The sequence below is a fragment of the Amaranthus tricolor genome, chromosome 4, assembly GCF_026212465.1.
Source record: "Amaranthus tricolor cultivar Red isolate AtriRed21 chromosome 4, ASM2621246v1, whole genome shotgun sequence".
Lineage (NCBI taxonomy): Eukaryota > Viridiplantae > Streptophyta > Magnoliopsida > Caryophyllales > Amaranthaceae > Amaranthus > Amaranthus tricolor.
In genome coordinates this window covers 63,643-126,766 of record NC_080050.1, presented here as the reverse complement: position 1 = coordinate 126,766, position 63,124 = coordinate 63,643, and the positions used below count along the sequence as shown (strand labels likewise).

Below are 63,124 nucleotides of genomic sequence, written 5' to 3'. Positions count from 1 at the left end.
TGTAGTGCACCAGTTTTTATACTAGTTCATACTTCCTTTGGTTTTTAAAGCTCCTACACTTCTGTTTTTCACACTATCTAATGCATGATTTTAATCTTTAATATCTTTAATTTATATGATAAAAAATTCTAAAAAGTTAATATCATGAAAATATGCATCAAGACAAATCAAACAAGATTCCACTTGACTATGATTTACATAATACATGAAAAATATATACAAAACAAGATCTGTTGATAAGTAGTAATTACAAGAAATGTAACAACTAATAAAATCCTTATTGTTTGTTGGCTATTACAGATTTTATATTCAGTTTATATTCAATATATAGTTACATCTAATACATACAGATCTTGTCATGAAAATCGATTCTGCAATATAGTGTTAGAAATGTTCGATAACTAAGTGAATATTTTGTAAGTCGTTAAACGTGATTAAGTGAATATACAACAAGACGTTAACTTAGTGGACATTGAGTGACGTTTATGTTTTACCGGAAACCAATAGACGTCATTGAACCGTTATTAGATAATGGTACGAGCTTAATGTCGCTAAACCTATTGGGTCACACTGTATCAACGTGTGAGATCATTTTGTGTGTTCGAACCTATATTAGTATAGGTTCATGTGATTAATCTAGTTGGACTAAATATTATTCATAATCTCACTATTTAATTTAATGGTTAAATTAGTTAATTAAGTAAATAAATAAATAAGTAACTTCCTAGCATTATATGTCTTTTAACATAAGGACTTTAATGTTTTATAAGATTGTTCAAATACCCACTGAAGCTAAATATTAATTAGCTATTCTCCTAATTGTCGTTATTTAGAGCGTATAATGGTCATCGAAAATGATAATTAATTATATCAAATAATAAATAAATTTATTAATTAAGTTAATTATCCTAATATTGGCAAAATTGTTGTTTTGTGCAAAAGTACTTTTTCAAATCGCGAAAAGACTCGTGGATCGCGAGATTTCAAGACAAAGTTTCTGTTTTGGAATTGCTCAGGTCGCGGGTCGCGACTTTGGTTGCGGCCCGCGACTTTCGCGCTGGTTTTTGTAATGATCTTTTTATTTAGTTTTGTTAGTTATGCAATAACTACCTATGGTTAATATGGTTATATTAACTGAATTATTGGGATGAATTGATTTATTATTGACATTGATTCGTGAATCGATGTTGCGATTCATAAAGTGATATATTACTTCATGAATGGTTGTATGCTTTTCTATAAACATAGAAGGCATGTGTAAGTTATTTCTTACATGAGATGTATATGGAATATACATGCAATTTCTGATTTTTCTTTTCTTCTCTAGTACTTTTCATAGAGAACTTGCAATCCTCGATTGTAAATTTTCGTTTCTTCTTCCACTTAAGTTTTCTCATGTCGTTCTAAGTTCCTTGTGCTCGGAATTTAGTGTAATTCTTTGTATATCAGAACATATTTCCGGTTTATATTCTCAAGCACCGTAGTCGGGAGGAAATGATGTTTTAGGAAAGAGCATCTTGCCTAGAATTAATATCAAGTTCACATACAAAATCTTCTTGTTGCTATGTTCGATATATGGTGTTCCCGATTATGAAGTTCACATTTGGTGTATGTAAAGCAAAGATTTGAACTTGTCATATGTTTTGTAACCTACTAAGTTTATGTAACTTTATTTTGTATGTTTGATTAATAAAATTAAAGTCACATTTACAGCAATCTAAAACATTACAAAGATGAGTAATCTTAAACTATACCGTTTACATATTTGTCTAAATCATCATTATCATCATCCAACCCAGTATATCCCGCTCTTAGAAAGCTAAGGCCAGGGTCAGGGGAGGGAAGGACGGCGGCAACTCATATCCATAAAGGAGAGCATGGCCAAAGGAGTCCCCCGACTCGAGAAATATAAAGAGACGCGAAAAACACGGGCAAGACAACTTGAAGGCCTATAGACAGAAGGACCGCTACAAAAGATAACAAAGAACTAAAAAGAAAGGAAAAGGTTAGGGCAAGGGGTTGAGGGCACTAAGAGGTCAAAGGACGGACATCAGAAGTCTAAGACGTGGATATGGCGTCTCCAATTGCTCCTATCCCTAGTCAGGTCCCCAGAGAGGTTTAACTCATGCAAGTCTAAATCATGACAAATAACATTAATATCATAGTGGAATAAGTTAAAACTTAGTTTATTCTTGGGTGATCAAAACTTGGTATACCTCCCCCCCAAACATATATATACTTTGATCAACATAGAGAATGAGCAATTCACTAAAGATCAAACTCATTCTTGAGTACCTCTTCAAACTTGAAGAACTTCCACTATAAGATTAACTAAATACATGGTACAATATAAGTATTTTGGACTATTTAAATAATTTACCTATAAAGGAACTTTAAATTGTAAGTAAAACTTTACTTGACAACAATAAAACAATTTGAATAATGTATAAGTCAAAATTACATCGAATTTATATAATCATTCCAAATATTTAGGAAATAGTTTCAACTGAAAGACATGAGGGTAAATTTTGGACGTTACCTTAGGTATATATAAAATACTTATTTCTTAGTCCTTAAAATTTCATGTTAAATTCCATTTAACATTTACCTCCCCCATTCACTTCATAGAAGGAATATGACATATTACTTTGTCAACTTATACAATTCCAAAATAAATATATCATAATTTACAAAAATATATGATACAACATACCATATGAAAAATATAAACAATTATTTAATCATTGTATTTTCTGTAAACATATTGAAATAAATTCAATAATCAATTATCATATTAAGTATAATACCACTTAGTATATCTTGAACCTTATTACATGTTCATCAATCTTCATATATAATATGAAAATCTATAAATAACATATTGCTATACTTACTTGGAGATTAAGTCACTAAAATTCAAACATTATTCCCTTGATGAACATATCAATACTTACTTTCTTTTTAGAAAGCTTAAACTTATATGATACTAAGTATCAAAATAAATAATCATGGGTAAACCTTCGTATTAGTAATATGAATACAATATTAAGAACTTTTAATTTGAAACCTTTAACAAATCCAAACTTCGTTAAAAACTTTTTCCTTAATAAAACAAACTTATACTTTTCTCTTTTAGAAATACATGCTTGATCAAAAGATGAGCAAATCAATCTTAAAAAGATCAAAATGTCATAACCATTTGTATAAACTTGTAGGTATTTAAACCTATTTATTATCATTGAAAATAAATTTCCAAATAAATATTGCATCACTTAGTATTATAATCAAATATGATTGATATATAATATCCCTTGTTCTAATAAATAGAACTCATAGTAGATGTTATAAATAACATAATCTATATAGATGCATCTTTATTTTGAACCTTGAGATAATTCAAAATAAATTTCCTTTGTACCAAAATAAGTAGGACTATTCTATAGAAACAAACAATTTAAACCAAGGAAAACATTTGATATCAACTTTAACTTAAATAGTTGAATTCTTTCTTATGGTCACACCAAATTAATAACAAAATCATTATTGAAATTGGGCAAAAGATAACCAATCATAACTAACACATAATGCTTAACTTGCATAACAAATTTATCTTGTCATACCAAACATGCAAAAACCCAAAAATTTAATATATTACCATTAATGAACTACTAAAGCAATTATAATCAACTTGATAATAAAACTTATTATCTTTCTATAATAAAACAAAACATGATACAAAATAATACTACATGATAAACATATTAAAACAACAATGAACTTTTATCATTGTATCATGCATTAAATAATACTTGTTAAAACAAAATAAATCATAATTTATCCATCTTTGATGATAGAATTAATTAGAGAATTTATCAATGGTACCCCTGTGTTATTGCACTTTATCTTTGGTACCCTTGTGTTTTTTCGAATTTCAATGGTACCCCCCAGTATATCTTGCTAATTACGAATGTGACACTTTTTTAGTTTTTTCCGTTATGTTGCCGTTAAATCTTTTAAAAAACAACCATGGTTAGTTTCTTATTTATTTGCTTTGGCTCTTCCTTTTCCCTCCTCACTCATACTTGCTTACTCTGTCTTCATCATCATCATCTTCAGTTGATACTGAATCCCTTATTGCATTAGGACCGATTCTCTGACAAATAGCCACTTGCTCGTCACTCCGTGCTGATGTTCCCTCTGGAGAACCAATGAAGAAAACTTGAGGACAAATGTAATCAAAAAGAAAAACCTTAGTGAGAATAACCAAACACCCAATTAAGCATGTCCAAAAAGTTCCTTCACAAAAAGAAATGTCACATTGTAGAGGAAATTATGTTTTAGAGTAACCATTAAGGCAATACAGTGTGGAGGATCAAGATATTAATACAATGCTAGTAAAAACTCATTGGCAAGAGGGGTTAGACAAGCAAGTTATTTTTAAGATAAAAGAATCCTCAGACTTAAAAACGTTGGGAGAAATAGTTGAGCGGTATAATTTGTGCTCGTATCTTGCTAAAACCCACTATTAAATTCCTGTTGAAGGTTGTCTTGGTCACTCTTAGAAGCTAACACCGGAGAACACAATCAGATTTCAAAAAAGTAAAACATCAATCATCCATTACACAACACAATCAAATTTCAAAAAAGCTGTAATTTTTAGGGTTTAGGACTTAGATAACAACTCAGAACACTTTAAAAACACATAATTCAAGAACAAAACCCTAATGATCGCAAAATTTAGGGCGAAAAATCAGAACAATTGCACCATTAATCACGACATTTAGGGCAAGAACCCAAACAACACAACAACTTGCATGTACAAACAGAAAGGAGGAAAGATTAGGGAACTTACTAAAGGGAGGTAAAACAGCAATGAGGAAGAAAATGCTTTGTAGAAGTTTCAGCAATGGCATATGATAAGTGCAATTATTTGCACTTATTCATATCATTTTATACTCCTCAATGATGATTATTGTTAGTAATTTCGTGCTTATTTTGAAGATTTATGTTACTTTACTCATTTTGGTTATTCATGTTGATTTTGAGCGGTTTAGATCATTTTAAGAATAATTCTTATGATTTTAATGATGACGGAGCTTATCTGGAAAAATCATTGCTTTGTTTCATCAAAAGTCGACTCGGCTTTCTGCTGAGTGCCCTCAACCGCCGACTCGGCTTTTTCTTCTGTAATGCCAACAGTTACATTTTTTTAACAGATACTATAAATAGAGTTAGTTTTTTTTAGGAAGTTACGTTTTATTCTCTAGTAGTTTTCTTTGAATTTCTGCACTTTAGTTTTCATGTTCGTTGTTTAGTTTTTGTGGAACACCATTGTTACCCTTTAGTTCCTTGCAATTTACAATTACGTTCTTCTCAAGATTTGTAAGTTTTCTTGTTTATTATTTCGTTATTCAATGTTGTCTATCATTTACTACATGTTCTTCATCATTAGGCGTAGTGAGTAGTTTTCTTATCTAGGGTTAGGGCATAATCCCTAATTCAAAGCATGGGATAGTATTTTATCGATTAATTGTGTGCGATTTGAGTCTATAATTGAACCTGCGCTTAATGAATCTCGATTTAAACATCTTTATTAACCTTTCAATAAAACAGAAATTTGAGATTATGATTAATTTAGGATTGAAATATATTTAAGTTAAATTCCTTCAGGTTTAACCAATATAAAGGAAGTTTGAGGATTATCACTAGTTTGGTCTTAAATTGATATTAATCAATAGAGCGGAAGTTTGAAATTAATTAGATCATGTTTAATTATGTCGATGAATCAATTTCATACAATCATGAGAGTGATTAACTCCCATGTTAGAATTAGGTGACGCCCAACGCCCTAGAGCTTGTCATATCATTGTTATCTCTATATCGTTTCTGTCTTTGCACTAGTTTATTTGCATTATAGCATTAGTTCTCAACCCACATCTTTTGTTTAAATCCGTGTCTCGTAGTCATTAAATAACCAATTAGATTAACTCGCCTCCTTGTGTTCGACCCGCAACTACATGTCAACAGTGCGCTTGCGGTTATTAAAATCAGCGTACTCAACCCGGGAAGATGATGATGAAGACAGAGTAAGCAAGTATGAGTGAGGAGGGAAAAGGAAGAGCCAAAGAAAATAAACAAGAAACTAGCCATGGTTGGTTTTTTAAAAGATTTAACAGCAACATAACGGAAAAAACTTAGAAAGTGTCACGTTTGTAATTAGCAAGATATACTGGGGGTACCATTGGAATTCGAAAAAACACAGGGTACCAAAGATAAAGTGCAATAACACAGGGGTACCATTGATAATTTACCAATTAATTATCATAAAATCATTGTAAGTTACTTATACTTCCAACCATCAAAATTCTTTGATAAATAAAATCGAGTATCATCATTTACAGCAAATGATAAACATGACCAAATAACCATGATCACTTACTTTACCAATTTCCATGGATATAAAAACTTACTTAAACATGTAACATATTATACTTCTCTATTATCATAAAATTAATAAACATATGAAATTAACATAAAAAACTTAATAAATTTTACTTAATGTAAAGAGTAGTAAAGATCTTACTTGACTTGTAGATTTTATCAACACTTACATACATGAGAAATATCATTTCTACCATGTAACTTTGTCTATCTTTCTTACATAACTTGATCAAAACAAGAAACAACGCAACCCTCCATGAACCAACGCATCCTTTCATGAACCAACATGTCCTTTTATTGAACCAATGCATTCTTTTATCGAACCAATGCACCCTTTCAATTCTCTACGATTATCTCATCATCCGATCATGGTGTATATAAACAAACTTTAAAACTTTCCCAACAAAATTGTCGATTTTGATAAAATTTCTGGTTAAAACTTTGAGACTAGCCATACTTATTTTAGAAATATGATGTTTTAAGTTGGAAGGTTATTTGTTATTCGCATAGCATTTAAGTTGGAAGATGCAGATGTTATTGCTTTCTTTTAAGAAGGCATTTCAGAGACTTATTTTAACTAATTTTTCCCTGAACGGAATTTGCATCGTATTAAGTAATATATTGAGAGCAAATCACTGTGAGGGTTGTATATATGGACACAAAATTAGTTTAAGAATTGTTCTTAAACATTGTACTAGTATACGAGGTCTTACAAGACGTTGTGGGTGGACAACACTAGCTAGAAGAACGTTGTTTGCGGTTCTTGTCTCGTGGTTATATTTTGCTAGTGGATTCACGCTACAAAGGTATAATTTCTCATCTCGATATTTATTTGTTTCATCTCATGTCAATAATTAGGTCTTCAGAAGGTTTTAGTTTTTCCGCATACTAAAAGTTAAACATTACTAGAACCCAACATATAATTGGTTATTGGGAGTCATAATTTACGTCACACTCACATAAACAAACCAATGATGTTATAAAAAATGATGAAACTCTTGTCCATTATAATGTACAACAACAAACAAATAAGACATAAAATCCTTGAAAAAGAATTTGCAATAAAATTTACACAATGAATGTATGTATGTATATTGATTTGCATGTGTACATATATAATGTGTAAGTAATTAAAAGAATGGTATTGAAATGGGCGTAGAAGAGAAATCAAGCGAAAACCCAAGCTTTAGCATCCATTTTGGTCATAGTGATAAAGGGTATGGCCTGTTGATTAGAGAGCTTAAGTGACCAATCAACTCGACTTGTTGTGTTAGCTCCTGGACCATAGCACTCGTATTCACCATAGTAAGCCGTTCTACATCAACAACATTATAATTAGTTAATAATGATGAGATCAAAATTAGAGTTTAATTAATAGTCCTACTAGCTAAGCTAGCTTACTTGTGGGTATCAGGTTTGCCCCAATCATCCCATCCTTGAGGTAGTACCGTAGAAGACATATAAGTTTGTGAGAAAACCACTCTTGAATAAGGACCCCATGGTCTGCCTAATGTACAAGTTTTGAGTCCTGTTATTTTACATCCCACAAAATAAAATCCTGAATCATCTTCTTCTGTCATTCTATGTTGTGCTGTTATTGCTCCATTGTCTTCGGAACTTGAATGCAAATGACATTTCTGCACAATTAGATTACATATTATTTCATCATATATGATAACACGTAAGTATATTATGCATGCATTGATTCTGATTTAATAATAATAATAATAATAATAATAATAATAATAATAATAATAATAATAATAATAATAATAATAATAATAATAATAATAATAATAAACCTGGAAAAGAGAGGATGCATTTCCACAAATGAAGTCCGTGGCTCCTTCAATATAACAGTTGCTGTAAAAATGTCTACCACTCTCATCTAGAAGAGTATCTTGGTAGGATATAATTCTACAAGCATAGAAAGCAGCTCTATCACTTGTAACTCTTAATGCTACTGCTTTGTCTTTGGTATCAATACCGTATGTATTCTGCATCATCATCAAACAATACAATCATGGATGGATGCATGGATGGATCAACCAAAATTAAAATTAAAGGAGCATTTAATTAATTAATTAATTAATTAATATACCTGAATAGTGAGGTAACGTCCCACAAAATCAGTAGCAAAAACAGTAACCGTAGGTGATTTAAAGATATCAGAACCATCATTCCAAGTAATAACCGTAGAAGAAGCATTTCTCCCACTAAGTGTTATAAAGGGTTTATCTTGAGGAACAGTAACCTTCTCTTTGTAAATTCCTGGTTCTACTCTTATAAATGTTGGATCCACATTGTTTGATGGAACTGCATCAATTGCATCTTGTATCTTCTTAAAGTCGCCCGTCTTTCCTGATTCATCCACTATCATAATTCTCTTCCAGTACATCATCATCAGGTGCTCATCATTATCTTCTTCACGCCCATTTGCCATTCGTGCCAATTCAGAACATGACACCATAACTACAAACACCAACATCAACCTATGATTTTCCATGGTCGTCTAAATGACATGCATACACTAAAGTTTGCAATGCAAAATTGCAAATCAATAAAACTGTTCAAGACTATATTAGTATATAAATTAGGAAGTTATGGACAATTTATATAGTATAGTATATGTAGAAGGGGTAGGAGGTCGGAGGTTGATCCAATATAAGAAAGTTAGCAAAAATAGCATTTATTTATAAACTTAAAAAAAAAAAAAAAAAAAAAAAAAAAAAAAAAAAAAAAAAAAAAAACTGTATTTGGGAATAGGGCGGGTAATCAAAGACTAAAGATGGAAGTTAAGAGTGGAGAGGCGAGAGGAGTGGTCAGGAGCACGTAACCCACGTTTAGGTGTAAAAACGAGATTAGTCTGCTTAATTGCCAACATTCTTCCACTCTTTTCACTTTTTGGCTTTACAATATTGCATATATACTTATATACTACATAACCGCTATTTTTCATTTTTTAATTAAATTTTCATTATTTGAAACAAGGTGGTTACTATATAGAAGTATATATTGTTTTTTTTTATATTTATTTTTATTACTAGACTTAGGCTTAGAGAAAATATTAAGTGAAAATCAAATTTTAAGCGTTTTGAAAAAATTCTAATTGCTCTTAACCGAGACAATAATATAATATATTTTATTATCTATCATATGTGTTTAGTAAGTAATTTGTACGCTTTTATAGTTGAAAAATGTATACTATCATATTTGGTTCACTTGTTTTATAACTTGTGGAACAGAATTGGCATTGGCATTAGTGCAACTGCGCAACAATTAGTTAATTACCCAATAAGGATAATCTAGTTTACATCTATAAGCACTCATCAACAAGGTCATGTGAAATACTGATATTATTATTATTTTTAATTTTGCAAACTTTTTATCGATGCATTTTGAAATAAGCTTACAATAACAAATATAATAAGCTATTTGTAAATGACTCTTTATTGTTAACTCATTTAGCCGATTAGAAACATTGCACATTTTTATTACTTTTAAAAGCCAGTTAAATAAATTAGCTTCTTATATAGATAGTGGATAAAAATTAAGTATATATTGGTTTTTCGTCATCTTTTTGAAAAAAAACTAGCCTACAAACCGAAAAATCGTCATAGAAAAAAGTTGCCCAAATCCAACTACTTAAAAACTATTTCCTAATTAAGTTTTTTTTTTTTTTTTTTTTTTTTTTTTTTTTTTTTTTTTGCCATTCCAACCATCAAGTTAGAATATCCAATTAAAAAATTGACATAACATAACCATTTGCCAACTCCTATTTTTCCGTTTAACCAATTATAAGTCAAAAACCAAAAGTATCTAAAAAATCATTCACTAAATAAAATCCAATATAATGTCTTGTATAAATTATTGTATGAAGCAGTTATACCGTAAAACGCATCTCATTCATGAATTAAATAATCTAAATATTACAAATTATGAGAATATAAGCTTGTGACATTACATATTCTCTCAAAACTTTTTAATCACTTAGTTGCATACTATATGTAATTTGCCAAATAGTAACAAAATACAATTTGTTACTATTTTTTTATTTTGACCAGCCAGATTGATTGCAAATTGATGATCAAATGATCAAATGTGATGGTAGACTAGACTTTTTATGGTAGCATATTTTTAGTGAATATAACCTTTTTTACTGATTTTTTTTTTTCTAATTAACATATAAAAATTGAAAATTGTAATAAACAAAGAGTTAGTTTCAAAGATTTGAATTATAATATAAAAATTGAAATGTAATAAACAAAGAGTTAGTTTCAAAGATTTGAATTATAATAAAATTTTATTACTCCATTAGGAGACTAGGAGTATTTTTCATTTAGGAAATGAAAGGTTTTAAATTCCTCTTGTGAAATAGAGGAGAAAATTGAATTTGACTTTTGTTTTTTTTTTTTAAAAGAGTTGAGTTGAATTGTAGTTGTTGATTTTTTTAAGCTACATAACTTAGGTTGAAATGCATATTGATTTTTGTCAAATCGGTAGAACATAATATACGAACTCTTTAAGAGCCAAAAAGAGAAACAAAAAAAAAATAATAATAATAATTCAACCCAAATGAAATGTTCAAAATTAGGTTGAAAGCAATAAAAAATAATTGGAAAATAAGATAATGATCCACTCTTCAATTTAGGTGGCAGGGCAGTAGAGGCAGACTTTGGTGGAACTTTCATGACCTTTGTATTTACTATAGTCTATAACTAAACAAAATTTTGATCACTTATAAGTAAATACTAACCACGCTTATAAGTTTAACTGTATAATAGTTAGGCTTGTAAGCGTGACTAAAACCCAATAAAAAAATATTAAAAACCTAAATAATATAGTTAGATACTAATAAGCGTTTGAGGTGAAAATTCGTGACTAAATCAAATCAAATCAAATTAAATTTAATTATTTTTGTGATTTTTCAATTCAAATTCAAATCAAATTTAGTCAGAATCCAAATAAAACCAAACCAATTTAATTCGATTTAAACTTTATATAAAACATATCTAAACTGCAAATCGAATATAAAAAGAAAATTAATAAATTGAAAAATTAAGTCATAATAGCAAAAGTAGTAATAAAAAGTGAAATGTGAATTGTTGAATAAAAGTTTATCTTTGCTTGTAAGAACGCTTAAGTTTTTTTTAGTTTCGACTATTAAAGTGAATGTGAGCTCCTATTTTAATTTGGTTCGAAATTTTTGGTTTCGATCTTTAGTAGGCTCAAACTTAATTCAAACCAAAACATTTCATCTTAGAAATTCCTAATCCAAATCCAAACTAGTTTATGAAAATTCCAATCCATATTTCATATTCGGTTTGAATTGATTGATATACGATTTTTATCTGAATAACCATCCTTCCTAATAAGCGTGACTAAACCCAGTTAATAAAACATTGCCTTTCAATATGATTTTCAACCCTAAAATGTATTTCATCTTCTCTGCTTCCTCGATTGACTCTATCTCCTCTGCTTTCGGTCTCACCGTACACAACCAATTTGAGTTTTCTTCACCGTCCTCTTTGCTGGGGACGCATTTATATCCTGGCGGCTGGAAGAATGGCATTTGGTAGTCCGATGTATCTTTTGGTAGCATGTTTGCTCCTTAAAACTTATTATTATTTCTTGGCCCCCGGTAAGAATGACCTTTACGGATCCATCCTCGCCAGTTGTGACCACTTTCCTTCATGAGGCACTGGCTATCTCATAATTTGTAGTTTCTAGTCTCCCCTAGGCATTCCCAGACTGCCCAACATGCTATGGACTCCACTCCTTCCTGGAAGCCTCATAGAGTCAATTGGCTCTCGTTCAAAGGTTGTTGGATAGTAATTAGTTTCTTAGATGGGTCCCACTTTGCGAGGACAACCCCTGATAACTAAGAATTGAATTCTATAGTGACAAAATTCCCTGTATTGGTTGGCGACTTAATTTTTCTCACTCCTCCTTTTGGCGCTGAAGAATTTCTCTCCCGGTAGTGCCCAAAAGAGTTTCGTTCTTGTCGTCTTTGGGACAAAGACTCATCTACTCCATCCTCACCAAATCTTTGGATGCATGGGAATTGAACTAAGTCTCCTTTCACTGCGTGCTGCTACTGGTTGAACGCCACTTTCTCTTCTTGATGCAATAACGTTAGCTAATATAATTCACCTATTGTTGCCAAGTTCGTTAACGGTTTAGGTAACTTGCTGGTGTTGTTGGGAATCCTTTTGCTAGGATTCAACAACTCTCTCTTTGCGAGTGTTTTCTGTCACCAGATGATGAGTGACTAGGTCGGCCAAAGCGTGCTTCTCTTTGGCTCCTTGCTCTGGAAAAAACCATGCCTTTGGCCATTTTTGAGATTGATTATACTTAATGGTTTTGGCTAAGATAGAAGAACACACCTGACACCTGACACTCCTTCTAGATTTAAATTGTTCCTACCTGATACTGGACATAATTAGAATCAATAATGACCGGATCTTGGGTTGGATGCCATGCTGGTGAGACATTTTATTCAGGAGGGTCTCTACATATATACAAGTATGATATATTTAAAAGTTGAAGAGAAATACAATATAAAAATAAGTATAAGTGTATCAAAGGATAAAGATATGTATATCAAATCGATAATTTCAAGCAGACATTCATCGGATGTTTTTATGTTTTAGTTCTACTCTACGTTCTCTGTTAAACCAGCAGTCTAAGCATTGCCTTATCAGCCTCTTACACCTCAAATTAGCCCAAACGGCTCTCATAATCAGGAATTTTTTAAATGTAAGCTTATTTTATACAAATCGAGTTTATTTATTGAAGTTGAGGATGAGGTTAATTATGAAGTAAGATAGTATAGATATATGTACATTGTTAACTGGTATTGAAACTATGTACAAAAAGTGAGTTTAACAAAAGATAGGTTTTGCTGAAACGTGAGTGTATAATCTTACAGTTGATTATTGATGGATCTACTGTGATACACACAACTGCCTCATCGGTGTAAGGAGTCTTGCTAGGCGAAGTGGTACATAGGCCTTCACCAACGTCCCATTCTCAGTATAATCCTGCATTTTGATCTTAATATTAATAAGAAACCGCTTCTTAAAACAAAGGTAAATATGTTTATGTTCATGGCTTCATGCATGTATGTGCATTGAGCAATCACCACGATGAATATGATGCACTTAATTGTAGGTTATGTTTAAGAATCTCCTTCCGAATTACGCATTAGTTAAACATCATTATATAAAAGAACTTCAAACAGATTCACTCACAGTTCTTTCTACCATTCCAACTTGATGGATACTACTGAGAAGTTCTCCTTTGTCAAATGGAACCAGTGCCTCAATCCACACCATTGAATCCTACCACACAAATCAAAACCAAAGCGTATAATTTCACGGTTGGATGATGATATTGCTTCCTAACTCTGACAACAACGAATAGGAAATAGCCCAACCTTCAATTTTTCCTGAATGGCATTGCAGAAGTTATCCAATCCATCGCCATTCAAAGCAGATAAACATACAACATTTCCTCGGGCTCTTGCTTCTGACATAATATTCTCTGGCTCACTCACCTTATCAACCTGACGTGAAGCAAATTATGTAAGCATAGTACATCACTATGGCTCGCCTCACCAGGAACAAAAATCTTGCTAGAATGAACTTATGGTTTAGATTAAACGAAAACGAAAAACAAATTTAGGAACCATATTTTGCAAATTTTGACAAAGGTTTGGGTTATTACAGAGATGCCTACAAAATTGAATGGCCAGCATCTCTCTCCAAACGAATGTATGAAACAGGAAAAGTTAGACAATAACACAATTCAATAGATTTTAAAGACCTTATTTCTCCAAATACCTTGTTCCAAACCATTAATATAGGTACTGATACTACATCCAATTCTGAAAGAACTTTATCGACTGCGTCTATTTGCTGCTTGGCCAAAGGATGACTGAAATCAAAAGCATCCAATGAGATAATGTGGGGAAAGGAGGGTTATCCAAACATAAAGATCAAATGATACCTAATGTCCACCACATGTACTACGAGCGATGATTCAGATATTTCCTCCAGAGTGGCTCTGAAGGCAGCTACCTGTAACAAGTAACTCAAGTAATGACATAACTTAGTTAATCAGTGTTTGTGAACAAACATCAAATAGATGGAACAGGACTCACCAGCATCGTTGGCAACTTTTGAATGAATCCCACCGTATCAGTTAATAGAAACTCCTTTCCATTCTTCATCTGGAAAACCAAGATAAAAGGCATATAATTACATCAGTCAAATGCTCAACAAAAGATAAGATTTCACTTCTTTCCTAAGCAACAAATTTTATGAAACAAGAAACCCGGAGAAAACTATTTCAATTTGACCTTTTGATCTTCAAATTCTCCCAAAATAACACACGGAATGAGCTGTTCACTACAACTTCAGTAGCAAATAGCAATATAAAAGAAAAGTAAGACACTAATTAAACCAAACAATATGTTTTTTAGACTTTCAACTAACCTGCACCCTTCTGGTTGTTGGATCAAGTGTAGCAAACAATCGATCCTCAGCAAGCACATTAGCTCCAGTCAGTTGGTTTAACAATGTACTCTTTCCAGCATTTGTATATCCCACCTTAATATATAAATAAATGCAAGATTCATCATTATTACTGAACAAGCTCATTTTGCCTCAAAATTTTGTGCAACGAAACAACAAGGTAGACAACAACTTACTAAAGATACAACTGGAATTGGCACTGAGACACGGCGACTTCGATACAGCTTTCGGTGACGACGAACTGATTCCAACTCTTTTTTTAGAGCAGCGATCTACCAGAAAATGGTCAACAAATGGAAGAGGTCCATGATCAACATTCAGCAAATAGATGAAAGTGACATTTAGTATTCGACAAGAAATAACGAACTTCAACACCAACTATGTCCAAGCATTTTAATCACAATGCACTAGAACTATGACAGATGGGTATCTTATGGAAAAGATTCCAATAAACACTAAACATGACATTCTAGGTGGGATTCAGGCGACAAGATGTACACAACATTGCCCTTGTAATAACAAATAGTTGATCATACTCCAAAACCAAACTTTTTTGACACCATCGAGACTTAGAAAATCCACAATTCTTCAAGCTTTTTTCTATTCATTAATGTCATGAAATTCCACTAACACAAAGAATGATTAAAGAAAAGATTAATAGTTATTGTAAACCAACAAATATGGAAGTATTGAACAAAATAAAGAATGATGAAGTCAATATATAATTGAGTGCTGAAGAGGAAAACTAAAACTATTGAAGAAAAACACACAATCCCTCCTATTCACATCAAATGTCCTCTTTTGTTTTGCATGCTAACCAATGCACTAAGTCAATCCTTAACATCTACACTTGTGCATAACTAATAATTATAAGAAGTTGATATTAATATCTATACTTGACTATGTTTTAATTTATAAATAAAATATAAATTAAGAGTGATTGGTGGACAGTGTGAGAAAAGAAAGGGTGAATATGAGGGAGTATCTGTTAGGTAAAAGGAATGCATTAACCTTAGGCCTATGCTACTTGGAATCGGGTACTGATGTCGGATATTGGTACGGTCCAAGTGTCGAATACTTCTAAATATTCAATTTTACGCCTAAAATGAAGTGTCTAAGTGCCATACCAATGTCCAAGCATCAAGAATCGGACATGGTACATGAAGCAAAGAGTCCGAATAACATAGCCTTAGGCTAAAGCTGGAAATTGGTTGTTGGCCTTACATCTTGATGGAGGAAAGAGAAAGTGATGAGAGATGAATTTGACAATTTGTTGGTCTTTCATCTTGTTTTTCCTCTACTGATGCTCATTTTGCTGCAAATAGTGTTTCAGGTTAATTGTCAGATGATCTCTCAAAGAAGTATCCATTAATGCTCATATAGTTTTTTTTCAATTAAATTTTTTTTCCTTTTTTTTTGCATTTTCTGTTATGATTATTGTAGGAAAATTGCAGAAAGGTGAAATAATTTTGGGTAATTTTTCTCCTATGAAAAGAATTATTAGCAAAAGATAAAGACATCAAAATTTACAGCTCAAACTCCAAGGAATAAATGACACGTTGGTATCTCAACCTCATAGCTCCAAAAGTCCAATCACAGTTCATACAATTATTAAAATCAGTATACACATTGAGGCGGTCCTCAAAATCAGACTCACTTGATCTCGTAGAATACGCTTGTCCACTTCAATTTGTTTCTCACCCATACCTTTCACCTGTCCTCCTGCTTGCCGCTCCAAATGACTCCACATTCTTGTCAATCGTGGTAACTGATATTCCATTTGTGCGAGTGCAACCTTAAAGTGAAGCATAGACATTATCCTCATACAAAAACAATTAATAGTTTTCAATATCATAATTGAAGTCGAAGAGATATTTACCTGTAAAGCAGCTTCATGTGTTGCTGCTCTCTGGTTGAAAATATCCAGAATGAGAGCTGTCCTGTCACAAACTCTAACATCTTTACCAAATACTTTCTCTAAATTACGCAATTGCCTGCATCATACGGGAAAAAGTTACATACAACTCCAATTACAGCATTTAAATATCGACGCGATGTTTTTCGTAATAGAAAGCAATCTAGCCATTAATTATAGAAATCCTGGATGACTAACAAAAGGAAGAAGCAAGCAACCAAGCCAGATAACATTCATTATGGATTACTAAGCCAACCTCAACCGACGAAAAGCACAAACCTATAGGAGAGATTCATAAGCGATGACTGACTTGATAGAATACTTCTTCTAGTTGCTACTACTTAGAGATAGAACCCATTTTGGAGTTATAAGCCTCCTCAAAAGTTTAAAAACCAATTTACAAGTCCTTATAAGTGTGATGTTTCTCATCATCAGGATTAGGAAAACAAAAGTAAAGATTCATACTTAGACAATGAAATATTAACGAAATGCCAATTACTGAATAAAAACTTTTCATCCTTACCCTGGTGAAAGCTCATCATCAAATATCACTGTTTCGACACCCAGTGCATGAATTGCACTTTTGATCTCAGAAACCTTGCCAGAGCCTATGTATGTCCTTGGATTTGGGGCAGCAAGCCTAAATCATACAGCAGAAATGTTTATTCATCATTTCTCACAAACCATAAGTTAAAAGATAGATCTGTCAGATAGAAGGTATATGCACACAAAATAATAAATAAACAGTTATTTTAGAAACATTTATTAATTTCCAGCACATTTGACATACAAAACAGAACCGTATTATCAAGGCTTTTTATTGAACTGAAGTTTCTCCTGAGGCCATGTTTTGTAGAGGGTACAGCACATGAACATCAGAAGCATTCTCATTGCAGCAACTACAGAATAGCTAATATTTTGATTTATGATGCTTTGAGCACTCATACAAATGAACCTTCTGTTGTATGATACTTCACTCCTAATATAACCCCAAACCAAAAGGCTCAGTTACACACAAACTGACAGGTACAGAACTTATCATTTGAAAAGCATTGTGACAAGTAGAGCCCTAGAGCCAATGGTATTTTCCGGTGAATGGTAAAAAAAACCCTTTTTTTAATCTCAATTTCATTATATACCAAAAAGAGAAAAAAGAAAAGAAGATTCATTATTTACCATTAAGCTTACCCGCAATGGTGGAACAGAACAAACCATAACCACACACCAACAAATTGTAACCATGACACAAATGGAACAAATGTTCCACTTGTTCCAACAAATGCAAAAAGCCAATCCATCAGCGGACTCATCGGCGCCTGAACTTAGGGTGGCCAAAAAACTTACCTACCAAAATTACACCACATGGTGCAGAATGATGCATATCGCCATTAGTGGTTGAGAAAGTCTTAATCACTTCGCAACCCCTCCTCCACCAACTACTGACCCAACCTACCAGCAATGGGCACAATGAGATTCAATGGTAATCTCATGGACTGTGGCCGATATTGACAGAGATCTCGTTAATCAATTCCCTGACTACCCTACCGCTTGAGACTTATGGAAGGGGATTGGAAATCTCTAAAGTAGCGGTTGAGACAAACTTCAAAATTTTGATCTGAGTTCAAAGGCAGCCTCTTAAAATTCAGAACCAAGACCCCATTGAAGTGTTTTTGGCAAACTCAACATTATTTGGAAGGAAAATTGATCGTCGGATGCCTAATCCTATAAACACGCTGATGACACCACAATATTCAATGCCTTCATCCAAAGAACAAGGCTTTATCAATTTCTCACCGGAGTGAATGACTCTCTTGACAAAAAAAGTTGAGATCTCTTAAATCAAAAGCCCTTACCGACACTAGACAAGGCCTATGCAACCATTCGCCGTGAAATAGCTTGGTGTGGTATCATGAAAGACCGTCGAGATCTCATCGGCAACCCTAATTGGTGGGAGGAATTAAAGCAACGAAAGAATGCCGCCAAGGCACCGACGACCAGGCTTGATTTGCCACCATCCTCCCACCACTAGAAGCACCACCACCAGAGGAAGCCATTGAAGAAAAAGAAAAAGGTATGTTTTCTTGGGCATGTCTGGGTGTTATCCAGCAAACTTTGTCACCACCTCTAGTGGGTCATAGGAGTATCGTCACTCTAGCCACCGTACCCACTGGACAAAATCTCATAAACAAGAAAACCTAAAACAAAAACCCCAAAACCGATACTCAGATTACAAACAAACCCAAAAAACAAGAGATTATCCCAGCTTAGTCTTCAGGGGGAGCTAGTACAAACTCTGCATGTTTTTTCTTTCCTAATTAATAATCTTGGTATTCTATAATTCAAGGCAAGATGAAGATGAAATTTTGTGCAAGTTAGGTTTTAGTGATCCCGAGACCTAACTTGAGGGGGAGTGTAGGAAAATAGGATTACTATTTTGCTTATATTTAGGAAATGATTATTCTGTTATTGTTAATTTTATCTTTAGGCTAGTGACTTATTAATGAGAGGTGTTCCTTATATTTAGGAAACTAAGATTATTTTGTTATTGTTAGTTCTATTTTTAGGCTAGTGACTTATGTATAAACCCGAAACCTAAATTCCGCATAATTAATTTTTTTATTTAAATTATTAATTTCTTCATGAGTTGTGAGCAACCTAACAAATTTAACACATAAAATACAAATATAGTTGATCACAAAAAACATATTGCTTTTGATTCTCTTATACGAATTAATGATGTCAAGTGCATAACCACAATATGCATAGAACAAGAACATGACATACTCACTTTTGATAAGTAGAACCAACAACCTGAAGCCCTGCAGTATCAACCAGTTGAGCCAACTCTTTCAGAGATTCTTGTATTCCAAAACCATCCACTTTAACACCTTTTTTCTCCACGCCGACGAGATAAGCTCTCTCTGCAAGAACCTGAAGTATACAAAATTAATTCACTCACCTTTTTATCAACCTATAGCATGAATTAGACAACAGTAAATTGCTAATAATATTTTTAGTCTTGAGCAGCACGCTTCAAATCCTTTTCTGCTTGGTTAAACACAATTAGCTTAGTTATATAAGATGCAAGGCACACTAAGACACGGAAGAACCCTGAAACTTGGGCGTTAGGCATAAGCACGAGCTTTTTCGTAGGTGAAGCACAATTTTTTTCTCAACAGCTTATAGAACAATTTTAAAGCATATTTGATACTTATAGCAATATGAAATTCATATTATAATTGCATAAATGATCTAAAATATTTTCATTGCTTTAAGCCATTAATATGGTGCAAAATTAGCACAAGAAGGTACCTAAAACCACAATTTAAAGCATTGCATCTAATTGTTCTTCATCTAATTGTTATCATACAAGAGAGAAGGCAAAACAATAAAGAATTCAGAAGAAGAGAAGAAAAATGAAGAATCCTAAAGAAAGAAGGTGTATATTACACCTAGAGAGACACTTTGTGTAGTGAGGATGTTAAAAAAAGGCCTTAACACAAAAGGACTTTATTGATTCTCAATTTGCACAAAAGGCGTTCATTGAGTCCAATGATACTTTGTTTACTAAGGATTTATGTAGGAACAAAAGAGACATAACTTGCCACTAATGTAGGAAGAAAGGCCGTCTTAAGAAGGATTGTTGGAAGGATTGTTGGAAGTAATATCCAAGCAATCCGATGAGTGCAAGTGCCAATGAACTAGTTCCAACGAAGCTAGCTGCTAAGTGCATTTATTTGCACTTACTATACTTTTCATTCCTTTTAGATGATTTTTAGGGCTATTTGTGGGTTTCTAAAGTAAGTTTTCACATTTTTTTCTTATAAGTTTAATTTTGTTTTCTATGATTTTAAGGCAAAATTGAAGTTTTATTAGGTCCTACGAAGTAATAAGAGGTTGAAGGCTAGGAGAAATGACCAAGAACCCATAATAAGTGAAGAAAAATGAGCCAATGAAGCCCTGAGGGAAAAGCAACGAGTCGTTGCTAAGCTCCCCTTAAAAACTACGACTCATTGCTTGCGTCGAGTCACCCCAAAAAGCCACGTCTCGCCACAAACTCACTGAAGTGCCAAACCAAGATCAGAGAAGAAGTGACGAGTCGCCGCATAAAAGCTACAACATGCCGTAAAGTTACTAAAGTTGAAAATTTCAGGTAGAAAGTTGCTATACCCTTCATCAAGCCTTGGATTACGTATCAGAGGAAGAACAACAAGAAGGCAACAACATATTCTGGTGGAAATCCAAAGATTGACATGGCAGAATAAATTAGAAGAATGATGTGCTGGGAATTCTGTTATAAGAAGGTGCTGAGCTGGGAATTCTGTTATAACGTATTTTAAAGAAGAATAATTAGGGGATGAATCTCCCTTGGTACTTTGAATAAAGAAGGCTTTAGGTGCATTGGTGAAAGTGGAGTTTTGAAGGTTGGCAAGGGTCCTAAATGTTCATGATAGTCCTTTGATGATGATGACTTATACAAGCTACTTGGTTCAATCTTGATTAGTTCAATTTGTGAGTCCACTACTTCAACCAAGCATGATGGTGGTGATACTTCTTTAAGGAATGATGACTTGAGTGTAATTCCAATGTCTCCCAACAAGTCCATAGGTTGTATGGACTTAGTTGGTAATTAATCATACTCTTTTGTAAGCAATTAGAGGGCATTTTAGTGCATATGCTTTGTTTGTTTTGTGCACATCTACTTTTGTTTGTTGAGTATGCTAGTGTCTAACTAGAGATGCTTGTGGGTGTTGTTGGATGTTCTTGAAGGTGATCTTTTATGACTTGGAGAACACAAGTCAAGGTGGAAATTGTTAGGATTATGGGTGACTTATGCTCACCAAGTAATTAGAACATAGTTAAGTGTGTTAGTGTGGTAAGAAAAGGACCAAGAACTAACTTGAGATTGGTTGAGGGAGAATCAACGTAGTACAATTGCCCCTAGTATTCACTGGTTGGTTTAGAGCCTTGGAGAGCAAGGCATGCATCAATCATAGGCAAGTACAGAAGCATTAAAGGAGCATTGGGGACCATGGGACATGTTGCACAACAGGAGCAGAAGCAGTCAGAAGTTGTCAGAAAAATTGTGCTCGAATGAGCACTACCTTGCTCGAACGAGCACGGGGCTCCAGCCTACTGCCTCATTGTTTTTACCTTGTACTGATACCTCCTACTTGTTACTTCTATTCCCTATGTTTTCATATAAATGCACTAGTCCTAGGTTATTTGTTAGCAAGCCAAAGTCTCATTTGTGAAGCTCTCATATTGCTTAAGTTTATGCCCCTCATTAGCTCCTCTCTTCCTCATCAAACCTCCATAATGCTTTCAGGATTGTAGTTTGTCCTTTAAACACAATATTAATACTATCCTAGCTAGATATGGTGGATGTAGGTGAACCACTTTTATGTCTTGTGGCTTTATTTGTTTTTTTTCATTTTACTATTATCTGTTACTTGCATATTTGGTTCATACATTTATACACCCTATAAACATCCATTTAAACCCCAACTTTTGATCTTTGGTGAATGAGAGTGCCTTTCATCTCAATCATCCACTATGGTCCTGAAGTACTTAAATTAGTTTCTTTAATAGGAGTACCAAATTACCACCATCTAAATCTCTAATATCACTCTAGTCCTTCTCAACTAAGCTCAACTCTTGCTCAATTTCAACACTTTCTTCCTTAATGTCAAATGAAAACATAAGTAACAAATGAATGAAACAAAAAAAGAGAGGAAGAAAGGGGAATTACCTCCCTCCCGTTTCTGAGCTTAAAGCGACTATCTTCCTCCTCAAAGTCTTCCTCCTCACTTGAAGAAAAGGCAACTGGGTCTTCAAAATCCTCCTCAAAAATACTCGATTCAACACTTTCTTCCTCAACATCCACCTTTTCTTGGTCATTAGTGTGAAGAGGAGTCGGAGAGAGAAATTGATCAACTCCTTCATTAACTTCAAAAGATTTCACCAAAAATGGATTCTTGCCATTTTTACGTTGATGGGTTTCTACCCACTTTCTATAATTTGGGGAGGGTTTTAAGTGATAATGGGATTGAGAATGTTGGTATGATGATGAAGTTTTGGTGCAGATTGAATAAAAGAAGTTAGTTGAACTCATTTCTTACAGATTATTACTTCCCAGACCCCAAATGAAGTTTTGGGGATATTTTTGTACGACCACGAATAGACAATGTCTCCTCCCCCCTAGTCCCTCCTTAATAAAATTGGCATGCCGTAAGACCGTTATCTTTTTTTCCTTTTTTTAACTATTTGGATTGATTTTTTTTTCTATTATAATTTTTTTCGTTGAATTAAAACTGAATGTAACTAATTTTTATTAATTAATGATTTTTAGTTATAAACTAGAATTGAATTTTATTGAAAAATTGATTTTTATTATAACTAATTTTTACTTATTTTAGGAGTATTAATTTTTTCTCATTAAAACTTCTTTTACTGATTAAAATTTAATTCCTTTCGACCGGATTTTCGAAAGAGTTACCCTATAAGAGTAATCGCGATGTTCGTTTTTTTGATAAAACCATTGTGATAGGTAAAAATACATTAAATATCTTTTTCGGTTTACATGCCGAAAAAAGGGAGAACAAGTACTTGTTTCGACCGGATTTTCGAAAAAGTTACTCCATAAGAATAATCGCAATGTTTTTTTTTTAAATATTGCTATGATATGTAAAAATGACGGTAAATATCTTTTTTAGTCTACGTGCCAAAAAATAGGCGAATAAGTACTTATTTCGACTGGATTTCTAAAAGAGTTACCCCATTAGGATATTCGTGACGTCTGTTTTTTGCAAAAGTATCATTATGATGGATAAACTCGACATTAAAGTGCTAAAACACTAGGGTACCATTAGTAATTAGGAAAGCCAAATGTATTTAGGGATGGTCAACAAAAGTCAAAGGTTATTAGTAATGGTTAATGATCATTTAGTTTCGTCAAAGGTCATTTGGGTTGGTTAATGGTTACTTGGCCTTAATGGTGTAGACTTTGATACTTTGAAGGTTGTAATTCGCAAAAATAAAACTTTGAGGATGTAATTCGCAAAAGCCCTAAATTTGAAGGCTATAATTCGCAAATTACTCTTTATCTTTATTGTTTATTACCATGTTTACTAACGAGTCGTTTGGTTAGTGGTACTAAATGGTGGTAATATAAATGATTTACAATGTAAAATTTTATCAAAAGTTTCACGTCATTCCCATGGTGACGAAACTTTGATCACAAAAAAGTTATTTTGTATACAAATTTTCATTACCACCTAATACCATATCTCCCAATGGTAATACCTTGGAATAAATTTTATGAAGAAAATAAGATAATTGAAGTTGGACAAGTATAACCATCAAAGTAGCTAAGAGAATTTTCAATCAAAATTACACTAATGTTCATTCTTATTACCACCGTTTATAACCACATACAAAACGGACTGTAAATAGATTTTTTTTAAGAATAGAGGGATCAAATTCAATCAATTATGAATTGACAATTATGTGATGTTGTTAATAGAATACTGGGTCATAAATTAAACCTGCGCTCAATTAATCTTAAGTAAAAATATTTGTTAACTTAATCAATAAGGTGATAGTATGAGATTAAGTGTAATTTGGTCATGATAAATATAGGTTGATTTCATATTAATTTAGTCAATAAAAAAATATCATTATGGGATTAGAATTAGTTAAGTTTTAATTTGATAGTTTTAACAAGACGACACTAAAGAATTAACAAGATATCGTTTAAGTATGCTTTTGACCCATAAAATAATACTCCCTCCTATTCAGCTTAGGAGTCTCATTTGACTTTTCACGGATTTTAAGAAAAGTCAAAATGGGATCCTAAGGGTAGGAAAGAAAGTAGTATTATGGGTTTTTAATTGTAAGGATTATGGAATTAATGATTCCCACCAATTTCAAGCACTTTCTAGCTCAATTTGAAAGCTAATTTTTTTTGGCACCAAAAGTCTGAAAATTTTTTTCAATTCAAGGCCAAAATTACATCGATCATCTAATTAATTCCGGAATTACATAATTAAGTCCTACGTTTACAATAATTTTTGGAAATTACATAAATTTCTCAAGAGTACTAAAGAAAATTAAATACATCAGTTACGGTATCTCAGATAGCCTTCTCAATTTTTCAACAACTTCGGTGTAGTTGCAGTTGTTACTGATCATGTGAGTGCGAATTTTTTTGCGATCATTGGCTTCAGATTTTCCAAATTACCAAAAATGACGCATTAATAATTTCTTAAATAGCCACCAAATTATAAACAACCAAATTTTCAAATTGAAAAAAATCATCACATTACCCAATTTTATTTGAAACCCCAAATTAAAATGTCCAAAAGAAAGGAAATCAGAAACTGCCGCCAGTGCAAGAAAAGAAAATTGGTGTCTGGCGCCATTAATTCAACCAAAATTTCAAAGCACACAGCAATCAAACTAGGAGGGGCATAAATTGAGATTAATGGGTATTAGGCGCCAAAAATGAATTGTAAAACAGCAAAAAAATTCAATCATTACATGAAAAAACAGAAACAATAAATAGACAATGACAATGGTCATTTATTACACATTCATCTAAAAAAATGGCTCCTTAAAAAAACTTAAGTACACAAAAAAGAGAAAAAATAATGCAGAAGCTGCTGTCTGCATTAAATAAGAAGGGCAAACCAGTGCTAGGCACAATAAATGCACTTGCGACTGAGTTTCAAGTGTGTAGGAAAACAATCACACATTTGTGGAATGATGTGAAGAAGCAGATGACAAACAACACCACAATGATTAACCTCAACAACAAGAGAGTGGGCAGAGAAGTAGCAAATAAAATCAAGTTCAATGAAGAAAAGTTTAAGGCCATTAAATATTAACTCAAGGGTACTCAACATTCAGTAGCAAAGCAGATGGACGTGTCACAAACAACGGTGCGTAGGTGGAAGAAGAACAAAGTCATAAGAAGGCACACAAACGCAATCAAACCGAATTTGAATGAAAACAACAAGTTACACAGGTTAAGATTTGCATTATCTAAATGTGAATATGATGAACAAAATGATGCATTCAAGTTTAAGCCATATACTAACGTTGTTCACATAGATGAAAAACACTTCTATCTAACCCGAGAGACACAGAGTTATTATCTAGCTCCGGGTGAAGTAGAACCACATAGAGAGTGTCAATCAAAGAGGCTCATTCCAAAAATCATGTTTATGTGTGCTGTTGCAAAGCCAATTACAACTGAAGGTGATGTTATTTTTGATGGTAAGATAGGCATTTGGCCATTTATTACACAAAAGCCAGCAAAAAGAAGCTCTAAGAACAGGAAAAGGGGGGAGTTAGAAACAAAACCAATACAATCAATCACGAAAGAGCACATTAGAGCAATGCTTATCACTAATGTGCTGCCAACCATAAGAGCAAAATGGCCTGCAGAATTGTCAAAGCATATTTACATTCAACAAGACAATGCCAAACCACATATAGCACATAATGACAGAGAATTTTTAAAAGAGGCAATGAAAGATGGATTTAATATGCAATTAGTGCAACAACCTCCAAATTCCCATGACATGAACGTACTAGATCTAGGTTTTTTTAGATCAATTCAAGCTTTGCAATATCAAAAAGCTGCTTACAATGTAACAGAATTAGTTAGGGCTGTGAATAATGCATTTCAGAATCTAAGTCCACAATATTTAAGGTTTGTATTCATCACTTTACAAGCTTGTATGATAGAGGTCATGAAAAGACAAGGGGGGTTTGACTATCACATTCCTCACATGAATAAAACAAAGGTAGCAAGGGAAGGGACTTTACCAGATTACCTGAGTATTGAAAAACAACTGGTTGTTGATTCACTTTAACATTTATTCACAAAGCTAAGTATAGATAAAATGAAACAGCTCGTGGAACTGATTGGCTATGCAGGGGGGATTGATAAAGGGGATTGGAATGTAGAATTATCAGAAAACAACAACAACCAATTTCAACGAATTTCAGTAGGAGAAACAAAAATCAGCATATGAACAACGGAACAGCAACCAACAAAATTTTTTGGGACACACAGTAAAGCAACAACAGCACAGAACAGCAGCCAACACAACCTTAACCAACACATCAACATGTTTCAAATGTAAATTCCTTTTGACTTTGGATATATTTTTGGGATCTTTAACATGGAATGTTTCAAATGCAAACAACAAAAATTTTATGTTGTTTTCAATGAAACATTTATATTCAAATATACATTAATGAAAAAATTGGTTGTTTTAGTACTCTCAGGTAAACTTTTTTTTTTTTTTTTTGAAATCATTGAGTGGAAAATCCAACATCTTTGTGCATAAAACGTTGGAAAACAATCCAAACCCCCTTTGTTCGATTTTATGGTAGCTAAAAAAATGCTCTCACTTACAGATCACAGAGCAATGAAATAAAATGCGTACAAAAACGTTTAAATTAAAAATCATCATCAGTCAAAATCAACATGCACCAACAGGAACAGAAACTCACTTGAGAAAGGACCAAGCTTATCAAGCCAATTTTCTTCTTCACAATCAGTATTCGAAAAAACAGCATCAATGGAAGAATATTCATGATCAGGATACATATCAGGCTCAGGTGTGTAAATGGGTTCACCTTCAGAGTCAAGTTCTCTTCCCCACTTAGGATCAGTCTCAACAGAAGTTGAGTCATTATAGTAATCAAAAGACTCCTCCTCAAACGATTTCAGTCCAGATCTAGGGTTTCCATCATCGAACCCCTTAAACTCTATCTTAGAAGGCGATTTGTAAGGAGATTTGAGGATTCTCAGAAGTAAATAAGTACGCAAATTAGGGTTTTTCATGGGTGAGTTGATTGTTGAGTTAGGGTTTTTCATGGGTGAGTTGATTGTCGAGTTAGGGTTTTTCATGGGTAGTTGATTGTCGAGTTGGGGTTCTTCAGGGGGGATTTAAAAGGCGAACTGGAGTTTGCCATGAGAACAACACGAAAGAAATTATGGAATAAGGTGAAGCTTCAACCCAGATCTAGGGTTATCAGAGAACAACACGAAAGAAATTAAGAAAGACGGTGAAGCTTCAACCCAGATTTAGGGTTAAAAAGGGAGGCAATGTTTAAATGGGTGGGTATGTTAATTAGGATTTAGATATGTTGATTAATTAAAAGGGAGGAAAATTAGTATGGTTAATGGAGGGTATAATTAAAAATAGGATAAAACTACTAAGGGCATAATAGTCAAAAATACATAACAAAAATAAAAATAAAACAATTAAGGTGACTTGACCATAAAAGGAAATGGAACACCTAATCTGAATAGGAGGGAGTATATAAATATTGAGTACAATTGATATGCCTATGCAATTGTGGTGTTCTCATTTCTTAGTACCCTAAGCTAGTATTTTATCATTAGTGTCTACTACCCTTTAGATTCTAATTTTAGTAGTTTTTAGATATAAAAAAATTTATTAGAATTAAGTAGATCAATAACAAGTAGAGGTTGGTTTGAAAAAACTTTTTTATGTCATGTACAGATGGAGAAAATGTAACAATTCAGGAAGTACAAGTGTAGAAGCAATGAGCAATGTAATAATTGGGATTTGGGAGCATTAATGCTTAGGAATAGAATGAATAGGATGTCAAGTCTCAAGTGCAACATAACATAACCCCACTATTAAATCTTAGCAGACTTTTTCAAAGTAGAATTAGAAAACATTTGGCGGCTACTAATATTTGATGCTAAGATCAATTACAAAACTAAAACTAGAGAGATCATTTTCATCTAAACTAATGCTTCTAATGCACTAATATGTCTACTAAAACTTAATGTTTTAGCAATTAGCATGGCCTTCCCCTGAAGAATCTACTGAAGAATCCCCAAATTCTTCTTTGTACATTTCTTCAATCATTGGCTTCCATAATCTTACCCTCGCATTTATAAACCAATTTGAAACCTACATGAAGTAGTAAATTAAATTTTATTATGAATCATCACCTAACATATTTGACTCAATGTCTCAAATAGTATACCTGATTCTTTGTAAGTCCAGTTTGTGATGCTAAACTCAGCTTCTCAGAGTCATTTGGATATCTGCAAAACATGCCTGAATATCAAAACAATTCATAAGGGACACTATTTATAATCAACGCAACTTACGGATGAAGGAAATGCTCAAAGAGCCAAGCGCGCAAAATGGCCACTGAGGTCTCAGGGAGGCCTCGAATAGGCCGCCATGCTGGTCGATGGGTTCCTTGGATGAGGCCGATCTGTTGAAGCGACATCCTAGTGTTGGTATTCTCTCTATCAAACAAAGTTAGATGGGTTAAAGCACTTCCAATTTTAGGCAAGTCGGGTGATAATTTCTTCCTAGCAACCTTAATTTGGGTAACTATGGCATCTCTTAGACTACAAAAATGCCTAGACATTGCTTGCAAGGCTAATGCAGTATAACATTTTGATGCCCCTTCTCCTGCTATCACTTCAAATGATGATATTAAATCTTCCATCCTCTGATAATACTCATCATATCTCCCTTCAACCTTTTAAAAAAAAATCCCATTAGTATTTTCAAGAAAAGTTTCAATTTTACTTCTATAAAGAATAATATTCAAGAATAACCCACCTACCTGTTCCAACAAAGTAATTAGCTTAGATAGTGTAATTTGAAGATCATGTTTATTAGCAGATACAAAGCTATTACCCAATAATTCAGCTCTTAGTTCAGCACAGAGACCTCTGCTACTCATAAACAACCGCTTTACGTCACTTAAATCGATGTCTTTGCTACCAAGATCAATAACTTCTTCGAGAACCGATTTAGTGGGCTTCAAATAAATTGAATTACTGATTGAAAATGCTGAAGAAGAGGAATTTCCCATGAAAGAATAATCTCCAGGGTTACAATTATGTTGATCAACCAAGTTATTATAAGGTTGGTGCATGAGAGGAGTTTGCCTAAATTGAGGTGTATGAAGTACTCCTACTTGAGAACCAAGTGAAAGTGAGAGCCTATTTTCACCATGTGTCTGCTCATTTGGAGCTCCAAGAAGGTCCATGAGATGCCTGGTATGACCCATATCAGATTCATCATCAGGAGAAACTACTGAGGATGGATCATGAACAAGGTTTATTGATCTTGACATTCTCTCACCAAGAGACTGAATTGTAGGAAATTGGGTATTACCAAGACTTTGATGATCTGAAAATGGTCTTATGTTAATATCAGATACAAATGCATCATAATGTGGGTTATCAAAATGGGTTTGAGAAGAAATGAGATTTGATGATGAAATTATGAAATGGTGTAGACTACTTGAACAAGTAGGATTTCTTTCTGTTTCTTGTGAAACCATGTTTACCCAAAAATAGGATATTTCTAGAGCAAATTTCTCCAAAGTAAGAAAAGGCTTTGTTATTGGGGAATTGCTAAAAACATCAACATGTCAGCTTCATCAAAGATTCTGGAGAAAAGAATCAAATCTGAGTACCAAAAAACTGGAATGGAAATTGGAAATTGGAAATTGGAAATTGGAAGGAAGAAGCTCATCAGTCATCACAAGTGGAAGTGGGAATCTAAATTTTGCCAACTTTTGTATAGTGGGGTCACTTATATATTTACTCCATTTTCTTGGGGAATTTTAACTATCAAAATCAGAATAAGAAATGAAAGTTGAAATACTGCTACTGCTACACTAGGATGAAAAGGACATGAAAACTGGTAAGGATAATCTAATGGGTAAGACCCTCAAGCTTTAAGACTACTCCACATTACTCATTAGAGAAGAAACTGTACACAAACCTGCAACAGTAAAGAGCAGACAGTTGGAATAGTGAACACAACAGTCAAATTCAGAAACATCAATTAAATTACTCCTACTACATTATGCAGCAAAAGTACAAGTACAACTTAAACCCAACTACTATTAATAAGGAGTAGTAATAACTAGTAACAGAAAGCAAGATATGCCAAGTGCAAATAAATAAGTAACTACTCCACTAATTAGTGGTGAAGAAAAAGCTCAAGCATACAATAAATAAGTTTCTGAAACAAAGGGCATTCAATGAAACCGTTTTAGTATATTCATATCATACAACAAGGAACTTCCTGCCTGAAATTTATAGTTAGGACATTAAAATAGGTAAAACATAATACTTCTATTACTATTAGGCTTACATTTACTTCATTTTTATTGTTTTTATTATGATGAAACATCATACCTTAGTCTTCATCAATACTCCACTTATGCAGTATAATATGACTCATATAACAGCAAAAGACACAAGTTTCTCTATCTTTCTCCCTTTTATAAACTCTACCAATGAGTACTGACCATAGTGAAAGCTAGATAAGCTTTTAACGTTTGGGACTAGGGTATAGGTTATTTTAAAAAAAAAACAAAGGAAACTATCATTATAAGCTTACATTAAGAGTAGACTTTCACCTTGACTTTTCTTCAATAATTCTAAAAAAATCTATAATAATAAATGCTTTTAGAATATTACGACATATCTATCGTAATACTTTCTCTGTTTCAAATCAGTCACAACATTATAAAAATGACACTATTCATTCAGCACACTTAATTCGTTCAGCACACTTAATTCGTGATTAGTTATTAATCTATAAGTTAAAACATAATTAAGTGAAATCTTATTTGGTTCGTCTCACTACAAGAATTATAATTTTAAATTTTTATAATTTTTTACTACACATAAGTAGAGATATTAAGGATTAAATTAATACATTGAACTGTGTGAAAAAATAAACTTTGCAAGTAAATTAAAACGGAGAAAGTACGTTTTTGCAAACATACTATGACAAAATCAATAAAATATAGAGGATTTCTTTCCCTAAAGATGTCTGATCTCATTTGTGTATCAAGTAATCAATACAATCAAAAACTTAAACTGATAAATAAAACATCTTGTATTAAGTTTTTGGGGTAAAGAGTGTGGAATAGTAAAATTAGGCTCATCGGTATTTAATATTTTTAGTGAGTTAGAAGATTAACTTAAAAACTTAAGGGTGTTATTAAACTTCGCCATTCCTTTTCATTTTATCGTCACCCCAAATAAAATTACGAATTTGCCCATAGACTTTAAAAAATTACAATTTTGTCATCCCCTTGAAATTTTTTATTTATAATAATAATAATAATAATAATAATAATAATATTTTAAAAAATAAATTAAATATAATAATTTAAACAAAAAATAATATAAATGAAATTAATAATAATTTTTAAAAAAACAAATAAAAAATTTACCCAGTCGTAGGAAAACCGCGGCTGGACCGCGGTTCAGTCGCACGTTTTGTGCGATTGAACCATGGTCCAACCGCGGTTTTTCGGCGACTGTGTATTTTTTTTTTTTTTTTTAAAATTATTATTAATTTCATTTATATTATTATTATTATTGTTATTATTATTATTATTATTATTATTATTATTATTATTATTATTGTTATTGTTGTTATTATTATCAATATTATTATTATTATTATTATTATTATTATTATTATTATTATTATTATTATTATTATTATTGTGATTGTTATTATTATTATTATTATTATTATTATTATTATTATTATTATTATTATTATTGTGATTGTGATTATTATTATTATTATTACTATTATTATTATTATTATTATTATTATTATTATTATTATTATTATTATTATTGTGATTGTTATTATTATTATTATTATTATTATTATTATTATTATTATTATTGTTATTATTATTATTATTGTGATTATTATTATTATTATTATTATTATTAAATTTTTATATTTAATTTATTTTTTTAAATATTATTATTATTATTATTATTATTATTATTATTATTATTATTAACTTTTTTATATTCTTCTTTAAATTTAATGTTTTTAAAATGATAATAGTGTTATTAAGTGCGATTGGCTCGCGGTTTTTTCTGCGACTGCCTTTTTTTTTTTCAATTTTGAATTATAAAATTTCTTTTGTTTAGTTAATTTATTTTTTAAGGTATTGTTATTTAATAAATGTTGTAATAAATTATTTTATTTTAATATATTATTATATTATGACAATGTTATTAGTTTTGAATTTAAATAATTTATTTGAATGTTTAATTATTTTTAATATAATAATAATATATTAATTAAATTTTAGTTGTTAATTAATTATTAATTTTTTATTAATAATTTAAACAAAAATAATAATAATAACAATCACAATAATAATAATAATAATAATAATAATAATAATAATAATAATAATAATAATAATAATAATAATAATAATATTAATAATAATAATAATAATAATAATAATAACAACAATGATAATAATAATAACAATAATCATATAAATAAAATTAATAATAATTTTTTTTTAAAAAAAACCCAGTCGCAGGAAAAACCGTGAGCCAACCGCGGTTCAGTCGCAGAAAAAATCACGGCTGGACCGCGGTTCAGTCGCACGGTTTCATTGTTCTTAATTTTTTAAAAAATTATTATTAATTTATTTTTATTATTATTATTATTATTATTATTATTATTATTATTATTATTATTATTATTGTTGTTGTTGTTATTATTATTATTATTATTATTGTGATTGTTATTATTATTATTATTATTATTATTATTATTATTATTATTATTATTATTATTATTATTATTATTAAATTTTCATTTTTGTTTTAATTATTATATTTAATTTATTGTTTTAATTTAGTTTTTAGAGAGATAATACCGTTTTTGAATTCGTACTTCATACGCATCTCTGAATTCGATATATATAGACAAATCTTCCACATTAAATTTTTAATAGTGTTATTAAGCGTGATTTACATTTATTAATTAATTTTTAAGTCCAGTGGCAATTTTGTAATTTTTTAAACTAAAGGGGCAAATACGTAATTTTAAAGGGAGGTGGCGATAAAATGAAAAGGGGTGGTGAAATTTAGCAACTCCCAACTTAAATAGATGGGCGAAATTGTATGATAGATTATATACACTATGATTGACTGATTGTGAGTACTTTCAAGTCTCAACTCAATCAATCATCAATGATAAAATTGTAAAAAAAAAAATCATCATTGATAAAATTGTAAAAAAATCATCATTGTTAAAATTGTAAAAAAGAAAAAATAAAACAAAGTAAGTTAAAAAAGAAAAAAAAAGGGCTAAGAGAAGCTAAGAAAGTAGACCTGTACAGGTTCACAAAAAAAGCAAAGGTGTGTAGACCTGTACAAGTTCACCCAAAAAGCAAAGCTAACAATACTAGACCAAGTGGAAAAACAAAGAAAATGACATTGACATGTTAAAGGAAAGGTCCCCATTTTTACTGACTACAAAACAACAAACAATCCATCCCTGCAATTTCATTTCTTTGGGAGACTCAAAAAAGCAAGCTCTCTTTTTTCTTTTGCCCAAATAATATTCCTAACTCCTAATGCATGTCCATCACAGCATCTTTAAACAGTTTTTTTTTTTCTTCTATTTATTGGGGTTTACCCTTTCTACAACCAACTTTATTCTATGATTCTATCAAGCAGAGGGAAATTTTCCTTGTCAAATAAAGTTTACAACAAATATGTTGTGTGGTTTTTTTAAAGGTTGAGGTAAAAAAGTAGACCTAATAAAAGTGAGAAAAATATACTAATAATTTGAAATAAAAAGAGAAGTTAAATGTGTATAATAAATTAATGATATAAAGATAATGGTTGAAAATTGGGCTATCTTTTACTACTACCTTTTAATTTGTTTGTTTATGTGAGTTTGCACCCACCTTCATAATATTGAGCCTATTTTCTATTATATATCTGATGAAAATTTATTTTAAAGTGACTTTCTTCAAAATAAAGCATATAGCAATCTATGCAATACAACCATAAGATTTCATGCCTACAATAATACCTATATACAAACACACTACACTAAAGCGCATCGATCAACTGACACTGTCAGTCTATCAAGTGTCAACACTCAAGAGACCAAAAGGTGAATGCAATTTAAGCATGTAACCTAAGTTTTTATTATCATGTCAACACCTCAATAAAAATTTTAAGATAGTATGACATTCGCGTAATCGTAACATTACTTATGTAATAAGTTTTTATTAGAAGTATTTTAATGGTTTTGTCTTCAAAATTTTACATCCTTCTGAGCTAAGTTATATGGTGCTCGATTTATATATGTAACTCAAATTTTATATAGGCATAGCTCGTGCATCGTGATTGAGCTAAGTTAATTATCATCTCTTAACAATACTTCCTTTGTCCTACTAAATTTATCTCACTTCTATATTTTACCAAAGTTTAGGAGGGGAAGAGGAGGTTTGGTCTGATTTTGGTACGTACCGGGGCCTGGGCTGGTTAGAGAGAGGGTGTTTTTTGTAATGATTACCAATTGTGTTTAAATTTGTCCATAAAAGTATTTAATTAGTTCTTGAATGTTGTTGCTGTGTTTTCTGGGTTTCTTTGAGAAGGGACGGGACCCCACACTCCCTCTGATTAAAGCTGTGCTGTTTTTTCTGCATTAAGTTTTATGAATGTTGCAGCATAAAATCCAAAACTAAATTATCTGAATCAAAAACATTCTAACTCAAATTTGTCTTCATCAGGGAGGGTAAAAAAAGATGATGACAATATTTATCACCACTACACATTCTGAAAAATGGGCTGCTCAGAGCTGATCCTGCTCATACGGAGGTACAAATGAATCTCTAAGTTGATATTGCAAATACTAATATGGAGTAATTCTCTTCTGCAGAATGCAATTAGTGCAGTACCTCAATATAATTTCATCTCTTAATCACTACTTACTCATTAAACTAAATATACAAGAATTAACAGTAATCAGTTATGTATATCACTACCACACATCAAGTATACTCTTAATGTTTTATATCAATTTTATTTCTTTTTACCAAAATGTCGCACAAAATTACATGAATAATCCTATCTTGTACAAATATATGCTATATATCCATCCAAATTCCAGTATCTATAATGCATATTACATCTGGGTAAATCTACAACAATATATCCAAATGAAGTTTACACAACACTCCATCGCCTTTTCCCACTTAGCGGTCTGCTAGAAATTTTCACAAAATGCACAGCAGAAGCGCTTGATAAGAATAGCAGGAGTGAAAGAAAAAATGCAGATATTACTATTTCTAAGGTTCAGTATAATATGTTCTAACCCCACTTTATTGATATAAAGATGTACTCTAGAGACTAGAGTAGTATTTATGATTTTGCATTTTATTCAAGCTACAAAATCATTTAGAATGTGAGATGGGTTACCAAACCTATGTTGCTGATTAACTTGCTCAAGGTAAGGATTATATTCTGATGTGCCAACTCCCATTGTAGCTTCTGTAGTTGGGTTACCCCGAAACGTAACATCTCCTTCACGATGTCGTAATCCCAAGGCAAGAGAAACTTGGTTGTCTACACTAAAGTTACCCAACTCAGGTATGTGGTAAGCAGCATTTGAAACAATGAGATGAGGATGATTAGGATCAGGGGAGGAAAGTGACGCATTATTACTGTAAAATCCATGGTTATTGTCATTACTTCCTAGACCTCCAATCCCTTGGTTCATATTGATCTTTGAATCGTGCGCTATAGAGGTCGAGCTTTCTTGCATATCTTCTCTCCTATCCTCGGATCCCCATGATTTTTCCCTTGTTAATTTGGGTGTGTTTTCCGGAGAGGATCTAGAATTTAGTATATCTGCTTCTCCAAATTCTTCTTTGTACATTTCTTCCACCATTGGCTTCCAAAGACGCACTCGTGCGTTTATAAACCAGTTTGCAACCTGCTTTACGAATAACAGAAGAGGTCACATAGATTCTACAGCAGTTTTAAGAAATAATTTATCATACTTGAGGTATAGAAAGGCCATATTTTCAGCTAGGTCGCCATTCCAATATTCAGAATTAACATAGTAGGGTAGGGATGAACACAACACATAAAAACATTTCAAAAACAAATTCATAAATGAAAGAATATGCTTAACAACATGTAATGGAGTTTTAAAAAAGGAATAGGAACTTGTTGAATGTTGATAATACCTGGCTTCTAGTCAATCCTGTTTGCCTAGCCAGCATTATCTTTTCTGAATCCTTTGGGTATCTGTCAACAACACAGTTAGATGAGCCTGAATTCGCCATTCCAATAAAGAAATCTTGAAAGTGGAAGAGGTAGAGAACTTACGGATGAAGAAAGTGCTCGAAAAGCCAAGCGCGAAGAATGGTTACAGCACTTTCAGGAAGTCCTCTCTGAGGCCTCCAAGCATGGCGCATCATACCAAATTGCTGAAGGGCTCTCTGCTGTCTGAGTTGTTGATCCACATAACGAAGACGAGGAATTGCTCCTCCAAGACCATTGTCTTGCTCCCCAAGGCTTTTACGGGTTGCTTGAATTTGGCCAGTTATGGCATCGCGCAAGCATCGGAAATGACGAGATATTGTCTTAAGGGCTAGTGCTGTGTAAGGTTTAGCTGCCCCACCCCCTGCTACCACATCAAAAGATGACACCAGTATTTGCATTTGATGGCAATATTGCTTGTATCTTCTATCTACCTGCAATCACAACATTAAATCAAAGAGTTTTAAAAACTGAGTTATGCTCATTCACTGCCTTAAAGCAAAACAAAAATTAATAAAAAAAAAAAAACCAATTTCACAAGACAAATATTAAAGAGTAATTGTTACAACACACACACACACACGAACTTATCCTAGTTTCCTAAAACATTTATTTTTATTGATAACAATTAATGATATGCCGTTACATATGTTAAGTGACATGGGGATGATTAAAATGAGTATTGTAAAAGTTCCGTCAGTCAAATCATGTGATATTTAAGTACGAGGGAGAAAGTACAACCGTACAAGAAGCTGATGGAATTCATTGAACTTCTTTGGCTAATAGCCGAAATAATGCTTGACAATAAAATGATTGGTCTTCAGAACCCCAAATTAACGATAAGAAAGGATATTTATTCTAACAGTGTTAAATGTAACAGGAAACATTCTATATTCTCTTTGCAAAACTAAAACATTTCGCAATTTCATTGATTGAATTCAAGATCCCAAGCAGCTTCTGACACCAAGGAACGCAGACCCTTGAGTAGATTCCCTTAATGAGTACATAATTGTAATTGTAGCTCCTCTGTTTAAAGCCACATATATCCATTTCTGTTGCATCTCCCCTTGCCTAATCAAGCTCAACTCCTATCCTTCAATCAGATAATCCTAAGCTATGCCTATTACTGATCATTTAAGAATCACCAAAAGTACAATTCCATCTATAGCTCTAAGAAGTCTAAAAATTGCATGAATTTCTCACAGCATTCGTTGATATTTAAGAGCTAGACATGATAATCCATAACATAACCTTAGCATATTCTAGAGTCTTCTATCTATAAAACCATCCAACAGCTCATCGCCATAATCAAATAAGAAACAGAACACTTAAGTGATTAACACAACCAAAAATATACATGTAATGTAAGTTACCTCATCCAACATGGAGTGAAGCTTGTCCAATTTGCTCTGCAGTTCTTGTCGTTCTGCAGGAGAAAGTTCCTGAGCGGAGCCAGACCCTGCAGGAGGCTCATTAGATTCTGATGCAGCCTGTGATCCAACCTTAGCCTCTTTGGAACTTTCATCCTCTTTATTTGAATTTTGGTCTCTTCCAGAATCAGACCGCTTAAGAGCATCTCGAACATTAACTACTTCATCCAACAACTGTTGTGCAACCTTCATATACTTGGATTTCAAAAGTGTGTTGGCCATTCCAGCCTGTTCATATTGATAGGGATTACAGTTAACAGATTTTGGGTTTACTGAGTATTGTGAATGATTCAGAGCTCCAAACCTAATACTATTGTGTCCCTCTCCTTGCACTTCATAAGGAAAATAATCAGAATTTCTCATATCCTTGTTTGTGGAAGCATCATCAACTTTACAGCCCATATGCCTAACATTATTCTCAGCAGATAAGGGAAGATGAGGACTTAGGACAGAAGAAAGTCCTGGGTTGGAGTATTGGTACTGAAATTGAGATGTTGAAACCGCTGTTGACATCTGAGTACTTAAGCTAAGTGACAATCCTTGCAAATTCTGTTCACCATCTACCATATTCATTTGACTCCTAGATGTCAGTTGAAGCTCTCCCGGCATAGAGTTTCCGACATTTTCACCAGCAACCGAGTTTAGAGGCCCACTGATGGGTTGAATACACATTGAATCACCTGTAGCTGTAGGTGGGATGAACATCATCTCATTTCTGGCATTAATGGCAGGAATTTCAACACCATTTTGGGGATTCATTGAGGAACCAGGAGAAACCTCAGAGAAAGACCCAGGTGAAGAAGAAGATGTAAGGTACATCATCATATTTCCATTAAGAAGATGCGACTCAGAATATGATGCAAACTTTTGGTCCCTGACATAAGGAGCTGACATAACATCAAGCTGAGCACTAGAACTAGGGTAATAAGTGGCCATTCGTGTCTCTCTCACTTTTCCTTAAAAACTTGTAATGTAGAAGCACAAATCCAGAAGCAGAACATCAGCAGAAATCTTCATATGTCATAAGATCAGTTCATGGACCAGTAACACCACACCACCTAATTTAATAAGAAAAAAAAAATCACTTAATATCAACTCAGCTTTTTATGTTTTTCTCATCATCAAAAACTTAGTACCCTAATAATTAACCTGACAAGATCATCAAAAACTTAGTAACCTAATAATTAACCTGACAAGAGTTAAGAGTATCATACAGATTCTAGAATCACCCAAATGCTAAGAAGCATCAAGATAAACACATAAAATCAAAAAAAAAGGATATAATCCCATTCATCATCCAATTTCTAGGTATGTTACTATACATGTATAATAAAAAAAAAATAATTCAACATTTGAACTAAGACAAAAATAAAGAAGCCATCTTTTTCAAAGTGTCACAAAAGAAATAAAGTTTAGGTCATACAAGTATTAATAAAGCAAACCAGATCATTTCAGAAAAAGCACCCAAAAACTGAAGCAAGTCAACCCAGAATAGAAATGAAGCAAAGTGAAGTATGAAGTAATTAAAACATGAAGAAAAAAGAACACATAGGAAGATGAAGATAGTTTGTAGAGTACCTCAAAGATGATGTGCCTATTAATGGGAACAAATATAAGCTAAAAACTGGTAAAAAAAATAAAAAGCATAAAAAGCTTAAACACAAAAGACAAACTGATCCCAAGAGATTTTGCATAAGCCAACACCCAGAAAACCCTTTTCAATCAAACAATGACACACACAATTATAGAATAATATACTTGTGCTTGTTGTAAGTTGTAACCAACAGAGACTTCTCCATATATATTAAAATTAAAATTGAAATTAAAATAAAAGAAATGAAATTTCTTCCCTAAACAAAATAATAATGAGTGGCTATGAAAGATTAAATAAAAGGTAAGTAGAGAGAGAAAGAATAGTTAAGTAGTGGTACTACTACAAGCTACAACCTTCTTTTTTATTTATTTGAATTTGATCAATCATCAATCATATTCCACCATTGGCACGTGTGAGTAAGAAATTTAAGAATAAAAATGAAAGAAAAGGTGAAAACAAAGAAGAAATTGAATAGAAAGAAGAGTAGTTGGTAACTCTTTCTCTCACAAAAACTATATTAGTTTGCTTCAAAGGACGGGGTTTAAGAAGCTAACTACCAGTTGGTAGACCTAAACCATGTCTTAAACCGCATTCAAAAGCATACCCACTCTTACTTTCTCTCTCTTCTTCAACATTCAGATGATGAACTTAACAACACACATTCCCAGTTTTTTTTTTTTTTTTTCTTTTTTTTTTTTAGGATTGGATTATTCTAACTCTTTTTGTGGTCATTTTTCACTCTACACTCGTCTTAACATAAACACCAATCATACACTCTATTCTTATTGCACCCTAAATATATTTTATTTTATCTATCATCTTATAATATTATACTTCATTTTATGAATTTTTATGTGGTTAATTATACTCTTCATCTTATTTTATACTCCTTTTTATTTTTCCCATTTAATTTTGACATATTTGCCAATGTATATTTTCAATCTTAAATATCTCTAATTATGTTTAAGTAAAAATTATAATAAGTTGATATTAATAAAATTTACAATAGAACGAATTAAACAAGATCCCACATAACTATGTTGTAACTTATAAATTAAGAACAAATCACATAATAAGAGTGATTGATGAATAGTGTTGAAAAATCAATAGGGACGAGTAAAACAAATAAAAGGGAGTATATTTTATTCAGTTCCACTAAATTAACATATTTCTATTTTTGAATATAATAAACTCTTTTGATCTTTACGTTTTCTTTTAATTCAAAAAATGCACCACTCTACTATATTTATTTTTTTAAGTTTAGGAACAAAATTTATAAATTTTATAAAGGTTCTGTGTAATTATTAAAATTGTAATATTTTTTCTAATAATTTTATATCTTTAAATACCTTAACATATATTAAGTAATTTAATTTTAAGACTCCTAATTTATCAGAATTTTGTGCAATCAAATATATTAAACATATTCAGAACCTTTCATATTTTTTTGGCGAGGGTTTCTACCAACATGATATACTGTTGTAGATGTCCAAAATTTATAAAGTTTTGATCTTTTGTAAGAAAAAAAAAAAAGAATCCATTTTGTTTTTTTTTTCAAAAGGCATAATTCCCTTTGTGGGCATTTGTGATAAGAGGGAATAAAATAATTGGAGAGGTTAACTTTGGTAGAGTTGCATACTATTCTTAAGAGTAGGTGAAACTGACAACATCATACCTTTTAACTTTTAATTAAGGGAATTAAGTTTAAGGATTGTGTTAATTAATGTATAGAGGGAATATACAAAAAGACATACATTCACCTTATTTTATTATTTTTTAATATTTTCTATTTTTATATTTTAATTTATTTTATTATACATTTAAAATGATAAATAATCCATTATTTTACTCATTATCTTCAAAATAGATATTCATTTTATATTTTATAAATTTTTATATGAAAAGATTTCACTATGAGACATGCTTTATACTTGAATTAAATAACTTAATAATAAAAATTTTTAGCTTATAAACTTTTATTTTAAATCGTCTCATTATGTGACAGTCTAATATAAAACGAATTGTTTATATTTCATTTCATAAAGAATTAGGGTCGGGCTTTAATACAATGTTCATTATTTTGCTTGTTTGTTGGGTAAGGTTTCATTATTTAATTTATTTTCCGGCTTGGGGTTGGTAATTGAGCATCCACAAATATAACACCCATCAATTATTAAATAGTCTTGTTGAACCGATTTAATGCTACCAGAAATTGTTTTATAATTGAGGGAATTTAATAAATTATAGATATATTAATAAATACTACCAATTTGTAGCCGAGAAAGCCTTTCAAAAACTGCTTTTACATTTGCGGGATTATATAATTATCGATTTTTTTACAAAGAGAAACAAGTGTTGGTCTAGACTCTAGAATAAATTATATAATTTAATAATTACTTTCTCCGTTATGAAATACTTACTACATTGTGGTCATTGACAATATTCATCATTTAAGCTTGTTTGACTTATTGATGCGTCTAACGTGTAAGAAAAAATATAGTTATTTGAGATTTTATTTGAATCGTCTAATCGTATACTTTCATAATATTAAATATTAATTTTTTATAATTTAAATATGTATATTTCAATAATAAATAATTAAAATAATACATTAAATTAAAAGTAAGTATAAAAATAATTGATTGATAAGAAGTAAGGATGTCACACATAAATAATTAAATATAGTACATCAAAGTATTATGTGGGTATTCAAAATATGATGATTGGTAAATAAGAAAAAGCAATAATGAACCTCCAAAGTGAAATAGAAATAAAGTTTTCAAGTAATGATCAGTGGATTGTATAGAAAAAGAAGATAATCAAACTCTACTTTTTGGGGTTAAAAAAAGGGGGGTGGGGGGGTTAGACAAAGTTGGTGGGATGCCAAATGTGTACAACAAAAGGGTTGGTTTCAAACGAAAAAAAAAAAGAAGAAAAGAAACAGGATGCAAAAAAAGGTTGGTTAATGCTTGTGCATGAATTTGGATTGTTAAAGTTGTGCTTTCCATGATCATCATAATTCATATCTGAAGATATATAGTTGGTTGTACTTGTACTTACGAGATCACTCATAATAAAATATAGTTGACTAATTATGCTACACCCTTTTAAGTTTCCGAGAGATATATATTGTTGCAAATTTAATTTTCAAGACAAACTACATTTTGATGATCAAACAAATAACAACAAATCTCTTTTCACACAAATAACTACGTGCAACCACTCACAAGTCTAGCTCATAATTTCGAAATTGTCATTTTAGAACTTGAATTTGACATTTTGAACCCTAAAATAGATATTTTAAGTCTTAAATTTGACAAACTTTAAACTATTGGAATAGACATTTTAACTCTTGAAATGAATATTTTACAGTTGGAGTAGGTAAGTAAAATGCAAAATTAAGAGTTGGAGTAAGGGTTTTAAGAGTTAGAATTGTCATTTTAAGTGGTGGAATTGGTGTTTTAAGAATTGAAGTTAATAGCTAAAAATATTAAATTAAGCCTCAAGAGAAGGAAGATTGAGGTTGGAGTAGAGATTTTAAGTGTTAAATTTTAGCTTTTTAAGTCTTAAATGAGTATTGTAAGGCTTGAATTCAACAAATATAAATTTTTTTAATCGCAAGCGTGAGACAGCTGCATACATTTTTTGTGAACATATAAAATGATTCATTGCCATTAACAAGGGAGATACAAATTGATTCATTTGTATTTTGTATTGTATTTACATTATATTACTAACAAAATCTATGTACTAATACACTTATTTAAGAGACAAGCTGGACAATGATTCCTGCAGTATAGGAGTACTTGCAAATAAAATAAGAAAGATAAGATAATAAAATTTGCTAAGCTTGTGTATCCAATTGATGTAACAATTCAATTTTAATTTATTTTTATAAAGAAATAATTTTAGATCAATTCAAATCTAAAATTTGAAAGCTCCTATCCTATAATAGGAATGGAGTACTCAAATAAATATAGTAAGCAAAGTTGCTTTCATCCTCGTAATTTAGTTACCAATTACCATGATGTTTCGCTTTTGGATGATAGAAAACATGTATGTGTCGGTGTTAATATTAATTTTATTTTGGTAGGATTAAGGATTTATTACATCATATAATTTAAAAGCTTTTATATATTTGTGTCAATAGTAAATAATATTTAAGATTTATTTTATTCGTCTTTTTAATTTGCATCATATAATTCAAAAGTGTTTATATATTTGAGTGAAGAGGGAATAAGATTTAGGATTTAAGATTAGTCATTTAGAATAATACACTTTTTATTCTTATTGTTATTGTTAAATTTTTTTGTTGGTTGACTGTTATATATTTTTCGACAGATTTTGGTTATTTCGTGGATAAAGAAATTTTGTTAGAATATTGTCCATCCACGTAGGAATGGATTTTCATTAAAGAGTTCATATCAATTTGATGTTTACCTCTAAGAACAATTCATTAGTTGATCTCAAACACTGTACGATTCATTAGTTGTATTTTTGACATTTTAGGTTCAACGGTCATCTTTATTTATAGTTGATCTCAAAGTTAACTTGTTCGACACTATTGCTCTACTTGTTTGTTGTTGTATGTTTAATTGTTTATAACACTTGGGAGAATAAAAACATTCCTTCACATTAAATCTTTAAAGTTAACTGATTTTACAATAACTAGAAAGGATAATTATTCTTATGAAAATAAAAATTTATGATAACAACACTTAGATTTTTGAAACTAACAATATACTGAAGTACACATCCCTTCATTACATCTCTTAATATACAAACACAAGGAACAAGTAGAAGGATGATTAGAAATTTTTAGCAACATTAAGGTAACGGCATGATGGATTAAAGGAGGGAACATATGAATGATAAATGATTGTAAATGTTCTTTGTTGATACAACAATACCACAATTTTAAACTAAGGCACATTTTTGGGAATGGATGAAGGATATATTATCAACTTTAATATCCAATAATAGAGATACGCTACATTAGAAACTAGAAACTAAAGGCCTTCAAGATTACTGTTAGAAATAATAATCAAAACCTTAGAAAATTTAAAATCTTTAAGTCAAAAAATCAAAAAAATGAACCAAATAATTCACCTTTCAAACTTATTCCAAAAGTAAACGTGAAGTTCTCAAACTCGAGGTTTGAAGCTGTTTGCAGTTAGTACTGCGAACAGGTCAAAAAAGACAAAATAGTTGTTCGCAGTTAGTAACTGTGAACAGTTATTTGACCTGTTTTGACCTGTTCGCAGTTACTAACTGCGAACAGCATGCTCCACAAAAACAGGTCAAAATAGTTGTTCGCAGTTACTAACTGCAAACAACTATTTTGTCTTTTTTGACCTGTTCGCAGTTACTAACTGCGAATAGTCCCAAACCTCGGGTTTGGGAATTTCACACTTACTTTCGAAATAAGTTTGAAAGTTGGATTATTTAGTTCATTTTTTAAATTTTTTGACTTAAAGATTTCAAATTTTCCAAAACCTTTATATATGGCAATGGACTCCTTACTTTGAATAAACTATGAAATGAACAACACTGTAGAGAAGATTAGTTTGCGATGATGGCATCACCAGAAATCTTGATATAGATTGAAAGCGACTACAAGCTTTCCTTTTGTGATATTTCCCCCATAAAGATACTTGGGTTATGATACCAGAAATTCACAATAAGATACAATCAATCACATCAACCGATTAGTACAAACCGATTGAACTAAATGATTATGCGTTTATGTAGAGATTAAAACCAGAAAAATAATAAAAGAGTTTATAACTCTCTTTTATGTTTTAAGAGATTGAGAGAAAGATGAAACATAAATTATATTCCAAGATGTCATCAAAAGTGTAAATGATTTTATGCACTAACTCTTATTTATAGAGTAAAGTAGCAATAATTCATCCAAATCCATTTACTAATTATATCAAATAAAACATTAATTTATAACAACACAACACTCTATGAGATGAAGTTTTAATCCACGAACAGATGCACTATCCTGAGGTGCTTGAACAGGCACTATAGGTGCCCGAACGAGCATATGCCCTGACCATCAAATAGAAACTCAGAAAAAACTGACAATACTTCACTGAAGTGTTGGAACGAGCACTATCGTGCTCGAATGAGCATATGGTCAAGCAATGCTTGATTTGTTCTCCTTGTTACGTTTTTGCTTAGTTATATGCTTTAGTGCATGGGTTACGCCTTTAAATATATCCTACATACTCTAAATACTCAACAATTACAAGTTGCACAAACTTTAATATCCAATAATTCATGGCCAATTTGCCATCGTGAACATACAAGACTTTCTAACACTAAACGGCCCGTTTGATTGATGGTAATGAAGTAATGGGAATGAAATGTTGTAATAGCAATAGTAATGAAGGAAAGGATATGAGAATTGGTAATGAAGATTCTTTTGTTTGGTGTGCATGACTAAAGAATGATAATGGAAGATAATATTCCATTGATTGCATTTGATTGTTAGTAATAAAAAATGGTAATAACTCTTAGTTTCATTATTGTATATTTGTATCTAAAAGCATTATTGTATCTAAATTATTCTATCTAATGATTCTTTTTTAATAATAATATTTTTTTGTACAATTACATATTACCTTTTTTTCTTCATTTTTTTTTCTTCAGCTCGAAACAACATTACCTTATTTTATTACCACAGTAATACTTCATTACCATTACAGCCTAATACCAGGTTGTTTGACGGTAATAAAAATGGCCCTTTTTGGTAATTTCATTATCTTATTTTATTACCATTCATTACCATTGAAGGCATCCAAACAACCAAATTTTTTATTACTTAATTCTATTACCATTACCGCCCTCTAATACCATGTACCAAACGGACCGTAAATTCTCATTCAAGAACAATGGAAAAGACAAGATGAAGTGACGTTTTTTTTAATTTTTCATAATTTTTCAACTGCTTCCACATGTAAACATAAATGAATATTTAGAATAAAAAGAAAAGTAAAAACATTAAAGAAACTAACTAAAAACGCTTAATAGTACATGTAGAGTAAGTAACTTTATATACATAACTTCCATATGTAAATTGCATAGCTCGTTCCCACTTCTTCCACTTTACAAAGAACCTCCGAAGAAAGATGTGCAATTCCCTCACGTCATTCATGAATAATTCCCCTTTTTCTTTCATCATGCAAAATCTTTTGGGTGTCGACTGAACCAATCACACCCTTGGTTGAGGTGTTGTCATGGAATCTTACAAACCCTAATATGATAGCCTCTAATATATACGACTGTTTTAATTTTATTTCGGAAATGACTATGATGTTATGTAAGGTTGTGTTTCTTCATAAAAATTGATGTCTTCATCAATTATTAGACATAATTTATGGGAAGATATCATGCATAAATTCTATAAATACAGGGCAATACATGAGGATGTGAATATACTTCAATACACTTAAATTCTGATTTTATCTGATCTATTCCTCTCCACTCTTAATCATATAAATAACTTGATAAATTCTTTATATTGCTTTTTATTTTAACATTTCCCTAAGCACATAATCATTTAAATTATTCACTTCATATCTCCCTCCTATTCAGCTTATGTGTCATATTTAGTTTTTCACGCTTGTCGAGACAACATTTTAACCGTTAATATCTCAAATTATTCTTAATTAACAATTATAAAAAGTTGATATTAATAATTCTTGTATTGAGACGAATCAAACAAGATCTTACACGACTATGTTTTAACTTTTAGATTAAGATTAAAATACAAATTATAAGTGAATGGTATCCAAAAATAAACGGGACAATTAGGCTGAATAGGAGGGAGTATAAATTATTGTATCTTATTGTAAATTTCTATTTCAACCCAAATATCTCTTTGGGAGTTGAAACTATCACAAAGGCAAAGGTAGCAATAGTCTTCAGACAATAATCAAAATTTATGATGATTTAAGTGTTGCATACAAATCTTTCGGTATTGTCCTCTTTGTGTAAAACAAAGCAAAGGGTCTATTATTGTCACACACAAAAAAAGACAACAAACATAATTTTTTATATCTTTATTTGTAATACTTACATAAGTAATTTGAATCATCAATTAAAAAATGAAACATGTTTTAACACTTTATTAAAGTATAAATGTGGAAAAAGGAACTAAAACTGAACTGAAAATAAGTTGCTTACTTGAGATACAACCATGTTATATAATACTCTACATAGGTGGATGGTCCTGGGAAAGATGTTAGCCACCTGGAAGGAAACCCCAAAGTGAAATCAATTAATTGATTTAAAAGATAGATAGCTTGAAACATGTGATACAGAAAAAAAAAAAAAAAAAAAAAAAAGCATAACAAAACATTTTGGACATTACTTGAAACAATCTAGATAAACTGACCAAGTCTCTTTAATTAATTTTATAAAAGCAAAAAAAAAACAAAAGATAAGATAAATAATAAGTGGTAGTTAGAAGGCAACAAACAGAAATAGACACGTAATCATGATTTGTACCCAACCTTAGCTTCTATCTGTTTGACAAATCTTCTATTCCAATCATAATGGATTTGTTTACGAATAAATTAAATAATATTTTAAAATAATGCAACGAAAACAAGTTACGAATTTTAGATTATTCATGTTTCATGCAATCTCGCCACCTCCCACCCTTTTTTTTAAGGGCTATGATGAACCCAATCAACCCCAACATACATTATCTTTATTTTACACCAACCTATGTTGGGACTACTTTTTCTATTGTCTTCAATTCTATGAGCCGGGGTTTTGCCACAATTTCCATTTTTAAGGTGTTTTTAATAAATAAAAAGAAAAATTTAATTAAGTGGATGACATTAAAAAAACCAGAACTAGCAAATATAAGAATCAAAAGTAAGCATCAAACGGGTAAAATTAAGGTTATCATCGAGGCACTCGTGGAACTAACTTGAGTCAAATACCTTACGACATAATTGTACCCAACTCACTCCAAACATTGTTATTTGTTATGCTGGGAATTCAAACTGATACGACATAATTGTCCCTAGATTTCCAACTGCCTCAGCCCTCAACCATATTACTCATACAAACATTATAGCCTTAGAGGTAGTCCCCCCCACCACACACACATGCACACACAGAGTTACGTTTAGCAATTTGCTTTTCATGTGATAAGGTCAATGTTCTGTTCTTAGAGAATAATAGAACCCTCTCATCTCCAAATAATAGACTCCAAAATGAGCAATCAATGAATCTCTCCAATCAAATGTGAGTGGCACTGAAAAGAGTATAAGATGCGGAACAAGAGATCCCTAGACCACCCACCCCACCCCCTTTAACCGTGAGAACTCCACATGAAGAAAACAAGTTCCAAACCAAAACCTCAAACCTCAGACTACCTAGAGAATTCAATGAATTAAACATTCTTATATGGGTCAGTGATAACACAACCAGAAGATACAACATATTCACAACAAATATTCGAGGGTTCTTATTATTACATCGCTCTAGTAAGAACTAAGATGCCAGGAAAACAGCAAAACACTTAAATGAGCTTCCAAAATGAGTGTAACTCACGCTACAGCATTCAAAGATTGTGGAAGCACAACCCAAAATAGGAAAATTAATTTGTACAAATCGGCACAACTTGCTTGACTTCTCTTATCATTTATTCAAAACAAGGTCCCTACCTTGACAAATGCAACCATGGAAAAAAAAACTGCACAATAAATGACAAAAAATATCAGATTAATTGAAAGTAACAACCCCATACCAAAAACCATATCAATCCCTTAGAATGGTTCTACGAATTTCAACTCCTAATTTACGATCCCTTCATTGTCTTAATGCCACTACAAAACCAAAGAGACTAAAACTAATACTTACAATAATTTGGTTACAAAAATGCCTCCAACTGTTCAAAATGACCAAAATGCCACTGAAGTCGCATGCAAGGACACACCATTTTAACAAAATTCTAATACTACTATAATCTTCCTATAAATACCCTAATATTTATTGAGGTATGAGATCTTACACACAATTACTCCTCAAATATCTCCTAAATTCTTTCTTGAGCCCATTGATGTCATTAAGTCACAAAATGTCACTGATGTCACATGCAAGGACATACTATTCCAACAAAATTCTATTAATTCTATTATCTTCCTATAAATACCCTAACATTTATTGAGGTGGATGCCCTAAGTAATGCTTTAGTTCCGTATATATCATGGAATGTCCAACACTCAAGGCTGGACCACTTACATGTGAAGCACAAGTGATAGATAATTCTGTTATCCCTTCCAACCCCACACTCCTCAACACCCAAAATACTAATTATTCAACCTCTTTTAGCAGTAACTTGAGATGGTTATTACCTTGTATAATCTTCCAACCAACTGAGGTTTGAATGACATCCGCAGAAAAAATCTCAGCACCTGATAACTTACAAGCATTTCTTCAAAAGGTATCTCAGTTTCAACAACCAAGTTTGGCAGATGGGTACACATTCCAATCTCTAATTAGCTCGACAAGAAAGCTAATTTTGATTTGTGCACTTAAATAACTGTCTCGGACTCCTACACAATTCTGTAGCATAGAAATGTACTTATTAATTCTGTGCTTTTGTTTTATAATAACTAGTATAAAAGCTCGTACAATGCACAAATTTATTAGTATGAAATATATAAAAATATAACTTTAAAGAATAATGCAAGTATATATATTATCGTGATTGAATTTATCAAATACATGACTTTTTTTAAAGCAAAAAATTAAATACATTTTTTTAAAAAATTGGTTCTCAAACATGAAACATATCATTTTCTCACTCAATCAAACATATCAAATTCTAGGTTAGGTATATAGAATTGTAAATTAGGTAAATATTGCCATGTAATCAACTATCATTTACTAAAGTAATTCCATTTGTCAAAGCTCTCTAAGGATGACATTTGTCATTTTCCAACATTTTTATTAGTATGTATGATATGATTGTTGGTCTTCACAACTTATAGTTACCTGACACTTTATCATGCTAATAAGATGATAAGCTTGTATAAATTAACGACTACTGCAAAAACTTAAAGATTAGAAAAAGGCACGCCTCATTCAACTGAAGTGCTTGTGTCACTATTCCCATCAATACAACACAGGCATTCAAACCAGAAGTTCCGGTCTGGAACAAAACAGCTAAATTTCAAGGGCAACATGTGACTATGTCCGACTACACTGAAACCATGCAGTGCACATAGAAAAGGTTTGAGAAACGTCTGCAAGTCAACAAATTTCGATAAACATGCATGCATGTTTGAGCACTAAGGTAGAAGGCATGTTATCAAAAAAACACAAACTGCAAGGAATAGCAACAGGTTATGTCATCTTTGGCTTTGGCCTCCCCTGTATGAAATTGCTCACTATCCTATTCGGGGCATCTTATGAAAAGTGAAAAACAAGGTCGCATTGCATTACAATGGCAGCGTTGTAAAGGTTTAAAGAACCAACTGATATTTTCCGCATCGTAAAGGTGTAAAAAAATCTTGTTTTGGGCTGTGTCAAGGGGTATCTCATACTTTTGACCAATATTTAAATGTTGCGATGACCGCATCACCATTCCATAACCACACTTTTTCACTATGATCTAATGGTAGACGCTGCACATGGCAGCCAGACGTATACCTCCAACCTTGCACCAAATATCTTCACTTCATATCCCAACCCATAAGAGAGCTTTAACACATCAATCTCAAGTTGTCTTCGTCTTTTTTATATGTGCTTCATAAAGGTCCAACATTTAGACCAATATATTACTATCTAACAATTGTCCAAAAAATTGTAAATATTACCATATTTATTAGACACTAGGGGTACCATCAAACAAAACCCCAAAACAAAACAAACCAAATACAACCACCCACAAGTAGCTAACTTCTTGCAACCTCCCCAATGAAATTTTCATTTGTTTTAAGTTAACCCGAATTTAAAATTCTAGAAGACATAAATTGGTCCCTAAGAGAACCAAAATAAACCAATAAAGAGCTTTAAATTCCTCATCATTGATTATGAGTCATAACAAAGAACATGACTATTTAAATCAAGCCATCAAAGTTATAATTAGTGCTTATGAATATTCTCTTCATGGAAATCGACTCTGAGTACGAACGAAACAAATTAAACCTTCTCTAACGTGATGCTTCCATTCTTCTAAAAGAAACTAAAATGAATGGCATAGATCCTAAGAAGGGTTTTTTAGGAGTTTAAAAGTAAAGACAAAATAGTGTTTTAAAAACTGGGGAAGTTCAAAGATATTTTTTAGCTGGAATAAGAAATTTGCATGGTATCCTTTTCAAGCTCGATTGGTTTTGGATGAGTGGAGAAGGGCATGGATCACTTCACCAAAAGGCCTTTGTCATCTTCAATATCAATCCTCTTTTATGCAACTACTCAAGCAAATAAACCTGGTTGCGGAGTTGTTGGAACCATTGGAAGGATTGATGGTTAGAACTCTCTCTCATGCAAACATAACACCCCTACTCCTTGGAATAAAAATGAGGTCGTAACATTACTTAATGACCACTTTATGATGGATTTTGAGCTTATCAAACCCCAAGATCCTGTTGCGTAACCAGTGATTTGAAACCATAGAGTAACTGCCATTATAAATTGTTATTCCTACATATTAGCCATCATTATCAATTCTAGTATATTAGGTGCTAAAGGCCTAATATAAGCTTTTATTCAAATATATTTTCTTGAAAGCTTGAATTACTATGATAAAATGAATTCTTTGAAGTTGATAAAAAACATTATGATGTCTACGAAACGAGTCGTAACACCACGAAATGCCACGTCCGCGACATTGTGACCGTTGTCGCAATCACGACAGCATCAACGATTTTTTTATGCCTTACGCTATGTTAATAAGCATATAAAGATCTCCTCTATTAGATTCAAACTACTATAAATTGAGCATACAAATTGCTTCCTTTTCTTGCAATTGCGCATTTTTAACACTTGAGAAGGACAATCCTAATACATTTGAGGACCATTTTGAGAAACCATCTCATCTGTTGTAGCATCATTAAGAGATGCCACCCTTTAACTTTGGAAATAGATTATTTAAAGAGGCGTCACAAAAAATTAAGGGATATTATCAATGATACCCCTGTACTATAGCAAAATATCAATGGTACCCTAGTTAATTTCAATAGTACCCCCCAACTATATGCTAATTACAACCGTGACACTATTAATCAATCTTCCGTTAAGTTGCCGTTAAATCACGAATAACCTAACTATGGTTAGTTTCTTCTTCTTCTTCCCTTTTCCTGCTCTCCTTCCATGGCTGCTTAGTATGGAATCTAAGAGACAGATCATCAAAGCAAACTAATAATCACAAGTAATCACCTACATTTTAACATTAGGTGACCGAAATCCCTGAAATTTCATCCCAGATTTCTTAGTCCCAGATTTTTATTGCTCCTAGAAGAAATCGCTTCCAGAAATTGGTCCTGATTTTTCGACATTGGACAGAAATTATTTCCTCCCAGATTTCTTAGTCCCAGAGTTTTGTTGCTCCTAGAAGAGATCGCTCCCAGAAATTGAAATGGCTCTAAGAAATTGATTCATCCAGATAATTTTTCTGCCAAATTTTTGAAGTTCTTGCTGTGTGCTGGGAGAATTTTCATCCCAGATATTTGAAGCTCCTAGATTTTTTCATCCCAAATATTCTTCTCAGATTTTGTTTTATCCCAGAATATTTTTATCCCAGAAAATATTCTTCCCATTTATTATTTGTCCCGGAAAATTGAACCCAAAAAGGTTGAAATTTTGTTCCAGAAGATTGCACTCAGAAAGATCTTTGAAAGTTTTTAAACAGGTTGAAATGCTAAGTCATAGCTACTGCAACAATTGATTGAGGATAAAAAAATGGAAAAAAGAAATAGAAGTAATGTAAAGGCATAGTAATCGTCATATACTCATTGCTATTTTGACGAGAAAAGTGGTTGTCCCATATTTCTATTATCACAATTAATGAAGCTTGAAGCTGGATCTTCAACCAAGGCAATTTTAAATTCAAGGGAGAATCCTTCAGTTAAGGGCTAAAACAATCTGGGTAAGAGAACCTCAAAGTTGAACTCACAAATGGAAGATTGAGAGTTTAATTAAAGAGTAAGAGTACCATTAGAACCTAGAGAATGAGCATGAAGATGAAAAAGGCAATGAGCAAGAAAATTATCTGAGAATATGGTCTTTCATAATGGCTTACTAAGGCATATTTTAATATTTGGGTCAAAAAAAAAAAAATCCTTGGTCCCATATTTTTGTTGGTTCTAGTTGGTCCCAGATTTTTCTTCTTCCCAAATTTAATTTCATCCCAGATTTAATTGTGATTACTTGTGATTATTAGTTTGCTTTGATGATTTGTCTCTTAGATTACATACTAAGCAGCCATGGAAGGAGAGCAGGAAAAGGGAGAAGAAGAAGAAACTAACCATAGTTAGGTCATTCAAGATTTAACGGCAACTTAACGGAAAATTGATTAATAGTGTCACGGTTGTAATTAGCATATAGTTGGAGGGTACCATTGAAATTAACTGGGGTACCATAGATATTTTGCTATAGTACAGGGGTACCATTGATAATATCCCAAAAATTAATCATAACAATCGAAAAAGGTGGTCTCTTAGACCTACACATCTGGAACAACCACAATAATAATACAGGGAACGTAAAACTAGAGAGACCTTTCTTTTCCAAGCTAAGACCATAATATATGATCTTGTCTTTACACGTTTATTTAACCAATTGATCAAATTTTACATGCAAGGGAAGACACTCACCATAAAGACAACATGACGCTGAGTAAAGACCTACCGCTTTTCTTTGCCTACAATTTAAAAGCACGTACCTCATTGAGGACTTTAAGCAAACAACCATCAAGCTTATGCACTAGGAGTTCTTATAGTAACTACTTCTACAACAATTGTGAACAAGCCAATAAAAATTATAAAGTGGTTGTTCAAACTTTTATACATATTTTGTTTACTCACTTTAAATTAAGAATCCATTTCCCTTCTTTTCCTCATATTGAAAATCCTATAAAGATTTCCTTCATGTAGCATTTGGCATTGTGGAATTCATTAGATGATGGGAAGTTCAATTGGTATACAAATTCATAATTTGTAAATGACACCTATTCACTTAGAATTTTCAAAAATTGATAGTTTTGGCCCATTTTTCATAGTCATCGGAATTTGAAATCCAATGAAATTGGCCCGATTCCATATTTTCAAATTTTAGATTTGCCGAACATAGTATTAGGGCCAATTCAACATTTGGATATGAATTCCACGTTGCTGAACATGCCGTAGTGTCATTCCTTGTAATGTGCCAAGTCCAACAGTGTCCAAGATAACAATCTATGTTGAAGATTTATATGCATCTGAATTTTTCATTGCATTTCTTATCTTTTTTGATAAAAAAGCTGCCTTGTACTTGCTCATTAACTTGAAGACAATTCCATCAATTTGGAGTTTTGATGGCCTCTATTCAAGATAAAGCCTTATGAGAACCCCACAATTCCCTCTCGCCAATTAAAACAGAACATGTTTGACCATTAGTTCTAAATAGCATTGAGCTTCCTTTGGTTATTGTTAATGGCTATTAGGTTACAATCCTCTATTCTGATCCCATATGACTTGACTCTTTGCTCTAAGAAAACATTCCAAAATTTCAACCAATGACATCTTCATCTCCACAATAGAAAAGCCAAAGTCTCAATCCGATTAAATGAGGTCTGCCATGTGAACCAAAACTAATTAAGGTGATAGATCATCATTAATAATGTGTCTTTTCCATTCAACTCTAAACACTTCATTAACATGAACTAAAAATTTCCAACATTGTCATCATATATTATCCTCCATCCATTCTTAAAATTGCATGTTCCAATCCCTCACATCATTTTTTATTTATATCATCCAAGTCATCTTTGGCCCACATATAACTCCTCCACGATCCCAAAGTTTAAACTTCACCTTCAACCTAGTAAATTTATCAAACAATGTCAATTGGTTGTTTTACCTTTTCCATTCCAAAATAACATCAAAATTTCCATCTTATTGTCATGAACAACCAAGACATCTATTCCATTCTTTTATTTTTGATTGTGAGGGCAATTCCTTTGCTAACATAAAGTTGGAAACATCTCTAGTTTAAAAGGCGTCTTGTTAGCTTATAACAGAAAAGTCTCGAAGAAGTTCCCTACTTCCTCTCAAAATACTCCATTTAAATGATTAAACAAAAGTGTCAATACGAAAGAGCATTATAATTCTTCACAAAGATATTGAAGTATTAGGTCCTTCATAGATAATTAAAAGTTTAGCTTGGGATAACGTATTCTCCAAGTGTATTATAATGAGAGTAAGGATGGACTTCATTGCTAGAGTCAGAGATACTAACCCATTCAAGTTTTTGATAACCCTCATCATTCCTCTCGAGTAGTCCCATGTAGCAAAGAACCCATCATAGCCATAAAAATAAATGTAATATGAACCAAGGGCAAGAAAGGAAATACACAAAGAAGATCGAGAAAAGCATTCAAACTCAGAGCTCAGAAGACTTAAAGAAGGGAGAAAAAGGAGTAACACTATAACAGTAATAAGAGTACGTGGCTGCCCAAAGTCCTTGACCTAACACAAAACTTAAATGACAAAACAACGCTTATTTTTTACTTCATTTAGAACACTTTATTAGCCCAATTTATTACCAACATAGGTTTTTTGTACTTACCTTAAAATTTCTCTTATTCTGACTTTTCAAATTAATCCACGTTTTAATGGAAGTGGAATATTTTGTTATATCCATAATCTCCTCTCCTTTTTTTTTAGTTTTTCAACCTATACTTAATTTTGTACTTCAATACTTTTTATATTGACACAATTTGTTAACATTAAATTATGCTTTATTTATTGAGATAATATATATTAACTAAAACGAATGACCTTAAAAATGTAATTCAAATATTCCAATCCGGCGAACAACAAATCTAAAAACTAGTAAATCGCGAACCCAAATCCGCACAATGAATTACACGAACCGCAAATCATGTGGCATTGCTCATGCCTCAACTAAAACCTTACATCCTCATCCTTGATGTACTTAATTGCCTTGATGTCTCGCCTCCTCATAGACTTAGCCTTTGCAAGCTTAAAAATACACCTCTCTCGCTTTTTGTGTCCAAAGAACAAAAATAACGATAGTTGACAATATCAAGCGCAGGCATACCTCCAATAAGGTTATTATCAGTTTCGCTCTTATTCTTCCAACTACCTGAGAGGTATTTGCATCATTCCATCTCAGGTCACATTGTGGGATGCACAGCCAATCATTTCATGATTATACAACATTCAGCTAAACTACAAAGACAAATCCTGGTGACGTTAGAGGGGTATTTTTCTAATGCTCGAACACCAAAAAGATAATAATTATAACAACGTTTACTTTTGTAGATTTCCTAGCCGTTCGAGATCGGATATTTTGAACATGAGTACTTAACACATACCTTGGAGAGTTTGGCGATTGCCATTGACCAAAAAAGGTTTTAGTTTCTATTTTTCCAGTAATTAGTAAAACCTCAACAATGTAAGGTGATTCACAAGCAAATGGGTGGAACGAGCAGCCTATAGTTTAAAAAAACAAAGAAAACAAAATATAAAATAGCATACCATGTTTATCCAGTGCTTATTCCTCTCCTACTATATGCTTCCCAAATTTCTTTAATGCAATTGAATAAACTTCCTTTTTTTTCATCGATGTTCCTTCAGCAACCAGCTTGACAGCCTACACCAATTTCTTGGTCAGAGGTCAACCATGAGCAATTAAAGCACCCATAAGTCAGCCTAGTGTTGACATATGAAGACATGTCTTCATAATAAAATTACAGAAAATCATTCATTTCACTGCATAAGAATAATACAACAAATACAAGTCCAAGTTTGTCCAAGTCAATTGGATTGTCAAGTAACAACAAAGAGAAAATATAACTGAAATTTCAATACAGAAATTTTAAAGTGATTAATCTTCTTCTATAAACCACAAGGAAATAATAAACAATTTAACAAGCATCACGCACTTAAAAGCACCTAAAATATTGCTATGATCTGATTCAGTGTATGGTGAAAATTATAACATAAAAGAGATGAGAATTAGAAGAGAAGAAGAGAAGAAGAGAAGATTTTATTAGAGAAGAGTAAAGAAGAAAGATTACAAGAGGTATTGTCTTCGAGCTCAGCAGACTCCACTACCACAATGGTTATTTTCTTACACTTTTAAGCTTACTTTACTAGAACAATTTAGGGATATTTATACTATATTGCTAGTACAATTAAATCTACCAGCCTGCTGTAAAAAGATTCCATTTCTGTTATGCTGCTTCTGGAAGGTGCTAGTATTTGTTTACTAATTTGTTTTGCCACGTCACTTGTTTGTTGTAACGGAATTGTTGCGACCTTTCTTCCTTCTTTGGTATGTGACCTAGCTCTTTTCCTTATGGAAGGGCATAGCAATACCCCTGTTTGGAGCTTCACCTTGTCCTCAGGAAATTGCTGCGCAATCAAAGGTGCTTCTTCCCAAGTGCTATTAGTAAGAGGGAGATCTTGCCATTGAATCAGGACCTCCAGAACACACCTGCTGTTATAACGATGATTCAACACAGAGATAGGAGTAGCACACAGCTCCAGATCAGAAGTTAATTGTATAGGCAGTTCAGTAGCATCCCAAGTTCCTCTTGCTTTCTTTAATTGTGAGACGTGAAAAACAGGATGTATTTTGCTAGTAGGAGGTAACTTAAATTCGTACGCTATGGAGCCAATTTTCTTTGTTATCATGTAAGGCCCATAGAAACGAGGAGCTAGTTTTTCATTGTATTTTTGAGCTAAGGAATTTTTGCCGGTATGTTTGTATTTTCAAAAATACTTCATCTCCTACTACAAAGCATACTTCACTACGCCTTTTGTCTTCATTTCACTTATTATGTACTGAGCACCTAATAAGTGAAACTTTGAAACATCTAGCATTGCATCACGCTCTTGGAGTAACAGTTCAAGACTTCCCACCATTGTTGCCCCCTTCCCCACGCAGCTGAGATGAGGAGGTACGCGCCCATAAAGAGCCTGGAATGGAGATACCTTGGTGGAAGTATGTGCTGACGTGTTGTAGCTATATTCTGCCCAGGGTAACCACATGAGCCATTTCTTGGGCTATCCATTAATAAAACAGCGGAGATAGGTTTCGAGAGTTTTGTTGACCACCTCCGTTTGCCCATCGGTTTGCAGATGGTAAGCGGTACTCCTTCGAAGGTCTGTCATTAGCAAACGAAAAAGCTCTCGCCAAAACAAACTCATAAAGACCTTGTCCCTGTCGGAGACAATGGTTTCGAGAAAACCATGCTAACGCACTACTTCACGAATGAAGGCTTCAGCCACGGTGACAGCAGTGTATGGATGCTTGAGGCGATAAAGTGAGCATAATTGGTGAGCCTGTCCACCACCACTAGTAATGTATCCATACCCTGAGACTTGGGTAATCCTTCAATGAAATCCATGAACACATATTCCCAGACTTGGTTTGCAATGAATAAGGGTTGAAGTAGCCCAGCCGGTGATAAGGAAGATGATTTTTGCTTCTGACATACCTCACAATTCTTTACATAATTCACAATCATTTTCTTCATCCCTTCCCAATGCCAATCACTTGCAATTCTTGCATAAGTTTTCTGCTCACCAGCATGCCCTCCTGTGGGAGTGTAATGATATTGTTTGAGAATAGTGGATACAAAGGGACACTTCTTGGGTAGGACAAATTGTCCTTTATAAAACAGTTGCCCATGCTCCACAGTGAAGCCTTTGAGTACTTCTTCCCTGACACTAAACATTGTTTTATGGCGTTTAATAATGGGTCTTGTTCTACAGCTTCATCAAGGGCCTTCCAATCCACCATATGTGAACTGCTCATGAATCCCATCTCGATAACTGACAGGTTCCTCTTGGACAAAGAATCAGCCACTTTGTTTGCAACTCCCGGATTATACACAATGTCAAAATCAAAACCCATGATCTTGGCTACCCACTTTTGATATTCAATCCCTATTTCCCTTTGCTCAAAGAGAAATTTAAGGCTACTTTGATCGGTTCTAACCACAAACTTCCGACCAAGGAGATAATGTCCCATTTGAGTATGGCAAAAACAATGGCCATCAATTCTATTTCATTGATGGATTTTACGCTCGCTCTTTGCCCCAAGGTTTTACTAAAGAATGCCACAGGGTGCTTTTCTTTCAGTAACACAACTCCCAACCCAGCATTTGATGCGTCAGTTTCCACAAAAAAAACTTTGGTGAAGTCTGGTAAACTCAACACTGGTGCTTCTGTCATTGCCTTCTTTAAGCTCTCAAAAGCCATTAAAGCTTCATCGTTCCATCCATAGGAGTCTTTTTTGAGCTGTTTTGTCAGCGGTTTGGCTATGATGGCGTAATTACAGATGAATTTCCGATAATAACCAATGAGGCCCAAGAATCCTCTTAGTGCTTTTAGACTTTTCGGCACCGGCCAAGCCAACATTGCAGCTACCTTGTCAAGATCCATGGCTACCCCTGATCCTGTGATTCTGTGTCCCAAATAGGCCACCTAACTGACCCCAAACTCGCATTTTTTTTTACTCACAAATAGATGATGTGTTTGTAAAAGGCTCAAAACAGTGGTTACATGGGTAATGTGATCTCCCTTCGTCTTACTATAAATCAAAATATCATCAAAAAACACAAGTACAAATTGACGAAGGTGGGGTCGGAATACCTCGTTTATCAGAGCTTGGAAAGTTGCGGGAGCATTGGTAAGACCGAAAGGCATCACCATAAACTCATAGTGCCCTTCATGAGTTCTAAACGTTGTCTTGGCCACGTCCTCCTCCCTCATCCAGAGTTGATGATATTCGAACCGAAGATCAAGCTTGGAGAAAACTTGTGCCCCATGGAGTTCATCTAACAACTCGTCAATGTTGGGAATTGGATATTTTTCCGGTAAAGTGACCTTGTTTAGAGCTCTATAATCTATACGGAATCTCATTATTTGAGCCTTTAACATGTCCCTCACCATTTTCTCAATCTCATTATTCTGAATTTGTGGATACCGATAAGGCCTAACGCTCACCGGGTCCATGCCATCTTTTAGAATAATAGCATGATCTCGCCCACGAAAAGGAGGTAAGGTTTGAGGTTTTGTGAATATGGCCTGAAACTGTTGTAGTATAGGCTGTAAGAATAATGGGATCTCTGGTTCATTGTGTATAATACCTTCCTCCACCTGATACTGTTCAATCAGTACACCCTTCTCTCATTTCCTCAGTGTTTTTTCCATTGCCTTTAACAACATTTGGGATACCCCTAAGGATGGATCTCCTTTTAGCTCTACCTCTCGCCCTTCCCAGCAAAATCGCATCGTCTGTTTTCTCCAATCAGTCACCACTTCCCCTAGTTTTTCCAGCTATTGAAGCCCCATTATAATATCAGTATTGCCTAGTTCCAATACTAAAAAATCCTCATATGGTGAATTCTTGAACCTCAATAAACAGCTGTTTGCACTCACCTTCACCATGTATTTTCTCTCCATTCCCAAAAGTTACCCCAAATTGAATGTGATTGGAGTATGTTAGCTGCAGTTTATGGACATTGTGTGTGGAAATAAAATTATTTGTGGCTCCTGGGTCAATCAATATTATCACCTCCATCCCACAAATTTCTCCCTTCATTTTCATAGTTTTCGGGTTTGAGAACCCCATAACCGAGCTCAAAGAAATATCGATTAAGGATTGTACCGGTTCTTCGTGTGCTACTGGGCTTTCTTCAGATTCCGGCCATTCCCCTTCATCATCCTCCGCTATCACCAAAAGGCTTAATTCCCGGAGCTTACAATTATGAGCTGGGGACCATTTCTCGTTACAAGTGAAGCAAAGGCCCTTTGCCCATTTTTCGTACAGTTCTCGGTTGGTTAGGGTTGTTCTGGGACGATTTGGGTTTTGATTTTGAGGTTTTGGGTTGAGAGGGGCTTGACGGTTGGTGTTTTGAGGGGTGTTATAGGCGGTGTTTGGGGAGTTTCTGTGGGTGGAAATGTTTTTGGTTTGAGGATTATAATGATAGGTGGGCTGAGGGTAGTTTTGCCTTTTTGGGTAATTTTGTTTATAGGTTTCAGGGTATAACTTCTGATCAATCCTTATGGCCAACGTCATTGCCTCCCTCGGGTCAAAGGACCATGTACTCTCAATTCTCTCCTTACATCCTCTTTCAACCCCTTAATAAAGGAACCCATTAATGTAGGCTCATCAATTTTACCCAAAGGATTTGCTTTATCAATGAAATCCCGTTGGTAATCCGCCACTATACCCGTCTACCATAAATTCATCCACTGCTCATGAAGAAAAGCTTCATCCAGTGATCTAAACCGCTCCAACATCAGAGTTTTCAGTTCATCCCACCGGTAATTGGTTGCGGTTGATGTTCCAATTGGAACCAATTCAATGTGTCACTTTCTAAACTCAATACTAAGGCCTCCATGATGTCTTCTTCAGAGATCTTGTAAAAATGAAAATATCTCTCACCTAAGAAAATCCATGCATCCGGATTTTCCCATTAAAGGTGGGTATTTTTCTGGGTTAGGGATGGGTTGTAAAAAATGGGGTACGACAGACGGTTATGTTGTCTGATTCAAGTTGTTGTTCATGTTGTGGGCTTTTGTTCGAGAGTCTCTCGCATAACATTTGGAGTGTTTGATTCATGGTAGTTAATTGGGAGGTTAGATTCTCATTTTTTTGTTGTTTAGGCTGATTTCTGACCGGATCTTGCCCAGTTCAGAATTAATCTGGGTGGGGATTCTAGCAATTTCTTCTTCCAGTGTTTCAATTCGTTGGGTATTGGTTGGATTTCCCATGATGGATCGAAATGCTCTGATACCAGAAGATGCTATGATCTGATCCAGTGTATGGTGA

The 63,124-nt window shown here is 32.7% G+C and overlaps 6 protein-coding genes across 15 annotated transcripts in view; 1 reads left to right on the top strand and 5 right to left on the bottom strand.

Annotated features, from left to right (window-relative positions):
• Positions 1-7,608: 7,608 nt before the first annotated feature.
• Positions 7,609-8,995, bottom strand: LOC130810980 (putative pectinesterase 11). Its single transcript, XM_057677099.1, has 4 exons — positions 8,543-8,995; positions 8,244-8,438; positions 7,843-8,078; positions 7,609-7,756 (listed from the first exon to the last, which is right to left on the bottom strand). Exons 1-4 carry the CDS (start codon positions 8,945-8,947, stop codon positions 7,609-7,611), a joined length of 984 nt encoding a protein of 327 aa, XP_057533082.1. The 5' UTR covers positions 8,948-8,995.
• A 2,705-nt stretch (positions 8,996-11,700) lies between these two features.
• Positions 11,701-23,110, bottom strand: LOC130810307 (uncharacterized). Of its 2 annotated transcripts, XM_057676312.1 has the most exons (14): positions 22,646-23,110; positions 19,682-19,824; positions 17,417-17,533; positions 16,858-16,972; positions 16,636-16,773; positions 15,155-15,250; positions 14,940-15,053; positions 14,606-14,674; positions 14,452-14,522; positions 14,286-14,379; positions 13,880-14,008; positions 13,695-13,784; positions 13,371-13,484; positions 11,701-12,952 (listed from the first exon to the last, which is right to left on the bottom strand). In XM_057676312.1, exons 1-13 carry the CDS (start codon positions 23,006-23,008, stop codon positions 13,389-13,391), a joined length of 1,635 nt encoding a protein of 544 aa, XP_057532295.1. In that variant the 5' UTR covers positions 23,009-23,110; the 3' UTR covers positions 11,701-12,952; positions 13,371-13,388. The 2 variants fall into 2 exon arrangements, with proteins under 2 accessions (XP_057532295.1, XP_057532294.1); XM_057676311.1 differs by lacking the exon at positions 11,701-12,952 and having other exon boundaries at positions 13,009-13,484.
• A 3,004-nt stretch (positions 23,111-26,114) lies between these two features.
• Positions 26,115-26,774, top strand: LOC130810186 (uncharacterized). Its single transcript, XM_057676160.1, has one exon. The coding sequence runs from the start codon at positions 26,115-26,117 to the stop codon at positions 26,772-26,774; it is 660 nt and encodes a 219-aa protein (XP_057532143.1).
• A 1,735-nt stretch (positions 26,775-28,509) lies between these two features.
• Positions 28,510-31,275, bottom strand: LOC130809989 (BEL1-like homeodomain protein 11). Its single transcript, XM_057675876.1, has 5 exons — positions 31,124-31,275; positions 29,533-30,704; positions 29,063-29,445; positions 28,936-28,996; positions 28,510-28,859 (listed from the first exon to the last, which is right to left on the bottom strand). The coding sequence occupies exons 2-5, from the start codon at positions 30,256-30,258 to the stop codon at positions 28,737-28,739; spliced, it is 1,293 nt and encodes a 430-aa protein (XP_057531859.1). The 5' UTR covers positions 30,259-30,704; positions 31,124-31,275; the 3' UTR covers positions 28,510-28,736.
• Positions 31,276-35,788: 4,513 nt separating this feature from the next.
• On the bottom strand, positions 35,789-40,870 carry LOC130809988 (BEL1-like homeodomain protein 3). 4 transcript variants are annotated; one of them, XM_057675871.1, is made up of 5 exons: positions 40,435-40,870; positions 38,431-39,545; positions 37,124-37,491; positions 36,982-37,042; positions 35,789-36,725 (listed from the first exon to the last, which is right to left on the bottom strand). In XM_057675871.1, exons 2-5 carry the CDS (start codon positions 39,421-39,423, stop codon positions 36,171-36,173), a joined length of 1,977 nt encoding a protein of 658 aa, XP_057531854.1. In that variant the 5' UTR covers positions 39,424-39,545; positions 40,435-40,870; the 3' UTR covers positions 35,789-36,170. The 4 variants fall into 4 exon arrangements, with proteins under 4 accessions (XP_057531854.1, XP_057531857.1, XP_057531856.1 ...); XM_057675874.1 differs by having other exon boundaries at positions 39,911-40,854; XM_057675873.1 differs by having other exon boundaries at positions 40,066-40,854.
• Positions 40,871-48,126: 7,256 nt separating this feature from the next.
• LOC130811185 (uncharacterized) overlaps positions 48,127-63,124 on the bottom strand; it is a 28,739-nt gene continuing 13,741 nt past the window's right edge. For 2 of the 6 annotated variants that reach the window (XR_009041130.1, XR_009041134.1), the window contains exons 9-11: positions 57,814-57,928; positions 50,464-50,674; positions 48,127-48,343 (exon numbers count right to left, since the gene is read on the bottom strand). Coding sequence is in view for 1 of the 6 variants with exons in the window: in XM_057677376.1 (XP_057533359.1) it covers positions 57,830-57,928 (99 nt within the window). In the remaining 5 variants the exon portion in view is untranslated. Of the gene's footprint in view, positions 48,344-49,660; positions 49,803-50,463; positions 50,675-57,373; positions 57,505-57,813; positions 57,929-63,124 lie in introns of all 6 variants that reach the window. The other 4 variants (XR_009041131.1, XR_009041132.1, XR_009041133.1 and 1 more) reach the window with 4 other exon arrangements.

Excerpts from the sequence above, each read along its gene's own strand:
- LOC130810980 (XM_057677099.1), bottom strand. The coding sequence starts at position 8,947 with ATGGAAAATCATAGGTTGATGTTGGTGTTTGTAGTTATGGTGTCATGT. Across the intron at positions 8,079-8,243 it reads ATGCATCCTCTCTTTTCCAG|AAATGTCATTTGCATTCAAG; the intron begins GTTTATTATTAT and ends CTAATTGTGCAG. Across the intron at positions 7,757-7,842 it reads GGCAAACCTGATACCCACAA|AACGGCTTACTATGGTGAAT; the intron begins GTAAGCTAGCTT and ends TTGTTGATGTAG.
- LOC130810307 (XM_057676312.1), bottom strand. The coding sequence starts at position 23,008 with ATGAGTTCAACTAACTTCTTTTATTCAATCTGCACCAAAACTTCATCA. Across the intron at positions 14,523-14,605 it reads AAAAGTTGCCAACGATGCTG|GTAGCTGCCTTCAGAGCCAC; the intron begins GTGAGTCCTGTT and ends TACTTGTTACAG. Across the intron at positions 13,785-13,879 it reads CCATTCAGGAAAAATTGAAG|GATTCAATGGTGTGGATTGA; the intron begins GTTGGGCTATTT and ends TTTGTGTGGTAG.
- LOC130810186 (XM_057676160.1), top strand. The coding sequence starts at position 26,115 with ATGTTTATGTGTGCTGTTGCAAAGCCAATTACAACTGAAGGTGATGTT.
- LOC130809989 (XM_057675876.1), bottom strand. The coding sequence starts at position 30,258 with ATGGTTTCACAAGAAACAGAAAGAAATCCTACTTGTTCAAGTAGTCTA. Across the intron at positions 28,997-29,062 it reads TTTGAGCATTTCCTTCATCC|ATATCCAAATGACTCTGAGA; the intron begins GTAAGTTGCGTT and ends CATGTTTTGCAG. Across the intron at positions 28,860-28,935 it reads CTGGACTTACAAAGAATCAG|GTTTCAAATTGGTTTATAAA; the intron begins GTATACTATTTG and ends TACTTCATGTAG.
- LOC130809988 (XM_057675871.1), bottom strand. The coding sequence starts at position 39,423 with ATGGCCACTTATTACCCTAGTTCTAGTGCTCAGCTTGATGTTATGTCA. Across the intron at positions 37,043-37,123 it reads TTCGAGCACTTTCTTCATCC|ATACCCAAAGGATTCAGAAA; the intron begins GTAAGTTCTCTA and ends TGTTGTTGACAG. Across the intron at positions 36,726-36,981 it reads CAGGATTGACTAGAAGCCAG|GTTGCAAACTGGTTTATAAA; the intron begins GTATTATCAACA and ends TTCGTAAAGCAG.